This window comes from Cebidichthys violaceus, unplaced genomic scaffold (genome assembly GCF_023349555.1).
Source record: "Cebidichthys violaceus isolate CVI_PGR_0920_01 unplaced genomic scaffold, fCebVio1.0.p SCAF_6, whole genome shotgun sequence".
Taxonomy (NCBI): Eukaryota; Metazoa; Chordata; class Actinopteri; order Perciformes; family Stichaeidae; genus Cebidichthys; species Cebidichthys violaceus.
This window is the reverse complement of record NW_027176816.1, coordinates 1191486-1252433: the sequence shown is the minus strand read 5'-3', so window position 1 is coordinate 1252433 and position 60948 is coordinate 1191486. Positions and strand designations below refer to the sequence as shown.

The 60948-nt window shown below is 40.5% G+C and overlaps 3 protein-coding genes across 12 annotated transcripts; 2 read left to right on the top strand and 1 right to left on the bottom strand.

Moving 5' to 3' along the window:
• Positions 1-15320: 15320 nt before the first annotated feature.
• Positions 15321-19323, bottom strand: pfdn4 (prefoldin subunit 4). The gene is made up of 4 exons (XM_068733706.1): positions 19271-19323; positions 18220-18327; positions 17259-17399; positions 15321-15949 (listed from the first exon to the last, which is right to left on the bottom strand). Exons 1-4 carry the CDS (start codon positions 19298-19300, stop codon positions 15818-15820), a joined length of 411 nt encoding a protein of 136 aa, XP_068589807.1. The 5' UTR covers positions 19301-19323; the 3' UTR covers positions 15321-15817.
• A 1492-nt stretch (positions 19324-20815) lies between these two features.
• bcas1 (brain enriched myelin associated protein 1) lies at positions 20816-33480 on the top strand. Of its 9 annotated transcripts, none has more exons than XM_068733508.1 (16): positions 20817-21083; positions 21276-21339; positions 21616-21703; positions 22699-22808; positions 26330-26500; positions 27410-27466; positions 27842-27877; positions 28164-28376; positions 29511-29570; positions 29754-29798; positions 29948-30013; positions 30338-30376; positions 31150-31272; positions 31387-31467; positions 31772-31954; positions 32462-33480. In XM_068733508.1, the coding sequence occupies exons 2-16, from the start codon at positions 21298-21300 to the stop codon at positions 32540-32542; spliced, it is 1395 nt and encodes a 464-aa protein (XP_068589609.1). In that variant the 5' UTR covers positions 20817-21083; positions 21276-21297; the 3' UTR covers positions 32543-33480. The 9 variants fall into 9 exon arrangements, with proteins under 9 accessions (XP_068589615.1, XP_068589609.1, XP_068589610.1 ...); XM_068733509.1 differs by having other exon boundaries at positions 21263-21339; XM_068733507.1 differs by having other exon boundaries at positions 21243-21339.
• A 4587-nt stretch (positions 33481-38067) lies between these two features.
• On the top strand, positions 38068-43997 carry znf217 (zinc finger protein 217). 2 transcript variants are annotated; one of them, XM_068733740.1, is made up of 5 exons: positions 38068-38292; positions 40518-41893; positions 42112-42219; positions 42364-43719; positions 43816-43997. In XM_068733740.1, the coding sequence occupies exons 2-5, from the start codon at positions 40576-40578 to the stop codon at positions 43926-43928; spliced, it is 2895 nt and encodes a 964-aa protein (XP_068589841.1). In that variant the 5' UTR covers positions 38068-38292; positions 40518-40575; the 3' UTR covers positions 43929-43997. The 2 variants fall into 2 exon arrangements, with proteins under 2 accessions (XP_068589841.1, XP_068589842.1); XM_068733741.1 differs by lacking the exon at positions 38068-38292 and adding an exon at positions 38779-38848.
• Positions 43998-60948: the final 16951 nt, after the last annotated feature.

Here is a 60948-nt window from a genome sequence, read left to right as displayed (position 1 = left end):
GTCAAAGTAAAACATGGCTATTGAGTTGGAACCGTGATCACATATATGGTACATAAGAGTGGAAGCTTATTCTGGCTTGTGCAACAGTAATGGCCCCTACTCCCAGTGGAGGGCATACAGTATCTGTGGAAAAGCTATATTGAATTGAGGTAAAAAAATAAATAAAACATGAATACTTTTGAGTAAGAATGATATACATCCATGGTGGGTGGGGGGGGGGGGTAATTCTGTCCGTAATTGGGGACATAATTTGTATCTAGTAAGTAAAAACATGTTAATACTGTACAAATCAGCAAAATTATCACTGACAACATTTTATTTCTGTAGCTACTTAAACTATGTTGAGACATTTTTTCTTGGCTGTTTCCAGTCTTTGTGCTAAGCTAAGTTGCTGTCTTCATATTTACCGTATACAGACACAAGACTGGTAAAGTAGTCAATAAGTAAATATGCGTATTTCCAAACTATATCAAACTATTGACCTTTAAAGGTCCGTAAAGATTGTAGACTTGGTTTGATCAACCAAGTCAACAGTGACTTAAAGCACTAGACATCAGTCTCTGGTGTAGAGGGTTGATGTATCCGTATATCATTGGCAGCAACCTTGAGTTTCTGTACAAAATAACTAAAACAGAGCATTGGGAGGTTTACACCTCATGTTGGGTGAATGCAAATTCTCACGTTTGTAATTTGTTTTTTAATCATAGAGTGCAATGTGTTTGTGCTGAGAACCCAGGGAACACATTATGATTTGGTTATCTTGTAACACTGTTTTAGATTATGGCAGATAATAAATCAAAAAGAAAGTCTGAAATCACAACAGAAGAAAGAGCAGCGGAGGGTCTTCTTTCAAATCTTGTTTTATGATAATCTTAGTTTGTCACAATCAAAGACATGCCCCATCTTTTTAAACGCTAAGACCCTTAACTGTTAACAGACACACTTGATTGTCTCGCCTCAAAGTGAAAATCCAAGGTAATTTTCACACTATTAATAACAAGATGTCAGACAGATCCAAAAAAAAAAAAAAAGGTACAGTATTTTAAATTCTACTGAATAATAGCAGAACCCTGTCAAGACACATATTGTGTGGGAGAGTGATGATGAGGTAAGTTATAGACAATGCATGAAAGGTGGATGATCTGTGCTGGATATTAACAAGCTGCCCTATAAATACTCAGACTTTTCATTGCTCTATATGCAAAACTGAGGATTTCATACTCGAACCAAACCACAATTGTAATTGTAATAACCATAATAGCCCTGCAATGCTTTCTACACCAGACAGTTGGATAGATAAACAAGTAAATCTTCCTTGTTCTTTTCCATTGAGGCAACAGATGTCAAGTCTGGCCCATGAGAGGTGCCAGACAAAAGGCGATGGTGTTACCCAAATCAAGTATTTATCCTCTGACATGAACGTTTTTAAAGATGCTCCTGGCATCTCTCTTATTTCATTTTATCAACATCTATTTTGGCCTTGGAGTGGTTCTACAGTGAAGGTGGAAAATGGGCATTTTTTTCTTCTTTTAATATATTTTGGGGTATCGTAGGCATAGGTGTCGAGAATGACGATAGTATCACAATAAAGATGATTACATCTGACGGATAAATGCCACTGATTGCCTTGCAATAGTGATGGACCCAGTGTGTTTTATCAGGGTACCAAAATTACACTTTCTACCATCAGGGTGCATGGTTTTGCCATTGCTATCTGCCTTTAGGTATCTGAAATATTAAGTGTTAAACAGTCTACACTGAATTTTAAGGGGGTCACTGGGTGATCAAAATTAAATTGATGCATCCTCTGGTGCGCATGACTGTATTCAGCAAATGTTTAATCATTAGTTTTAGAGATATGTTGTCGTAAACAAGATGACTAAACAATTCTGACCTGTTGGTGGCACTAAGGCGTCACTACAGCCATTTGGATTCATCCTCTGAGGAGCATGCATGTCTACCAAATATAGTAATACATCAAGCATTTGTGGCAGCTGTGACCCAGTTGGTAAAGCATGTTGTCCATTATTAACAGGGTTGGCAGTTTGATTGCCAGCTCCTTAACCCAATGAGTGGCTTGCATAGCAGTTACAGCACCATTATGGGTATGTGTTGGTAAATGTGAGGCATTTATACCACTTTTAGCAAAAGCACCATGTAAATGCAAATATTTCTCTATGAACCAACGTGTTGGACTGATGGACCAACAAATTGGAATGACCAACAGACAGAAATATGCATCCCTAAAGCCATGCTAGCTGCCTGATGGGATCTAGATGTTTCTGGATGCTGGCTACCAAAGACTGTTTAAAGGCTACATGTCGAGTAGATCGAAATCCAATAAATCCCCCAAATTAAAACACAAAATATGTAGTTTGTCCAGGTCTTCTACAACGATAAACAACGTGTTTTCTGATCTGACACTGCTATCGACAGGGTGATATCGTCTGTCAACAGCTGGAGATTAATTGAAACAACTGATGTCGTCGTTTTTCTTGGGAGGACAGTCCGTTTGTATGTAAACCCGCACACTGGAAGCTTCTTGACGTTTGTCAATCCTCCAAGAAAGGCAACAATTTTATGAGACTCTTGAGATCTTGATCAAGTCATATCACAAAAACGGCTGCATCATGTTTACTTATCAATATTATTTAAAGCCTTGCTAATCATTAACACTGCACACCAGCGATTGATTGAAATGAAGGTATGTGACACGTCTGATTTGTGTTAAGTTTTACACTACATCTTCTGAGGAACAGTATGATTCTAGTTCAAGCTCTGGATGCATATTTGTCTGTTCGTTAAATCAATTTTTTTTTAATTGTTATGTTCCACTTTTTCTGAGAGAAGATTTACAACAAAAGCCAACTGATAGCAGCTAAATTACCTTATTAAAATGTTTTTATTTAGGTGTATTTGTATAATTTTACAGTGCAAGGGTAACACAGAAGATGCATATATTAGGGTACCTACATGAGATACATTATATTGCCTTCATGCTACATCTTTGTAAAAGTATTGTTAATTGAATATAAATAAACTCCAACAAATACTGGAGGGAAAAAAAAAAAATCATTGAGCAAAGGTGGTCTGTTTGCTCTTCTCCTGAATCCAGACTGAACCACAACAAAAGGCTTTTCAGCAGAACTATATTGTGGTTCAGGCTCATCCCAGGCTCTCTGGGGACGGTGGGTCAGAGAAGAAGAAGCTGCAGCAGCAGCAGCAGCAGCCTGAAACTAAACTCCATCTATCACACTTAAAAAGCTGCCCACCTCCACCTAGCCACCAATATGCCAGGAGTTGTTGGGGGATTATGTAGGGATTTTTGCAGCAAGATAAAGCTGTGAATAACCATTGGCTTGTTTTTCATTAGTAGACGCTGGTATTGTTTAATGTTAATCATTGACTTGGGTGCATGGCTAAAAAATTTTAAAAAAAAGTCCCTGCATGGCTGCAGGCTATATTAAATAAACAACTGATTTGTCTCAGACAAGCCACATTTTGAAGAGCAACACCAGAAACAGACAGATTTTGTTTCTCGGTTGAAGTTTCTGAGAAAACAACACGTACACATATTTGCATATGATGATGATGATTAACAATACATATATGTAGATGAGTCACAGCAAGTTTATCACAGACATTATAATTAGGGAAACAAGAATGCTGTGAATATAACAGTTTGAATTCTGAATTCTAAGAAAATAGGTGTTACAGCTATTTTTTACTGCGGTATGCTGTGTGCATCTTAAGGCCCAACGCTTTATTTAACTTCTATTTAAAGACAACAGGTTAACCTCGCTGGCTTAAGCTGGACTCTCAGCTCCTGAGAAATTCTGTATAATAACCATTCACCCATTTTAACGTCATTATTATTCATGTGTTATTTCTACCCATAAAGTTAAATGTTGTCATTTTCATTACTCCTCCATATCTGTGGTTAATGCAAGGCAATCTGATGGAATGCCCTGTTTAATGTAGGCCCTAATTTTACACAGCTGCCGACGGAGAAGTGGAGTCTGTTATTGGCACTTTCGGTTATTTATTTTTCCGTGACCTGGGAGTGTTCAGCGCTCATTTAAAAGTAAACAGCATCCTACGTGACTGAGAGGATTTTATTTTAATGGACTCTGTCAAAGTCTATTCGAAAATTGGATTAGATGTAGGGAGGATTAAAGAGTAAAATGTTTCTATGCATCAAATCATTTTTTCTCTGATAAAACATATTACAAATGCAGATCCCATAATGCACTATGCATAAAAGCACAACTCTTTTGTCTATTGACAAGGTGAAAGCACTATTTGAGAATGCAAATTAAACTCTGAGATTGAAAGGATGAATAAAAAAAACAAAAACACAATTTACTCGATCAATTTACTGTATTTTAGAGAATATCATTACCCGTCGCTGGTTGAGAGAGGCTCCAGTAACATGGTGGTATTTTAAAAAGTAAACAAAACTAAAGAAGGCATCATCACCCCGACGTCCTGCTTCTCATCACAGCTGTACAGTAAAGTGTTCTCTGCTCCAGCACAATTTAAACACTTGTACCTGCACTTCTGAGTGGAATTATAATCAGTGTGACAGATGCAACAGCAACTGTTGCCTCATGTTGTCAGATGGCTTGGATCACTGGGGTCATGTCATGAGGAAATCAATTAGGATTAAATACTTCATTTTTTTACCCCCAGAATTACAATGTCACTGGCAACATTTGGCCACTGGTGGGAAAAAAAAAAGATTCAGTTACAATCCTCCAAGTATACTCGGTAATGTAATACAATATCAAAAGTAAATGTACTCTCTGTGCAGAATGGTCTTATTTAGTCTATTTACTTTCCGCAACGTGATTTCATGGAAGGCGTATGTCATATTCCGCATGTCATGAAATGCATTTGAAGCTTTTTGCATGTCCTTTCAAACCGTGGGGTGAAACGGCTTTTCCGACATTTAACGCCGCGCTGTTAATGTTAAATGGACGCTGTTATTTTTAGGGAACAAAACTACGGCAATGGTCGCAGTTAGGTTTAGACAACAGCACTACTTAGTTGGGGTTTAGAAAAAACGTCATGGTCGGGCTTAAGACAAATAAGTAAGATCGACATCAGTGAGGAAAACAATCGCCACTAACATAACTTCAGATAAGTCAACAAGGACATGGTTTCACACGGGACAGGGACACGGGTCTTCTGGGTGAAAGACTTGTGTTTGTTTGATGGTGTCGCTTTCCACTCTCACCCACCATGATCGCTCTTTCTCGCGGATTGCTTCACATCGCAGAAAAGTAAATTGCAAGAACAGCGTTGTGATAGCGCGCAAAACGACCTATGAAATTGCCTCGTCATTCGCCATTTGGCGGGACCAGGGTGGTCTTATATTCCATTCACACGTTCAACATAATCATAGGGCTACTACAACAGACACTCGCTGTTACTTGTGATCAAACAATGTCCTCGTTGGTTTTATTCGGAATATATCACACCAAGCAATGATGTGTCAAGTGAACCAGTCACGTAAAAGTAAAGTCATACTTATAACCTCTCATTAATACAGACAATCAATAAATGACTCACATTTCTATATGGATGTGAGAACACTATGAACACAAATAACAGACGTAATAATTGGCTTTTGGCTAGGATCTCTCTATAAAACTGGTCTGTTCAGTAAGTAGATTAGCTTAGCTTAGCATAAGAATTGCAATCACTGTTGAATCCCTCAACCAGCAAGCTCTAAACCTCAAATTAAATCACTAAAAACTAAATAACATGCAGTGAACCTCAGGTTTTTTTTATTTCGGGCTGACACTTATAGCAGAAATAGCAGAAAAAAAAGGTTGTTTTTATTCAAAGACTTTTGAAAACCTATCACTTCAAAATCTCCAGAGAGACAGGCTAAGTGAAAGCAAACGGTGTTAACAGCCACTCCCCTCTTCAGCAGGGAGAACTGATTCGTTAAAAAAAATAATTATTATCATTAACAGTATCACATACAAGTTTATGTGTCGTTAAATTTGTCACACCTGTCCCGTGATAGAACTCGACAGGACAACTTAAACTTGTTTTGACACCAATGTGGAGTGTAATGAACACTTGCTTTACACGCCACAGCGCAGGGATGAATCACGGAAGATGTAAAAGTATTTTCCCCCTAATCCCTGATTCTACATTCAAATTAAAGGAAATTTGAGAATGTGATTATTTCCGATACTTTCTTGAGCCTCTGTGGGCAGAAAACGCTCTAACCCTTATCCTCAAATGAGGTCGGTCTGGTTAATGTTGTGTAAATGTCGCCAAGCTCCAGAGATGTCTTTAAATCTGTAGAATCATCACAAGAGTTGAGCTGTAACAAAAGCAGAGAAATGTGAGACAAAGTCAACGACTTCCTGAACAGTTGAAATCTCATTATCTCATCGTTGCATATCTTATTTCATACTGGACTGTCACACAATGCTGTTTCTGAAGACGTTTACTTAGGTTTTACTGTACCTAATTGAACTCAATTCATTTTAGCTTAAGTTACACCGTCTCATACTTCATGGATACAATTTTAAACATCATCACGGAGTCGTATTATATTAGAAGTTTACTGCAACATGTGCAGCTTTTGGTGGGATTAACCAGAGCATCAATTATGCTGTTCTCCACCTTATCCAATCTATACATACATTTATACTGTTCCTTATCACTGTCTCACCCGTGGGTGCATTTAGGTTGATAAATGACTTGCATTATAAATCTTGTCGTACACAATAACAGACCGGCTGTATGTCTCTGAATACGGCTCCTTTCTTCACCAAAGATGAGCAGCATGGAGCGACAGTAACGTCTGAACAAGCTTTAACGAACGAACTGAATCAACTCTGCAACAATGAACAAGAACAATGCTGCTGCTTATTTAGATCTACATGGGTCATCAGCTGATGAAGATGCTGACTTTGTTTCTAGACATGAAATGTATATATATATATATATATATATATATGCTTGGTAATTACATTATACTTTTGGGGATTAACCTGTTTTACAAGCATTCAAGTGGCTGGACAAGTTATCTACATGCAAATGAAACTAGAGGGGATTGTGCAATCCTGCCTCATCCCATGACTGACCAATGAATACATCAACACTGTCGGGTACAATAGCATGAACTAGAAATGCAGTAAAACAAGTGGACATTTAAAAATAAAGCGCATATTTGCGATGTTAAATGTGACACGATCGTTTCCACATTCCGTAAAACTATAATTGTCGTGAAGCTATGAGCTACATGACAGCTTTGGGTATCTGATTAACCTCGCCTACAGCGAAATCAACACCATCAGCACTGTTATTCATAATTCTGACCTCTTTCCAAAAAATTCTAAAGACGTTTTACTTTGCAGTGCTTTTCTGTCAAGCAAGCCAGCCCTCACAGTCCTCTCGTTTTCATTTTAGTCAAGATCATATTTAAATCTTGCACTGGCTCATTTCTAAACCCACAAAAGAGCTCATGCTTAACTTTTCCAGCCTCAACCCACGGCATAATGGGCCTCTCATTGTGTTCATTCCAGACGGGATTAATACTAAATACTTTGTTTTTAGGTTTAGAAATAGGTTCAACTGCCAGATTGTTAACAGTATTGTCATAGACGTGGCCCTTGTTGCCAATGTTTGGCCTTTTAACATCTCTACAGAGGATAGCATGCTTAATGCAGGAGAGGCCGTAACATTCACAATCATAGCAGGTGGTTTAATTCTTATCCTGTAATAGATCTCCAACTATAAAAGCATGTACACTTGATCTCATTTTATCCTTTCAAAATGTTAAATTATTGGTCTGAATTACTGTGGGAAATGTCCTCATTAAATAAAGAACAGGCTGAAGGTTTGTGCACAATGAATAAGACTACAATCTATTTTCTTTCAAAGCAAAAAAAAACAAAAACAAGGGAAGAAAAGAAAGAAGCAACACGAGTAACTCACCAGATTCCCCTCACAATCCCGCCGGAGATTCACAGCATGTTGCATCGGTAGGATTAGTTTGACAGACAGCAGACATATCCACATCGTTAACGTTAAAATAGTCCCAATTAACATTTAATCCATACAGGGCCCTCCTAGAAAAACAACAGACGTGTTCCTCTTTCTGGCCGTTTTTATGTCAATCTTGCAGCTATAAGTAAATGTATATACGTTGTAAATTAAAACACTACATAAAACATTTATCTCAGAGTAAGTTGTGGGTGTTAAATTATCTAATTATCCACTATAGTGATTATTCCCAGCTCTAATATTGTATTATTTTTAGAAGGAGTCTTTTCTAAGTATTGTATGAAAGCCTGCCAAAGAGTTATTTATAATCCCTAAAAAATAAGCTTTTCTCAGCTTCTTAATATGAACACGGATCCACTATTAACACATGATTTTTTGCCATGGTTTGGGGGTTTTGGCCATTAATTATTTTAAATATTAGTTATAGTCTTTTTTGGTGTGCTCTTCTCACTGGTTTCTAGAGGGAGAGGCTCAAATGTAAAAATAAAAGATGTCATGTACCTCCATGCACCAATCAGTATGAAGAAATAATTAAACTTACAAGGAACTTTCATTTTGTGTTGATTTTGGCGGACCCTATGGAAGTCATAAAGAGGCATCACTGTTTCAGAACCTGTTAAATTCCTTGTAGTAACATTACTATTATTTATGATTCATTGTTCAAATAAAACGTGAGGAAAGTACTTTTTTGACAAATACTTTCAGATTTAAAATAAAGTATTCAAAATTCAATAGGATTGCATATACATAATTTTCCTGTTTTTAATCTTAACGCCAACTGTTTTACACCATTGATTATTGGATCATACTTAGCATACTAAAATATTAAATAAATATTTTATATTTTATAAATAAATATTAAAGTTAAGAGTTCATTCGATACTACAAGTTTATCTTGCTTTGCTAACCATGTTGAATACACAAGATGTCACAATTCCCCAAATACCCTCTTCAGCTATAACTGCCCTACATTCATCACGTGTGTGATTGGACACCACAATCTGGATTGTTTTGTTTTCATCTGTCCGATTTATCCGATGAATCCACACGCAATCAGGCAAGTTGATTGGCACTTGATTGTGCTGCGATATCACGTATTCTTCCGCATCTCTTTTTGATAGTATTCTCCTCTGAGCAGGACGAGTGGCCTAATTGAAAGTATTCAATTGACAATTCATTGGCAGGATGATATCAGCTTACTGGCATGCGTCACAGTAACATTTGCCAGTTGGAGCCGAGGTGTTGAAAACCAAAACCAAAGTGAAAACAGAGCTCAGCACCTGTACTGATGTGTAAATAGAAGAGATAGAGCAGCCAGATCAAGGTGACAACATTGACAGACATCCCAATGTCATGTTTTCATAATGAATAAGTATTTATAATGGAATACAGATGCATGCAATGCTATGATTTGATGAACCTTTTCCTGCTCAGCCACAATGCAAACTCTGGATTTGTTTCTGCTTCAGTTTGGACCGCTGTTGAACAATTCGGTTTAATTGGCGGAAAAACAGAAAACTTATAATTGTCTTCCTCATTTCTATTTTACCCCATTAATTAAGCTATGTGCATGTTTCTAAAGATGGGAAGTTGGACATAAATACTAGAGCGATTAGATAAATCGCAATATCACAAAAAAATGTCACCCTAAAGGATGACTATATGAAACCATGTTTTGTGCTTTTATTTGCTGTTGTTGGACCATAAATTGAAGCTAATTGGACGACCGTACAGCTGAGTCGGAGTAACACTAATATGACTGAAGGATCATTGGTTTAAATCTCTACTTGGGGGGAAAATCCTGCCGGAATGAATGTGGAGCATTCATCCTTCTTCAGTAAATGCCATTAGAGTAACGTTGTGCAACACACAGAACATTGGATTGGTCTGCTGAAGCTGCCCAGTGGTCATCAGCTCAGAGTATGGAGCGGGACGTGACCACCAAGGCTGTCGTGCCCTGTGGTATGTGTAGTAAAAAATAACACCTCCTTCTGGGGGTAATACGGCTCTAACACCTTGTTAGCGACAAGACTAAGAGTCTACTCTGTACTTAGGCACCAAGGTGGTTTGAGCTACATGCTAACGTCAGCATTCTGCTGTAATATGCTCACAATGATGTAAACATGCTGAATTTTAGCAGGTATAAAGTTTGCCATTGTCCACACCTTAGTTTAGCATGTTAGCATGCTAACATGTGTTAGTTAGCACTAAACACAAAGTTCAGCTTTGCCATTGGGGAATGTCATTAGTTTTGCAGGTATCGAGTCATAAATCTGACAAATTGCCCTAGATAAAACGTCAGAGGATTACCAATGTAATAGTTGTTGTTAAGTGGGGGACATGAATGTCTGTACCAGATGTGATGGCAATTAATCTGGTAGTTATTGAGACATTTCAGTAAATAGTAAAAATGTCAACCTCGTGGTGGCATTACCAGAAAAGTCAGGGGAAGGCTAACAACATTGGGCTTAACCCTCTGGGGAACACGAATGGCTGTACAAAATGTCATGGAAATTCATCCAATAGTAGTAGAGACATTTCATTCAAGAATAAAAAAAATCAATCTCATGTTGGAGCTGTAGGAAAAGTCAGGGGATCACCAAAGTTACTGGAATTTATCATCTGGGGACTATGCATGTCTGCACCAAATTCCTTGGTAATCCATCCTATAGTTGTTGAAACATTTCATTAAAACCTAAAAATGTCCATCTTGTGGTAACGTTGGAGGAAAACCATAGGGATCACTAACAACACTGGGCTCAATCCTCTGGGGAAAATGAACGTCTGGACACAGACCTTCCTGGCAATCTGTCCTGTAATTGTTGAGATATTTGAGTCTGGACCAAAGTGGTGGATTCACATCAGTAATGAGGTTAAAATGATTGAGCTTTAAATGAATAAATTCCACATATGATCACGAAAGAGGAAGCAACTATGTGGTAAGATTTAAGTTGTCCATCACTTCTCAAGAATAGGTTTTTGTGCAATTCAAATTGTCACCCAACAGCTTGGATGTGTCAGTTACTTCAAGGTCTTTGCAATATAACCGACATAAATTCAGACTTTGGTAATGATATTCATTGAAACATTTAGAGGCATTCTACTGTCTTTCATATGGTAAGTTATCTGGTCTATTGTTCCGTGGTGGATATGGAAATGCATTTCCAAAGTAATATTCTTTGCATATTAGCGGCCACTGATTAAAGTAGATAACTGATGGAAACTTACTAGCCGAGACTCCCACACATTTTAGGCATTCTAGACGGAGACTTGGTGGTACATGAGTGAAAGTTTTAATTTCCAATTCAGCAATTCATAAATGAAAGATAAACAAATCTTTAAATAAACCACTAGATGTTAGCCCTGGGACACCAATTTGTTTTCAAAGCACTTATAAGTCCTGATTGCTGCACTGATGCCCCACATATACACACACACACACACACACACACACACACAGGGATCAGTCCACACAAAGACTTGTCTTCATCATTCAGATGATTCATTCGCTGCCGCAGTGGAATTGTGCCTTTATTGTCTTGGCTGATCAACTTGACAGACAGTAATGAAATGAATGACAGAAGATATCCCAGCGTAGTGCTCTGCCTCCACAGATAAATCCAGACTCCCTGTCCACAGGAAGTGCAGGAATGGAATTCATTATCAAGAAATAATAAGTCTTGAAAGTCTCTCTTTAGACTTTCGGTCCAGCTGCAGAGCAGTGTGCCCATTTGCTGCTTCCCATATGATCCCTCATTCTTTTCACACAGGTGTGTCGCTGCCTCTCACACATCTCTCCACTGAACTCAATCTTACTGTGCGCTGCTCTTCCTGACGCCCATGATGTAGCTTGCATGCACGTTCACCATTGATTAACCTGCGGATATATATTTTTATATGAATCCATTTGTTTGGTCTATAAACATTCCAGAAAAGACAGAAAAAAAATGACCATCGTAATGCCATTATTTTGTCCCAACAAACAGTCAAAAATCCAAAAATATAAAATTGACATTGATATAAAACAGAGAAGGGATTGCAACCGATTGTCGGAATAGTTGCCGGTAAAAGGCCAAAGTGTGGAAAAGACAAGACCTCCATGCCGACAGCAAGAGAACAACATGCTATTTAGCAAATACTAGGATTAATGGCCACGATATGAATTCCGTGGCCTGTGACAGGAAGCATGTTACATTGTGCTTTTGAGATTGCTCCTCACTTGTCATGAACGGAAGCTGAGACAGAACAGCTGTAAGTGATGAAGAATGGATGTAGCTGCTATGGATTTTTCAAACCGTCTTTGTTGACTCTCCTGACATTTAGGCTAACATTAAGAGACAGTGAGCAAACACAATTTTTCACTGTCGCACCATTGCAGAAAATGATGAAGTGTGCACAAACTCCTTGTGTGGAAGACGACAGCTACCAGGAAAACCAGCAATGACTACTGGATTGTACTTAATTGAGGACGTGATCCAGAGTTAACGTTGGAATATCACACTTTGAACCTCGTCGTGAGCCGAGCGTGACTCTAATGTCCAAAACATCCCCCCATTGTTCCTCTACATATCTCTGTATTTCTCTTCTACATCTCATTCAGAATTCTTCTTTGGGAGCCAACGTGTTTGACGTATTTCTCCAATATTTACGACGTGCAGCCATATCCAATAAACTCAAAGAGCTCATCTCCACACTAGATGAAGCTATTTGGTTTCACCGTGAAATAACTGGGGAGACAGAGACACCTAGTGGTCAGTTTATGCTGTTACTGCAGCCAGCCTGAGCTTAAAAGAGCCAGTGAATAAGACACAGACATTATATATATATATATATATATATATATATATATATATATACACACACACACTTTTTTTCCTTCTAATTAACATATTTGACATCGTCAGTGAATGTTTTAGTAGCTGAACTTAACATACGAGCGTCATATTTTAGCACTTCAAAAGCTTTACGAAGGAAAACACGTATTAATGCTGCAAACGGCATCCCGCCTTCTCTAACAAATGAGCGATACCGACAGCTTCAGTGGAATATCGTACCAATTTAAAAGCTGTCAAAAGAGTGCTGAAGGTTCACTCCAAACGGCCCAGTTGATAAATACCAACAGCTGTGTCAGTAGAGAGGAAGCAGGAGGACTTTAGAGGACAGATAGAAACGAACAGAGAAAAGAGGAAGAGAGAGAGAAAGAGAGAGAGGCCATTGGGGAAATAAGTCCAGTCATTTCCAATGCGCGGTCCTCTGAGCCGGGGTTTAACAAGCTGTGCATAAAGACAAGTCTGCGTGGGCGGAGTTCTTCTTAATCATAGCTATGACTGCTCGGAAAACCCACCGGGAAGAGAAACTTGTTAATTGAGATCTTGATCCTCCAGAGGCGTCTGCCATAACTTTAAGCTCTCCGTTTCTTTGTTCTCTCTCTCTCTCTCTCTCTCTCTCTCTCTCTCTCTCTCTCTCTCTCTCTCTCCAGGTATTTTATTAGCACATGCAGGCCACACTAGGGGGCCACAATTTAATGAGGTTTGTGTATTGTTGCTATTTGTGGGAGCCACCAACCATTCCTGCATTAACAGAGAATTTTACAAAAAATGAGGCAAAAATATTCAGACAAATAAAAGGGTATCGTTGCACCTCATTTTGATTTGCAACAGTAATTACACTAATAAAATCACATTCTTCTGTCTTAGATCCAGGAGATCGTGTTTATGAAATGAGTGCAATCATATTGAAACACACTTCAAGTGTTAAAAGCTAAATTAATGAGCCAAACTACTTGAATTATGTATAGTTACCTGCTCACCTTGTTTCTTTTTCCAGCAGCACCACCCATTGTTTCCATTTTGTTGCTGTACGTGTTATTGCATGTGTAAATGAAGACTAATTACCTAATATTCATGTTCTGCATATAATGATATTTACTCAAGGATCCCCAGCCCTGATCGTTTCCTGTCTAATGTGTGGCACAGGAAACGGTTTCCTTCCCCTTTAGTTTCACAAGTTCACCGTTAAAAAGATGCCTTTGATGTGTCGACTCCTCTCACTCACCGGGTTTATCTGAGCCATGGGAGGAAGTGTGAAGATGTTGTTAACTAGGTGAACAATCCGTCACAATAAGAATTGTGGGGCAAAATCCTCAGGAAGAGCACTGCTGATTTGTTTAAGCTTAACAAATAGCTTCTATGGTTAGCTGAGCCTTTGTTATAGCCGACTAAATTTAATACATTTATGGACAGAAACAGATTTCACATTGTAAAATGAAACCCAGTATGGTGGAAAAGTGACTAATTACACTGACTCAAGTACTGTACTTCAGAACAATTTTGAGGTATTTGTACTTACTTCCTATTTTGCTACAATACTTCAACTAAAATATTGTACTTTTTACATCGACAGCGCGCTACTTTTCAGATTCATAATTTAGGTGAAAACACACAAAATGAGCTTATAAAATACATCGCATCATTAAAAGGTGAAAGCTAATTGTTCCCACCATGTTGGCTTGTGACCCGTTTACAGACACGGCATCTAGTTTGGGCTCCTTGTCATGTTCCAGCAAAGAGACGTCGGAGTATTTAATTGAAATCATTGAGGCCCTTTGAGGTCAAAATAATCAATATTTCACAAAAAAGTTAAGATTAGAGAAAAGGAATCTCTATAGATTTATGTGTCAGACATTTTCTTTTTTTTCCTTAATTACACAGGACCTCTCAGATTTATCTTGTGACTGCTGAGCGGTCCGATTCCTAGATTAGGAACAACCGAACTAAACTATCTGACTTTAAAAAAAAGTACCACTTCACATCGATGTACCAGTATCAATCTATTCAAATATTATATGTAATAATATGCAAGTAGAGGGACATATGCTGATGACATTTTTACTTGGGTAGGATTTTAAATTCAGAACCTTTACTTGTACTGGTATAATGTTTTATTGTGGTATTGGCTTCTTCAACCACTAGCAACATCATTGGAGTAATACACAGATTAAAGGTTTCAACACCTTTAGTTATCAGTTTGAATTAATAAAAAAGTCTAGTTTTCATATTTCTTTCACACACAGTTTGAGCTAAATGAAGTCACACACACACACACACACACACACACACACACACACACACACACACACACACACACACACACACACACACACACACACACACACACCTCCAGCCTGTTGGGTGATGTGTTTGTCACTCCATTTCTGATTGAGGATTCATCGACTCAGAATATTTCAGCTTCTCATGTTATGCAGTTTGTAAAAGACAACAACCATGTAGATCAGTAGCAGCAGGAACTCATTTAATCAACTTGATTTGATGTGGCAACACCACAGTAGGGCTGACGGTGAGGCAGAGAGAACACTTTTGAAGGATTTCAGCCCTCAGTGCAGAGACAATTTATTTCTTCCTTAAGGAGTCAAACACAAGCTAAAATACCACACAGCTGTTTTGTTTCTCTCTCTTTTTTTACTTTAGTTTGATCCAGAAAAAAAAGAAAACATGACCGATAACTAAGGGACCAAAAACAATACGTTAGAAATGATGTGCGACTATCTAATCTCCAAATCTTTTCCTTTGTTGTCCTCGTGAATTTAGTTTGTCGGAGCTAAAAGGAAGAATCGTTGGTGCAAAACAAAAGCCAGGAGCCACGACTGTAAGCCGCTCATGAGTCCTACTTGATGTTTTGTTTGGCGAACGCTTTGTGGATCTGATCTGAGAGCTGCGTGAAAAAAAGTCTGTGTTGGGGCAGCTGTCAAAGTCCATTTCACAGCTCAGCTTTCGTCGGCCTCCAGGTTAATGTTGTTACCGAACTTGGCATAGAGCTGGACCTTCAGATCACCCAACACTTGCTGTATCGCTGACACTCGCTCCTCGAGGTCTTTGACCTCCTGCTCCAGTGTTTCCTGATTACAGAACAGAATCTCCAATTACACGACAAAACCGCTGCAACATCCCCACACGAGGCGAGCAACAACAGACATTTCCATCAAAAATGGGTTTGAATAAATGATTCGATGACTCGATAAAAAAAACACATTCTGAAGACAGGAGGAAATGCGATGAGGAAAGAAACATCGTAAAAGGATTATGTGCATAAATGTGAACGAAATCAGCTGTTCTGAACCAGTGGGCCACACGAATGAATCTGCTCATTGTGTTTCTGAAATCACAAGAATGGACCGGAAGGACGGAGTGACCACCTGAAAACCTGTTGCCTCTGGCAACGGTTGCCGTTAAATAAAACATCAAGTTAAAATACCACCATGACATATCATCGGGCGTTAGATAGCCAACGATCCCTCAGATGCAGTGAAACTAAATTAATTGTTTTTTTGGAGTTTTTCTGATGTTGGAGACATTCCTGCGCCGACAAAAGCTCCAAAATATGACCCTCATCACGGGTTGGAAAGTGCGCGGTGTATTCCACGTTGGGAGATCGTGTCAAAAGGTTTACATTCAACACATTGTGACGTTCGTTTCCTGTGGGAATCGAGCGGTGTCTGACGAGGCACTAAAAGCAATCATCGATAACACTTCAGCCACATTCGTCAACAGAGTGAGAGAGCCTAAAGAGGTTCTGTGCGCATCTTGACTATTATATTTCGGGCCTTTGTGACGGCTCTCTATAAGAGCAGCGGTAGGAAAGCACAGCGAAAATAGATTGAATACTGTGCGCAGGAAGTATGTGAGAACTTTGATTTTCTTAACGGTGACTCATCTGAACTGTACAAATTGTAACTAAATATACGGCATGTCTATATTCAAATAAACTGGGTTATGAAAAGAGCCTTCTGTATATTATAACTCAGCACAGAAGCACAGATTGTATTTATTAGTTTAGATACAAGGCTGCTAATGTTTCAATGCTTCATTGTCTTTTGCTGGAATGGGTCATGATGCACATTTGCGTCAAAGCAATTAAATAAAAAATTATCATGATGAAGAAATCATAATACATACACAACAGAAAACAGTTTGTGATCAGATATTTGCTTGTTTTAAGGAAGATGAAACACGTTTCATATAAAAAAATATGAGTCAACTCATTTTAGAGTTGATGTATTTACGGTAATATTAGAGGCAAATTACACATCGAGTTACTTTTTATATCAATCATTGTAGGAATTCTCCTCCACAGTCCTGTAACTTGCTGACTTTGACTTAATGAGGGTCTTGTACTGATGATAACAAGTCTGACATTACAGAACTTACCTTTGCAGCCTCCAGCATCTCTTGTGTCTCTTCCTGGGTGTGACTGACAAAGACATCGCCGATTTGATACGGGATCAATAGAGCGTCGTCGTCTAACATCATGAGGTCGTCGCTGGCGTCCTGTAAGTTCTGAACCGATTTCTGAAGGGAGACATCGGCAGACCGTTACCGTCTCAAATCGGGGGCCGTTAACAAACTAGCATCAGTAATTTAGCAGCTGCACTGCCTTTTTAGACCACACTTAACTGAAACGTATCCAAACTAAGTTTCAGTTTCAGTGGAATTAGTGTTGATTCAACTTCACGGCTGTTTTTAAAGACTCTACTTTATGGCTTTTAATGAGCTGAACCATGTTAAACTTAAGAGGTGTAGACTAGTTATTAGAAATACTTCTCAGTAAACCACATTAAAATCAACAGGACCAGAAACTATAGCCTCCAAAGCGGCCATTAAGTTCATTGAACAGCTCCTTTAAAAAGAGAGATTATGCAGCGGTTTCCTTAAAAACAATGTTCAGACTTATACAAAAATAATTCCTCTCAATCATCACTTATGACCCACTAGGAGAGGTGGCAGTGTGTGTGTGTGTGTCTGCCTGTACTTTATTTATATTTTACAAACAGTTAGCAACAATTACTGCATAATACGCCTTTAAAACAGTTCTAAAACATTCCAACCATCTTGGAAGGACTGTTGCAATAGACTGCCTTTGTTTTAATTAGCTTGCAACTGAGTGGAGTTAATATTTTATGTCAGTCAGTTCAGACACAGTATCAGATCAACACAACGCTCGTCTTCCCAAACCCCATGATGATCCAACTCATTAATAAATATGATTTTTGTAAACATATATGATCACATGGTGAACCCTGAGTGTTGTGGGATGTTCTCAACACACACACACACACACACACACACACACACACACACACACACACACACACACACACACACAGCTTACTTTTTTTGCTTCTATTTCATTTTTCAGCTCCGTCATCCGACTTGTGTTCCTGGCAAATTTATTGATCTTCTGTTGGTCTTCGAATGTGACATTCACGTCTTCAACGGCCTGCAAACAAAAAGGATAGAAAAGTTAAAGCTGTGGCAAAAGTCAGTGTTGGAAAGTTACTCAGTACATTTACTAAATAACTAGTAAAGAACAATTCTACTTGATACTTCTATGCCACTACAATTCAGAGGAAAATATCGTACTTCTCTTACTCCACTACATTATGTATACGAGAACACCAAATGAATTATCGCTAGCAGTGTATACAGTAGTTAAAATGAGTCCGAATGTGAACAGCGGCAACATTTAATTGATGTACACATAAATATGCATCAATAATTTAAAGTCAATATATAATTTAGTGTTACATTATTGTTAAGTGGGCCTCTCTGCATAATGAGTACCTTTACTTTTGAGACTCAAGTATATTTTAAACCTCACACAAAACGTTATTCATTGTTAAGTAAAAACTTTGAAAGTAGGATTTTTACTTAGACAGGATAACTTGCATCTAAATTGTGGTATTGCTACTTTTAACGTTATTTAAAAGTACTTCTCCCTCTGGTAACGTACACCGGTCAAACCAACATGGCAAACCCTGTTGGTTCGCTAGAATTAATATGAATGTAACGGTTAGCATGCTAGCTAGCTATGGACGACAGCTTGATTGGTGGCCAGGTCACCGTTACCAAATATCACTACCGACAGTTAACTGCTTGTCACCATTATCTTTATGTTGGTAAATTATCAGGGCTCTCAATTGCATAAACACATGACATATCTAGCTCGTGCGCTAGGTAGTAAGCTAACACGTAACGGCTGCTAACTACAACCGTTGACATGAGCTACACGAGGGTGTGACGGTTTTTAAAGGTATCTCTGGCAGCAGCCATTGTGGCTTTCTTCCCCACAAACACCTCTACTGTTTTATATGAGTCTCAAAAAGAGACCGCAACAGAGTGTCTCGAAGACTGAATCCAATTTATCTTTATTTAATACTTACTACAGGTCCCTTCATGGTGGCTGCCATCATGGCTTCCTCGATTGCACAAAGACAGTGTTACTAAACCGAACAATATGTATATACCGCCACCTAGCGGGGCGGCATGACAGTGAAGATGGCAGTACAGTGTTTAATTTAGTCAGTTTTCACTTGTTTTTCACCATTTAACATATATTGGTTTCTCTTCGATCGCACATGTGCTTTTATAATAATAATAAAAAAAATAAAAAAATGTAGGCTGGTATATTGTGGCATCCAACATGGCCCTTCATTTACATCTAGCCTCATAAACACAAGAAAATTTCACCATAAGGGCAGAATGTAACCTGTTTGGTTTGTAATTATCATTAATCTTCTCAAGAAATGTGCTTTCAATAAGTCAAACAAGTTATTTTATCAACCGGAACTGCTGCTTTGTAAAATGTCTACAGCAAACAGTACTGCACCCAAGCTCAAATATTTACTGAATACACCTGCACGAGCTAGAGCACAGTAAGACCACATTTAATCAAATTGTGACTAGCTGCAGAGGACATGGAAAGTGTTACACATCAAAGATCAATAAATTATGTTGCAACCGGGCAGTATCATGAGAAATCTATTGTTTTGACTAAATCTTTAGAGTTCTAATGAGGCGGCTTTTTGTAGTGTAGTGCCACTGAAACATGACTGCTGAAACTAGTAGGCTGCCATGCGTTGGTACATCATGAAGAGTTGGCTTGAGGTCTCTCAGCTGCGGGCCTTGAATGAAGTCAAAAAATGCACAATCCGAACAGGGGAATCCAACTCCCACCTCAATGTGCACGCCATATAGGCTACAATTGAGACATTGTGTTCATGGATTCCAAGCCTTGTCATAATAAATTCAATAAATAGGCTACTGCACATTTGAAGTTCTTTTTAAGATGAATATGTTTGTGGCAAAACACGCTCAGACACGTTCGGTTGATTTGCATAAAGAGGCTTTTGTCAACATGATCACAGCGCATTTATTCTCAAAAGTAGTAAACAAAGCAAATGATGAGAATAATAAAAGAAGGGAGTAATCAGTTGATGGACTAAATTCAGTTGGTCTTTGATCCCTGAAGTCGTCTCAGACAGGCCTGTTTGTATCGATGTATTGGAAGGCCCTCAAAGACATTTAAATAGCACCAAGTGAACGTCTTTAAAGACGGATGATTTCATTACAGAGCTCTTTGTGCTTCTTGATTAACTGTGATAATAAAGCAGATAGCTGATCTTTGCCAATCAAAAAGCTTTTTTCTCAAATAATATCAAAGAAATACTTCACAGATAAATAAATAGATACTGCTCATCGTCATTCACGTCAAGACCTGAATGACGACATGCTTAAAGTTTTCCCTTCACAACAGGGTTGTCAGAGCAAACATATTTATTTTTGTTTTGGCAGTGTGGAAGTGTGCCAGGACCAATATCCTTAATGCACATCCTGTTACTTCCCATTTGTCAACAAAAATGTGACGCGTTACCATAGTGTGATTGATTAGAGTGTAACTACATTGTTATCATGTTGGGGAATATTCAGAGAATTCACAGTGAGATTACCATAAGCTTATTAAAGAGCACCAACACTCTGTTGGGCTTTTTACTGGAGGAAATCAATTGATTACTTAAAAACAGTCCCACCCATTTTTTAAGTACACCGACTGTGTATATAGGCTGTTACCAACAGCTTATATACACAGTTGAAAAGGAACAGCAAGGGCATCTCTCTGACAGAGTGACAGACTCTTTCCATATTTATTTTTCTGAAGGAGGATATCACTTGCTTGACTTACAGAGGTGTAACAAGGTAAGATATTTGAATGATACTGATGTTAAGAAGATGCCAAACTACTGTGTGAACAGATGTGCAAATTCTTTATTCACGCAGAAAGACATTTGTCATTATTTCCCGTGTATATTTGCTGATTTGTGCAACATAACAAAACTATATTTCTGTTTGTTTCAGTTGAGTCTGTGTTATAAAAGCCTGTGTCTGTAGGTCTCTACTGGGAAAAAAAAACATGGGAAACGAGCACTCCAAGGACAACGAGCTGGTGGACAAGGTAACATTCTACTAGAAGTTACACAACAAAGCTGTGAGGCTATAGCTGTAGTATACATAACTTCTAAATCAGTGGTGAGATTCACATGGAAAAATGTATACTAGTTGCTTCTTGAACCGATGGTGTGAAGCCCCAATTTTTTTCAAAATGCTGGATCGGTCAGGGGCTCATTTACAGTCAAAACCAATATTTCTGTTGAATTTCAACCCTCTGTAGATACTGTCGTATGAGCTGTGGAGCTAACACAGGCCCATATTTCTTTATTATCTTTTACAGAATGGGACAATTCCTGAGGAGAAGCATGGAAATGGATCAGCGAACGGCATCTCTGCGAACATCTCATCGAATGGTGTGGAGATTGCTGGTGAGTGCATGAGTATATGTTTTTTTATTGCTTCTCGTTAAGATAAATAATTGAACGGTAAAACACGATAATGATTTAACTGTGAAATAGTGGCGACACGTATACAGTGTCGCTGTCATATTTTTTTTTCTCTAAGAGAATCCAAAGATGAGAGAAAGATTTGTTTTTGCTAATCTTTATTCTGTTATCTGTTTCATTGTCTCTTGCTCTGTGGGAAAACACTGTACATCAGCAGATCTTTTTATGTGTGTGTGTTGGATTAGTCCTTTGGACTTTTATAATGCCCTGTCAACACAGTGACTCACAGCTGGCCTCTGTCTTGAGACTTCCAATGTAAACTATAGGCGTAGTCCCAGACAGTAGGAGCCTCTATTTGTCCTGTCATGGTGTGGTTATGTGTCTTTGCGGTGACGATGGTGCTGCAGGATTCCCACTGGGACCTGTCTTTGTCGAAGAGCTAATGTTGACGCTGGAGATAATGATAATGTCACTTAGCCCATGTTGACTTCGTGGAGCATTGCACGCTGAGATATCGTGCCTGAGGTTAATGTTGCATGCAAAGAGCTTAACATTGAAAATCAGCATTGATATGTACTAGTGGTGGCAGCTGTGACTTTCTTTGGGAAAGCAGATGTACACACATGAGTAATTATTAGATAAGACGAATTATTGCAACACGGACTTCACATTACAGAAATCCGAACATAGTCCCAAGTCAGTAACATTTTGACAATTTAAAGAACTATTACATATTTTGATTTATACACTATTTTCTTCTGCTAGTTTGGTAATTACAGGTTCCAAACATTGGAATCCAATCTTATATTTTGAAATTTGTTGCCGTGGGGCAACAATTTAATTCACATTGTCTTATAATGGATTCTTTTTTTTTCTTTTTTTTGCAGTAAACGGTGAGACCACAGTCCAGCAAAATAGCAAGTCCTTCTCTTTAAACCTTGCCACTGAATCAAATGATTTTGTGATTGTCGAATCAGACCCTTTAGATATTTCTGATATCCTTGAAACCACCGTCCTGAAGGAAGAGGTCAAGGAAAGTAATGAAGACCAAACGGATGTTTGTCTTCCTGCCACCGCTCCACAGACGGTGAGTGCACTTTTCACGTTTGTTGTCAAAGGTGAAATTCTATATTCTTCTCATTGTCAACAAATCCCATGAAAAGACACAAGTGTCGTCTGTGTTGCCAAAACCTGATATATCGTATTCTTCTGTGTCACAGGGCTGCAATGTTGTTCAAGATGATCAAAAACTAAAATGGTCACACTGCTGCACTGCGTGACATGCTCCTTTATTGTGGATTAGTGTAGTTTATTTTGACTCACTCATTGTCCTACTGACAAATGTGTGTTTATCCACAACTGAAAAAGTCCTCAACAAATTCAATATTTACTCCTGTTTGAGTCATATTTCCTAAAAACACAACAGTGCCCAGCACTTTTAGAAAATGATTTAGCCCTTTCCTAAAAAATTAAACTGTATATTTTTGAGCCCAAAAAGTGTCATAGATACATAGGAGGGTAGAGAATTTAGCCCTGTTGAGTAAAGGGACTGCATTGTTGGTTTTGTTCACACTTAGGGTAATATAGAATAATGCCAGTCTTATTTTTTTAATGTTTTCGAATCTGTAGAACAATCTGCATGCCAAATTGCCTCACATAGATTTAGCCAGTCAAGTAAGCTACTTTCAGTCGTACATAAACAAACTGAAAGAAAGAAATAATTTCTGTAATTACAAAATAATTCCTTTACTGATAGAACTGATCTGCTGTCTCAGTCACAATGTGATCAAGCACATGGTTGTCATATGTGTCCCAGGAATAAAGAAAACAACTGTATTTTATTTAAACACAAATGTTAATTTTCATAATAAAGGAGTCAACCTCAAGTGGAGTGGAAGCGGCCACCGTGATCGTCGCTGTGCACCGAGAGAACTTTGAACGTCCACGTGGAAAAGCTGAAAGATCAACACAAACAGACAGAGTAATCGAAGCAGATATTTCAACCCAAACTGGGAAGGATGACGATGACACAACCACCGATACCGAGGGCCCGGTTGAAGAAGCAATCCGCATGGAGACCGCAGCAAGTAAAGAAGATCCTCCGAATGAGTCGGCCTGTGTCATTGCTGAGGAGCTTGTTGAGGAAACTGCAAACGCGGAGCCCGTGGACAACCAGACAGCTGTGATCATCAATGAGGAAGTGGTCATGGAGAGCATTGTGTATCAGAATATAGGGTTCAGAACGGAACGGGTGGAAGCCACTGACAATAAAAACTATGATCATGAAGAAGAGAGCGTGACTGGGCGTGACGGAACTGAGCGTGACGGAACTGAGCCAGACATCGCTGCAGAACCAGATTCTAACCAAAAAGAACTCATTATTGAAGATGAAATAGTTGCGGAGGAAACTTATATTGAAGAAACTTTGCCATTGGAGGTCTATTACAGCCTTCCTACAGTGGTGGCAGATTGTGTTAAGGCAGTTTTCGCAGCTGTACCTCAATCCATTGGCTTTGCTGCTGTGAACACATCAGTGCCAATTGCAGATGAAGTAATTACTGAAGACAATGGTGAAGGAGCAGGAGACATGTCAGTCGATGTAGTGCTGAGTGAAACAGCTCGACCTCAGTCTAATGCCGTCACTCCTGAGGCCCAGGAAGCAAATGGCGTTCCTTCCTCAGCAACTACGCTGATGGAGGCAATCTCTGAGGTTGTTTGTGAGGAGCCGGATCCCACACCTGCAAACCAAGACGTGCCTGTAGAGGAACTTCCTGTCCCTCCTGTGACACTACTTCTAGTTAAGGTGGAATCTGCCCATGAAGAGGTCACTGCTGATGATGCTGTTGCGCTCATCATTGAAGAGCTTCCTGAAGATACTTTAAGCTCTCCTGATGATGCAGTCAAGCCTGAGTCTATTCCTGAAGATTGTACTACTCCGGAGAGGGTGGAGGTTGGTGAAGATGTGATCGCTGATGTGAGACCAGAAAGATATGAAGAAGCAGAACCAAGTCCTGTATTTGTCGATGCTGAGTTGACACTGGAGGCAGCATCCAATGCCCTCTCTCAAGAATTTGAATCTAGTAACATCACTCCTCAGGGGACTGCAGTGAATAATGGCTTCCTCGTGGAAGACGAGGTGATCACTGCAACAACTTGTGTTTCTGGAACCCTTTCTGGAGAACGAGAAGCAAGCGTTGCTATTCCAGAGGAGCTAGTTGAGACGGTCGCTGGCGAGACGAATGAAGACGCTGTAGGGCTTTTATCAAATGAAATTGAAGCAGTGCCAGAAAGTGTTGAGGACGATGCCACAAACGTAAGTGAGGAACGTGCAGATGTGCCACCGACGGACGCCACAGAAGAGCCTGAGCCTTGCGTTTCAGTCCAAGAGGAACTCAAAGACGAGAACGTCGCCCCAGCCGAAGGGCCAACTGATTCCAATCGTGTTGTTTCTGAGGATCCTGTGGAGGAGAGTTCGAGCCTCGTCGGTGAAGTTACGAAAGAGATAATGTATGAAACAGATCATTCTGCCGTTGAGGAGAGCTCTGAAGACTCTCAGAATGCCACTTCAGATGTTGATGCTGTTCTTGAGGCCATTGTGGAAGAAATCATTACAGAAGATGTTGCTACAGCTGAATGTAGCCTTGTGGCTTCAGAGGAGGTAGCACCAGCGGTCATCGTAGCGGGAGAGACTGAAGAGGAGGCAGAGAATGAATCAAGTGTGAACTCAACAGATTCAACACCGGACTCACAAAGTGTCACAAGAACAGACATGGAAGCTTTAGCCGTCAGGTTGCAGTCAGCTTGTATATCAGTTGTTGAAGAACCAACACATGGGCTTGATGGTTTAACTCTATCTTCGCTGGGATACGGTATTACTGTTACTATTCATGTCGCCCCAAAGCCAGAACAGCAGTAAAACGTTGAAGAAATTGTCTGAACTTTTGTTTTGAAATTGATTGGTCTGCCTCCAGGATATCATTTGTTTAATGATATGTGGTAGTAATTGTAACTTGATTGTCAAATGATTTGTGTTTTATCATAATGCAAAGGGCCTCTGTTTTTTATATATCATCAACACATGTGCCGAAACATTTTCCAATAAAATCAAAAATGAAAACGTCTTAAATCATTCATGATTTTGTTCATTATCTCTTTGCATTATTTTGGTGGATGTTAAGTAACAAATAATACCTGCTTTCCAAAAAATAAGGGTAGTAATGACTTTGTATAAACAAGGAATTTGAAATTTGAATCAGTTGACGCTGAAGGAACGTGGAAGTGAACAGATTTACTAATGATCTTAAAATCAGATCATTAGTCAGTGTTGTATTCAAAAGATAACCCACCATCAAAACACAGCAAGGTATTTGAGTTTCCTGACATTTCTCCGTGCAAAACTCTCACACATTGTTGAATATCAATGAGTGAGGGGTGGGACACACACATTAATAAAAGGCTGATTGTTGACAATGCCCCGAGTAGGCAGAGGCATGGTTGGAATTGTGCACTCCCATCTCAATGCTGCGATTAACACACTCACTGCTTGCATTATCAGCTACGCTGCTCTAACGTAATTCTCAAAGGCTAATTCTTTGTGATGGTGTATAGGAGACAGCTAACCTAAAGCAGGAGTCCGAATCATTGACGGAGCCAGAGAGTGTGACTCTAGACTTGGGTCCAGAGGGAGAAAAAGCTCCTGAATCTGACAACGGGAACAGTCAACCTGTGGAGGACAGTAAGCCAGAAAAGATTCCAGTTATGAACTTCTTCAAATCACTAGTAAGTGACACGATTTGAGAAATTAAGTGTGGTTTATATGCACTTGATATTTCTAATTGCTTGTGAAATTAGACTGCTTGGGATGAAATACATTGAAGAATTGCTTTAATCAAAAGTGAAGAAAAAAAACATATCCACCCTTGTTATCGCCAAATATTATACAAAAATGAAGTTAATGAGTGTTTTTTATTTTTACTGCAGAAATTTTGGTAATTTGTCTGATAAAAAAAAGATATAACAAATTAAACAGTGAAGATGTTGTGTTTAAATTTAAACGGTAAGTCCTCTTATTGTTGAAGTATATGAAAAAGCGACTTTCACGGCAGCAAAGGTGTCCATGACAAAAATCTGCCATGATTACAGTGCCTGTTGGAAAAGCCCACATAAAGCAGCTATTGTATTTCCTCTTCATAGTGCTGTCTTTTGGATTCATGCCGTTTTAAAGAGTTACCATTGCACTAGCCCCATGCTAATCAAGTCTCTGAACATGCGGGAATGTGGTGGCCTATTGTTCAACCCATAGTGTGAGCTCACAAGGGAGGCCTGTGCAGTTGGAAGTTGAGATTTGTGAAGATAGAGCGAGGGCAGGCCTACGCCATCTCCGGAGCACAATGGCTGTCACAATGACAGCGCATGTACTGTATGTGCTCTGTCAGGGGCCTCAGTGGGCCTCAGTTAGCTTATCATAAAGGCCTATGTCTGCATTCATGAAAGCCTTCTGTTTTATCAAAATCATTATTTTTCTGTTCTTGTTACATCAGCTACAGTATTCACACTGACTCTGTTTTACACTGCAGCCATGTGAAATTAAGGTTTAACATTTGAAGGCGGGCATTGTCGTCTTATTTTGATGTCTGGCATGAATACAAGTGATTGAAGACAGTTAATTGTTCTTTCCTTGTTACACAGGTGACTGTCAAAGTAACCAAAAAGGAAACAGCTACTGCTGATGCCACAAAAGACCAGGTGACCAGACGTTTATGAAACAATACATCACAACCATGTTAAATGATTCATTCATTGTGACTGTACCACCGAGGGATTCTTCAGAACAGTTTTCATTTTCTTTGTTTTCCTTCTAATATCCAGTTTAATATCATGATTATTTTGGTTAACAAAGCCGAATCAGTGAACTCAGTAATTATACAGTATATTGATTGTGTGTTGAATGCTGCTTTTGCTACATAGCTGGCAGACATTTGCGTCTAATATCTCTTGATTCCAAAAAAAACAATAGGTTCTCCACATTATATAGACACGCTTTTTTGCAGACCTTTTTTTTTTTTTGCTTCAGTTTAAGTTTATTTCTCTAACTGCTTCCTTTTTTCTGTTGCCAAATAGTCCCAGAAGGAGAACCAACCAGCGGCAACCACTACTGTGAGCACAATGCCCATAAAGTGTTTTAATTAGTTTTTATTTCCCTAGAAAGCATATGTTTACCGTTGGATTCAGTTTACTTCCAGAAACTCTGCTTTATTTTCTAATGCTGCATTGTACATACTAATTCATTTTTTAATAGTCTGTGGTGGATGAATACTTAGTTGATAAACTGAATTGATCACTGCTTTGCATTTATCTTATCATACCTAACCTAAAAATGTCTTTGTGTAAAATGCATTTGCTTTCCAAAGCATTACTTTAACACCCGCTCTCTCTCGAATAGGTCGCACAAGTATCTGAGCCGCCCGCAGCACCCAAAGGAATGTCTATCCCACCGCCACCTCCTCCAGAGCCACCAAAACTGGAAATCAAGGCAGAACCAGCTGCCAAACCTGTCAAATCCACACCAAAAGAAGAACCAAAAGCTGCTGCAAAGGAACCCGAGCCCTCAAAAGTGAAAGCCAAAGTTTCTTTCGGCAAATTCTTCCGTTCAAAGGTAAATGAACAGCAAACTGGAGCTCGCAAAAGACAAGATCGTTGTGGTTATTCATGTAGACTTTCACTGAGTGCATGGTCCACAGTGAAATCAGATCATAACTTAGTGTGAAATATACTGTATGTGAATTTGAGGTACTGGTAGGTGTCAAGGCATCCAAAGACAAGGGTGCTTCAGCAAGTGGAGCCAAAGCCCCGGCCAAGTCTGCAGCAGTGGTACAGTGGCACATTATTATATTCTCAAACTGACCATGGCTCATCCTGTTACTAACTGAACAAGAGCTGGTTTGTCTGGAGGTGGCAGAAACTGAACAATTTGCTGTTTCCAAATTGGAACCTTCTGCAATTGTGTAAGGTTACATGTGCTTTGAACCTAATCCAGGCGAATCAGGTTTGTGTTGTACTCTACAGCTAGACATGCAACAATAGCAATAGTGTGACTTCGGTCAAAAGGTTTCGCTGTTAAAAAAAAGCCTCATGTCATCTGTTTCTACCACAGTCCATATTTCCATGGTACGTTATATTCCCAACATTTAAATTGCATTAGTGATTGATTGAATTAAAAATGGTTTGCCATTTTGGGAAATACACTTATCTTGTTAGATGAGAGGATCAATACCTCTCTCATTTCTGTAAGCTAAGTATGGAGCTAGAATCAGGAGACAATTAGCTTAGCTTAGCACAAAGCTCACTTATAAACACATTGTTTGTTTGGTCTGTGCTGCTAAGTCATCTGTATGTCACATTGAGGTTGCCAGGCAAAACAACGTGTCATTTTTACACTTCAATTTTTGCTACAACATAATTAAGGTACTTCACAGGCGCTAGTAAGTGTAGGCTAGTTGTGTACTAGCCAGGCTAGCTGTTTCCCTTTGCTTCCAGTGTTTATGCTAGGCTAAGCTTATCGCCTCCTGGCTTTAGCTCTACACTTAGCTCACAGTCACGAGAGTGGTATTGACCTGCTCATCCAACCTTCGACGAAATATAAACATTTCCCAAATTATTCCTTGAAACCAGTTCATATTAGTCAGCATTTGTTGTCATGCTAACATGTGAAGCTTTCCATAACTAAGACATTTGCTTTCTGTTTTTGTTGGCTTTTACTAACACTACGAATTCCCTCACTGTCCTGCAGACAAACAAGGATGCACCACCAGCAGTAGAAGTAGAGGTACAACCAGTTGTAGAAGTACAGGTAAACTGGAGAGCATGCTCAATCTTCTCAGATGTATTCAGGGTATTCTTGTTTTGAATCATCTTGTAATTGGTTACAGCTGTAGTCACAACACACGAACCAGATACAGTAAATTACAGCATTTTCATGTGTCCATCTTAATTTGCATCTCTTCAGAATAAAAAAAGTAGCTTTGCTCTGCAGGAGACACCAGTGGAAGTGCCAGAGGCAGTTGTTGTAGAAATCAAGGTAAATCAAAGGAGAGTTCTTAATTTTGGGGTTTGGTCTATTTTTAGGGAGTGGAATAATCCTCTGATTATATCACATCACCATGTTCTCAATTGCAAAAAAATAGATTAAAAAAACTGACATGTTCTTATTCATTTGCATCTGCTCAGAGTGAAAGTAATGTTGAACCCCATGACACAGCAGAGCAGGTGGCACAGCCAGTTGTAGAAGAGCAGGTAAATCAGCAGAAAGTGCTCGGGAATATTAAATCTTAATTTGCTTTGCTCTGCAGGCACCTCTGACATGATGTTGTACCAGATGTACCAAATATTATGCTAAACCAAAAATAATCTTTCATTTACTTTCAGTCAACACACATGCAATTTGGCATTTGCAGTCATTATTTTTTCACGTTTTGACTCATTTATTTTTTAGAGGATTTATCACCAATTTTTGTACCTGGTACATTTCCATCACGACAGATGAGTCAGCCCAGGGTTTATTGCATTTCATACAGCATTTCAATTTATGGGAAGACAAATAATTGTCCTTTCCTGCAGATGGTGGAAGAGGTACCACAGCCTGTGGTAGAGGCTGAGGTAAATTAAGAACGTTCAACATTTTGGGATGTGCGCTTATATGCTTTCTTGCCGAGAGTTAGATGAGAAGAACACTCTCATCTGTATCTTTTAAGTATGAGGCAGAGCAGCTGGTTAGCTTAGCTTAGCATAAAGGCTTGAAACACCCAGTCTGGCTAACAGCATGGCTCTATCCGAGGGTAACAAGATCTGCCTATTGGCAGCTTTAAAGCTCACTAATTAACATGTTATATATTCTTTTTACTTTCCACTTTCATTTTGTTGGATTAACAGAGAAAATATAGTTTATCCTGTTGTACTTTTGGACGGGGCCAGGCAAGTTGTTTCCAGCTGTTTCTATTCTGTATGTAAAGCTAAGCTAACCATCTCCTGCATCGTACAGTATATAAAAGGTATTAAAAATGGTATAAATCTTCTCATTAATTGGCAATAAAGCAAAAACTTTTTTTTCGAACTATTCATTCAAAGGAGGAATCTTCAGTGGAGACATTCCCTTTCCTATTTTCTTGTCTTTTTTCCCTTACAGACAATAACATTATTTACTTTTGTGCATGATGTTGCGGGCTTCTTCACTTACAGGGTCTGGTTCATATCAGATTAGTTCAGCCTCCTTTTCTGCTCTGATCCTGTCTGGACTCTTCCTCCCCTTTTACCTCTTCTTTCACGTCACAGGTGGCAGCTGCTGCCCTTACTCTGTCAGCTTCAATCCTGGTCCTGCCTTTAACGCGTAAATACCTCATATGTATTTTTCTTCTCTGCCGTTTTGATAAAAGAAGGTGGATTCTTCAAAAGATGGCACTTTGGAGGCCGCAGCAAAGCCAGAACCGCCACCGCCTGTTCAGGAAGAAAAGAAAGCAGCCCCAACACCAGCCTTCTTTTCTCTCTTCAAGCCTAAAGTAAGGACCTGTTCACATAAAGCCTTCATGGGTTTTTAAAATGTCTGAAAATCTCTGAGTATGAATTGTGGTAGAATTACTAAACATAAAGTAACAGATTCGTGTGAATTTGAGGTACTGTTAGATCACATGACCACAAAAGTCCAGGCAGCCTCCACAAGTGGAGTTCGGCTCCTCAGGAGAACAACTGGAGTGGTAAATACAGTAAAATTACCTCTGGAGAATTATTAACCAGAGTAATTTCATAAATACATCTGGTATTAAAACTGCTCTAAAACAACTTTTTTGGCAGAGGCATTTTTCTCCATTCGTTATTATACTTAAAAATCATAACAGTGCTTCTATAAACATCCCTCATAATATTGCGGTCACTAAGACACCCTGGATCCTAACAGCTGGCACATCTTAATGTCACTTAGAATGTTACATGGGTGGAGTGGAGCACAGCTCTAGCACTGGAATAACTCCGTTTTTTCATTACGCAACGCAACACTTTCAGGCTGATGATCCCAAGAAGGCGACCCCTGCCCCAGCTGCAGCCGCAGAGACCATCAAAGCCAAGGAGGAACCCAAAGCAGCAGCCAAGTCATCAGAGGCGGCTGTAGAAAACAAACCGGCTTCAGTGGCCGATGCAGCCAATGCGCCCAAAAAAGCGGAGAAGAAGAACTTCTTTAAAATTCTGGTACGGAGAGCGTCACTTTTCCCTAGACGTTGCCTGGTTGTTAATTTGGATTTACCTTGAATGGCCCTGCGTATGGCAATATGTTGTTGCTTTATCTCCACTAGATGGCAGCAGCAACTCATTAAGTAGAGGTGTTGGCCCTATTTTTGAATTTGTGAATTGTTTTTGCCCACTTTGGTTTTAATAACTTCCAGTTAATACATTTGACTTGAATCAGAGGACTCATATTCCGTGCAGTGCTGCAAGCAGTTTAGTTTAATGAAACGATACAAGTGAGAACATGAGGAGGTGCTATAAAAATACAAAACAAAAACAAAGCCCTCAAGTTAATAATGTTCCCCACAACTAGCATCAAGGACAAAGCTTCTACAGGAGATACATATTTAATGGGTTGTATATGTGTTCAGATTTAGCATGGATCGCATGGGTCTTTTAAAGAAAAGATTAGTACAGTAGATGTTGGAATGATCTTTTTTTTTTTTTTTTTCTTTCCTATTTAAATTGCAGGGTCAGAAGCGAAACTCGACAGATGCCGGGATCCAGACAGAGGCAGCCCCTGTTGCTCCAGCAGCTGAGAAGGCCAAATGAAACCAAAACCAACATTGAAGACTCCCCTGTACAGACGCCCCCTCTCCTTCTTGCTCACACTCAATCTTTATGTCTCTCTCTGTCTCATTTGCCTTTCATCTCTTACTGAATTGCTTTAACTACATTTTTTTGTTTTTGTTACTGTTTAGAAGTTACAATATGCAAGAAAAACGTGACTGGATTGGCAAAAGCAAGTTGTGAGAAAGACGCACAGCAGGTAGTTGAACTAGTGGTGATTTGAAATGGTCATAGGTGAGGTCGTTGAGATATATATATATATATATCTATAAATATTTTTTGGGTCATGTAAATGCCCAAGTATAGCAATATGAGTGTGAAACCTTTTCTACAGACTTTAAATGTGACTACTCTCTGTTCTTGCGACTTAACATACATGCAATAGACGGTAAAATGCATTGCTTTTAGCAATTTGTTTGTCCAAAAACATTAAAAAAGAAAGGTTCTATTTTTACAGTTCACACCAAAAAAAAAAAAATCACGCAGCTGTGGCAGTGCAGAGCTTCATACGAAATAACATTGCACTTAAATCTATATTACATTAACATTAACAGCTCTGAAAAGAGCTAATAAGAGGAGCTTATTAGTATAACAAACTGCACTTATGGATTTTCTTAACTTTGCTATGTAGACTAAAGCACTTGCATACATATGTTAACAGTCATGTATCTTTATTGTTGTGAGGGGAACTGACTGTAAGTTCAAAAAAATGCATCTGAGGTGGAAAAAAGGTGTCGTGAATCACAGTTGATTAGCTTTTCATTTGATTGCAGCAGTAATTTAATGGAAGTCTTTTAGCGTCAATCACTCGTGTTTGGCATTATGTGCAATTAATATCATGCTTTTGTTTGCCTATATGTATGTGTGCATGTATGTGTAACTTCAGCTACCTGGAAAAATGAATAAACATGTTCACCATTCGTTTGTTCTTCATCCATGTAAACTGCAACAGAGAAACCTAATCAACAATAACTGGGTGTTGCAACATCTGCATAGATATCTGGCTCAGCAAGTTTGACAAAAATCATATATGACATCTGTCCAAATTATTTGAATACACACAACTTAACACTAAATTTGTGAGCTAATAGGGCGTGGCACATGAGTCCCACCTCGCTATGTTGGGTGTAGAGAGAGAAAATACTGTAAGCCTTAGTCATCTATGTGTCCATTTTGTTGGCTGATAAACGAGTGACAGTTATCTGACGGAAAAAAAAGAAAAAAAGAAAAAAAGAAGTGACCGCAGAGCAGGCCGTCATTTGTAACGTTGACAGACAGAGAGGTGGCGGCTGTACGTCACTATTGAATACTAATTTACATTTAGAGTCCATGAGACACCTTAGAGATAAAAGATGTAAAACAAGATCTAAGGAATTGTATGTTTCAGGTAAAGGAGGCCCTCAAATATTCTATTACCATTTATGATGTAATTCCTCTGATGGATAACACAGTGTGCAGTCTTTGGAAGGATGTGTTTTAGATAGTAATGTGTGAGACCCACCATTCAGCCGCCATTAAGTGATGAGTCGCGGCCCCTGAAGGCATAACTCACGCTGCTCCTTTATTATCAATGAGACGCACTCTTCTTGCATTACCCTCTATAATCGTTGTGATCATTTTAAATTGTGCATCAAAGTAATTGCCGTGGCACTTAAGGAGGGAAAAAGTGAGGTATTGCCTGCACAGTGTAAGACATGTGGTCCGTTGTCAGTCTTCTTCTCTGGCGACGTTTCAAACTAAAAGGAATGTGTGACTTTTTGCCAACAGTATCACTGGTGTGTGCTCATCACATCACATAAAATCACCACTTATTACCATTCTCTTAAAATGAAAAAACTGGATACTACCCACAATGCATCTCACCACCACTTCCTGATGTCTTCACGCTGGTGTTAGGAAATTCACTCAGCCTTTTTCCGCAAAAGAAACAACAGTGCAGATGACGGTAACAGCTGCATGTCTCCACACGCAGTGCGCCAGACTCGAGAGTGTTTAAAGGGAAGGCTTTTCTGTACAATCTGGTCAATCCCTTCTGTGTACGACCACAGACAGAGATGAGCTGGAGGTCTTATTGAAATGGAAGAAAAAAAAAAAGTAGTTACAGGTATGGATTTAACAGTGCATAAAGATTGTACACACTGCACAAGATCTGCTTGACCACCATGTTGCTGCAGTTCATCCCGGGACAATGGATGTGACTGTGTGAATGCACCGAACTCGGAGGGGGGCGGAACAAGGGAACAGTGGGCAGGGAGGCCTGACAGGAGGCCTGCTGTCAGCACTAATGTGCATCACGGCACCGCTCGCTAGTAACAGGTCTGTTCTGTGAGGAAACATTAGGGTGAAACGGCTCCGGGGACCAGTGGGGAAAGGCAGTAATCGCAGATTCCGAACAAATTAATGGTAGTGATCTTCTACAGGCCAGTGTCAGTCACTCTAACCGAGGGTGGATCAGCAAGTCCTACGGGCCGGGTGTGTGTGTGTGTGTGTGTGTGTGTGTGTGTGTGTGTGTGTGTGTGTGCTGGGGAGGCATTCTAATGCAGATGCTCTCAAGTGACTTTTAGGGTTTGTTTTTGGGGGGGCCTTTTCAGTGGAATGTTACATCCTGCTGGAGAGACAAAAGGTGTCTGTAGTTTGATAATGCAAATGCTATAAAGGACTGAAACTTCACTGTTATTCAATGTTGTGTGTTGGAACATTTGCTTAATAATCAAATCAGTGATGTGATCATGTCTTAACTGCCACTGAAAGATGATATGGTCAGCTGTGTGTTGATAAAAAAAAAAAGAAGAAAAAAAAAAAAGACATTGTAGTGTTGAGACTAAAAGCTTCCATTTTCTTTTGGTGTGTGTCCATGAAAAATGTGTTGCAGCCAGTTGCACTGGGGAGATATAAACTACACAGAATCGTAAGATGACTGGTCCTCAAAACGTAATTTACTGCGCTGCTACAGAAACAGTATGACGGTGGTAAATATTGGTCAAAATGGATTTCTTATGGAAGTTTATTCTTCATGAATGTGTATTATGGAGATATCGCTCCGGAACACAAACGATTTTAGGGTTGACCTTAAACTTATGGATATGTATGTTTAGGATTGGCATGATGAAATATTTGTGTCGTAACTACAGTGTGGACTGATCTTGTTTTTGAAAAAAATGTCATATTTTAACCCTGTGTACAGAGAAAATCGGTCTAAATATGAATATGAGTTATTTAAGGGACTGTTCCAAGTTTCTTCTTCATTGTATTATTTGTGTGGTGATCCATTATATTCTTTTTTGTTTTTTGTTTTATATGAGTAACTATGTCCATATGGGTCATAATGGAATAAAGTCTTTCACTCAAACACGGTTACACGCTGTACTTTCACCCTTTCTCTCAATGTATCATCAAGAAAGAGGCCAAAATATGTCAAACATGTGAAGACCTCAAAAAAAAAAAGGAATGCTTTAGGGTGACTGATGAAATTTCCCTGATGATCAAAAACACAACAGCTGGTTGCACTGAATAAACATAGCAATGAGAAAGGAGATTATATATTATCAGTGTCTCTCAGGAGCGACACCGGGATTATGCAAGAAGGCAGGCTGTGAATCTGGAAGAGAACAATGCAGTCAGCTGCTCCTGACACGCCAAGACAAAAAGAAGCCACCGCAGCCTTTCCACATTCGCTGATCCAGTTCCTATCAGGCTGTCTGTCACATAATTATTCATTCAAGCATTTTGTTTTTTTCTTCTTCTCTTTATCTTTAATTAAAGTGAACTGCTTTCGGTTTGAATGCATACGTGTATGTTTTTTTTTGGGGTTTTTTTTGTTGTTGTTGTTGAAAGATACAATCTGTATCAAAGAGTTTGAAATTACATTAGCATAAAGTCAAACAATATGACAAAGTTAATTAAATCAGTTAAAAGTAAACAATGTTTGCATACTTGTTGCTGTCTTTACTGCTTGGGAAAATTAAGGCTAATTAATAAATTGCAATATATAACTCGTGATGAAATTGCCATCCAGTTAAAGAATATCTGTCTGGTTAAACACAAACTGCCACCGCCTCCATATAGAGTTTTTTTTTTATTTTTTTATGATAGGCTATAACATCTCCTGGCAATTTCATCATCCTGAGGCATCAGACTGTTTCTCCAGATTGATAGCCTTTCACGGAGCCTTTGTGGCCACAGAACAATAGGAAATGAGCGGGAGGCCTCTATGTGTCACATGTGGTGCCTTTGATTAACATACGAGACTTTGTTTGTGTAACAGGATCTCAGGGTGAGGCAAGAATACCCCCCAAAAAAAATGAATCAGGTTATTGCAGGGGGTAGGAAAATGTTTTCATTTAGGTCGGCACATGTAGGCTATTGAGTCATACACACCAACGGTTTTAGTTTGTACTGCAGGTACTCAAAGACCTTATTTAGGCCAAGGCTTAATCAGATGAAACATACATTGTAATGGCTCTTACTATATGTACAACATTAGCTAACATGCGATGGGCATAAAGTCTCTTTATTGGTATCTGGCACGTACACAATAATCCCATTCATTACTGCATTAAGTGAAGTCTGCTTGCCAAACCTGCAGATCTACTTGTGATTTCCTTATATAGAGGACACCGGATTGGTCTGACCTGTTTGTTAACAAGGGTTTCAAAGCAACTTTTAATATATAGGCAAAACAGTCTATACAAGAGGGAGGATAAGGCAATAACCCAGCCTAGTCTGAGAGACGGGTTTGTTCTTTGTTCACTGTTCCTTCTGCTGGACGTGGTTACTAATAAAGTTTTTTTTTTTTTTTTTTCAGACATTGCGTCCTCGCGGATAGGAGGGTGTTTGTGTCTCAATAATGAGTGCACCCTGAAGTCTACTGAATATCCTCATTGATTGCACAATGTATGGATTTAAGTTACCATCAACGCCTGGTGTCTCTTTGGAAGGGTTTCAGGGTGGAGGAGGGGCTGTTAGGCAACTTCACATTAGCCAGTGGGTGCTACTGTAGGTGATGGTCCTTTATCTCGTTCTCTCAGTGTATTCTTCTTAAAGAACCAAACAGTTACTCGCCATTATTCCTGTCATCATTTAGCATTAGCATTAGGATTAATATAATATAGTATTATAAGTTTGGATGTGTCCTATTTCAACAGGAGAAAGCATCCCCCCTTTTTTTTTAAAGTTCAAACATTATACATTTGCATTAAGTATATGGCTTCATCACATGTAAATTGTAGCTATATAAAACGGCCTGCTTTGAGTTATTTTTGTTTTATAAATGGGAAGAAGCTTGAATTTTGCCATGAGTCAACCAACCTGCTTCTGCTTCAACAACAAAACAAACAAAACCAAAAAAAAAAAAACTCATGTAACTGTGAAAAGTTTGAGGCACCCCTCCCCCATCTCCACATGGTAGCTGATGCATGACGTGAGAGCGTAGAAGAAGGGCTACTTCTTTAAAGGTAGGCTGAGTGCAGCACTGCGACTACATCAGAAACAGTTGTTGTTGTGTAGCCTCTGGCTCTAATCAGCATTAGGAACGCACTCTGTGACAGTTTACCCGTATTGAAGTAGCATTTAATGCGCGTTATTATACAGGCGAGTTCCAAAGGCAGTGACGTAAACACAGGAAGAACGAAATATTAGATTGTGTTGGTGTTATGGAATTGTAAACCTGGGTGTTTTAAAAACACACGACAGTGATTCAATGGCAAAGACTGTCAAAGCTGTTCACGTGACTGGTAAGTAAACGGCTCTTAAAAAAAGACGTCATACAGACATGTTAGTATATGTGTTCATATACATTCAAGCATTGTTTTTGTTTTTTGTTTTTTTATTGCCGTGTATCAACATAATGCGTAAATGCTTTTATCTGTTATTCGGGACCACGTGACTGCCCTATGGGTTTTTTGGGGGTTGTCGTGCACGCGCTCCATCTTCCCCCTTGAGAATCGCTGGAGAGCGAGAGAGATAGAGAGCGCGCGTCAGAATTCAACAGCTGCACAGTGAGGACTCTCCAAGTAGAACAAAATATGATTCACATTCAAACAATTGAATAGGTGAGCTGTGCACCTCCTGTAAAACGCGTGTGTGTGTGTGTGTGTGTGTGTGTGTGTGTGTGTGTGTGTGTGTGTGTGTGTGTGTGTGTGTGTGTGTGTGTGTGTGTGTGTGTGTGTGTGTGTGTGTGTGTGTGTGTGTGTGCGTGAAATGAAGAAGCAACTCAACACACACTGCTTCGCTCGCCCGTAGTATCAGTGTCATTAATAATCCGGAAACTCTGTTGGAAGGTATTGTTTGGTGAGTTTCTACAGTTTGGTCGAAGTCGAGACAACAGAAGTAGTGTCGTTAGAAATGCGAGTGTGGACTTAAAGGAGTAAACGTTACCGTGTTGTTAAAGTTACTTTTTTTTAAAACTGGCGTCCAACAAATCAATAAGCAGCGACGTAAGTACACACAAGTGTGGTTATTGTTGATTTTGAACCCCAATCTGTTGCCATGAAATTAACGTTATCGCTCTCGGGACGTGTTGTTGTTGTAGTTGATGTAACGTTACTTAAATGACTCATATGATTTGAATCCATCGCTTTAACGCCAACAGACACGATTTGATTGTTCAAGAGAAGTTAACACCCAAGCCCTCGTGCTGTGCTTATTATACACATATAGAAATGTAATAACCACTCCGTTTAAAAAGCCGTATTGACTTTGAAATTAACTCAACTTTGAGCACCCCCCCCACCCCCAACCTCACACCTCACGTGCAAACGTAACGTTAATTGTACAGAGAGCTGCTGCTTGAATGACAAAGTGTCTGTCGTTAACGCCGCCTCACTCAAAGCAAACGAGTCCCACTGAGTCATTGTCGGCAGATGCATGTGCTCACCTGGATTAAATGGAAAGTTCATTAAAACATGCTAATTAAAGCAAAGTTAGGCAATAAGTAGTAGAAGTGGGTTATATTATTGAGGTGGGGGGGGGGGGGGGGGTAACTTATTATCAACTACATTGCTCAGCCTTAACACTATATTGTATAAAGTATTTTGGTAAATGTAAAAAAAACGAAAGAATGTATAAATATTGTGACTCTACAGTTTTTTTTGTATGTGCTTTGTTGTCACAATCTTCCTTTTCATTTCCTTTTGAACTTGCTGGTCCAGTCACTCCACCCTTGTGCCAATTAAACTTAACAGTGTGATAGTTTATTATATCATACATTCATACTGAGAGAGAGAGATACTGTGACCACAAGGAGGTAGTCCCAGTGGTCACAAAACAAAAGTAAAACAGAAAGGTGTATGCCTGGAGCACAGCATGTAACTGTGGGACGCGTGAGGCAGCAAAGGATTGTGGGCCGGTGTAACATCAGAACAGGTTTATATGTGAGGTTGTCTGCTGTCTGTTGTTAAATGTTGTTTAGTGCCTATCAAACAAAGTCCATGAAACGCTCTCCAGACCTCAGGTGTGATTTTTGAAACAAGATGGTGGTGAAGTTAACAGAAGGCTGAAATGCTACAGTGATCGTTTAATGTTGTGGTATTTAAATACTTTCTAGTCAACCGCCGTACATTAACATTTAATAGTGACTATTATTGTTAACTCTGAAACAATGTAGCTTACGACTTCATGTTGTTTTAAACAAAAAAAGCATATTTAAATGTGAGCTGGAATGACGGTATGAACCGATGCATTCAGATTAACACAAGCTAAGATTTAGATACTAAGAATTAAGAAAAATAATGCTTCTTCTAATTCTTTATTGTCTTTATGTTTTGTTAATGGCCTGTACAGAGAGGAAATGAGTTGTCTATGCAGTTGATTGCTAAAAAAGATACATTTCCTGTTTCTGTGTGGTGTGTTTTTAACAGCTTTGTATCTCAAGTGAGGTAGCAGCTATCTAATCCTGTTTTTAACATTCAGCAAAGCCTAAAAACACTCTTTTTTTGTTTGTTTTCTCTACTGTTTCCAGGTTCCTAATCTGGACAGAGTGTACAGCGTTGTTGTTGTTGTTCCACCTTCAGAGGACCATGCCGACTCACTCGCTGCCACCGTTTGTGGAGAGCCCAGATGGACTTGCCCAAGATATTCTTATTAGTAACAATGCAAGCGTACCAGGACCCGGCTGTAGCATGACACCACACAGCATTTACTCAGAAAAGGCCGTGTTGCAACCTGGAGGAAGCGCACCGCTGTCGTGCATGTTCTGCGACCAGACTTTCACTCATCAGGACGAGCTGGGGCCCCACGTATTAACGCAGCACCCCACCACTTTCTTTGAACCCGCCGTGCTCCGAGTTGAAGCAGAATTCAGGATCCCGGGGGAGCGACCCTGGCCCAAACCGAGCAAATTCCCCACCGACAAAGAAGAGGTCCACAGCTGCATTGTGTGCGGTCAGGTGTCGCATGATGCCACCGACCTGGAGACCCACATGAGGAAGCACAAGGACTACTTTACGTACTGCTGCAACGTCTGCGGACGGCGGTTTAGAGAGCCGTGGTTCCTCAAGAACCACATGAAAATGCACGTTAAACCGGGAGCGAAGAGCAAAGCCCAGCAAGATCTGGAGACCCCAGTCACGGTCAATGGCGTGGTCCAAGACCTCGCTCCAGAACCAGTAGTCACCGTTTACAAAATGTGCATGGTGTGTGGGTTCTTCTTCCCCGACCACGACAGCCTGGCGGAACACAGCAAAGTGCACAACCGAGAGGCGGAACCGGACAAAGATAAAGACGAGGAGCAAATGGACGTCACTACCGAACCCCTTGCCAAGCAGGAAACATTTCTTCACAGTCTAAACCTCATGGCTAAACCTTCTACAGGAAATAGTTTGCAACATGAGAGATCATCAAAATGGATCCCCCAGCTGGATCCCTTCAACACATATCAGGCCTGGCAACTGGCTACCAAGGGCAAGATAGCGGTTGGTCCGAATAATATTAAAGACATTGGCCAGGAAGCCAGCACAGACAATGAAGAATGCGGCTCCGATAAGGAGGAGTTGAGCCACATCTGGTGTGAGGGACAGGGAGACAAAGCCACAAAAGGGGTCCTCGGGAGAGAGATCCGGGCTCAGCCGCCGGCCGTGGCCCCGAGACGGAGGTCTATAATGCAGAAAAGTAAAGTCGCGGTAAGGCCGACCACTTGTGAGGAATGCCAGAGAACCTTCAGGACCTACCACCAGTTGGTGCTCCACTCCAGGGTCCACAAGCGCGAGAGAGGCGGCGGAGAGAGTCCAACTTTCTCCGTGGATGGGAAGCTGGCGAGAGCCGGCTCGCTGGAGCAGGCGGAGGAGGGCTGCGAGGAGGGCTTCGAGGAGGCGGCGCTGACGGAAAACCTGGGTCCAGGTAACTTCAGGGTTCATCACGCGCTCCTGGTTCACTCCCACACGGTCTTAGTGGTGATGCAGGAGTTGAAAGAAATGTTTTTAATACAAAAAAAACCCTCTGTTACAAAGTGCTCCCTCTGCTGATGGGAGGGAGGATAACACGTGATTTCTGTGATTTACATTTCGTCCTTTTCCTTTCTATGTATTCATTTATGTATTTGTGTCTTTTTCAAAAAGGTGAAGATGGTTTTGATCGATCAAAAGTCCGATCAAAAGCCTGCAGCTACTGCGGCAAGTCATTCCGATCCAGCTATTACCTCACAGTTCATCTGAGGACCCACACAGGTATATCCAACACGTTTGGCTTGAATGACTCATTCCTGAATACGAGACTGCTGTGCCTCCGCTGTATACAGCAAGCCACACCCTGTGGCTTATCATTTTTGCAAACTGTGCATCTACTTAACTGTACCGTTTGCTTGGTTTCAGGTGAAAAACCGTTCAAGTGCGCTTACTGCGACTACGCCGCGGCCCAGAAGACTTCGCTGAAATACCACCTGGATCGCCGTCACAAGGACAAACCTTTCGTCGACATTCCCAGCAGACCCGGGCCTTCGGCGCCCTCTCCCATCGATAGGAAACACGGCGATGAACATCCGGCTCCAAATAGATCCAACAAACTCTGGGTTCCTGGAACCAGATCGTGCACCAACGGAACACCAGAGGACAGCACAGGTAGCAGCAAGCTCGGCAACGCTGAGTATGAGAAATTAATCGCCGCGTCTGCTTACTCCCTGACTGAGGATGTAGTCGTAAAGCGCCCCAAACCTGTTAACCTGAAGACGGAAAGGAAAGAGATAAAAGACGAGAACTCCGAGGCCCCATTAAATCTGTCCTTAAAAGTGTCTCTCTCCATCCCCGCCGGTGCGGAACCCAGAAATGCATTAATTCCAATTGGCTGTTCGTTTTGTGCGTATAAAACCATGTACCCAGAGGTTCTGATAATGCACAAAAAGCTCACTCATAAAGACAAGTCAGACGGGACAAAAGTGAATGGATTCGGCAGTTTGAAAGACAAACGTTACACGGGTTGCCCCCCCGCGCTCGAAGGGAAAGACGTCACTCCGCTTCCGATGATTGACCGGCGCCACCCTCGGCGAACCAAGTCCCCGCCCCCCCAACCCGCAAAACTGCAAGAAAAGACGGCCATTAAACCCCCGCATGCCCCGAAGAGGTCCCCCGTCCATGCACCCGTCGTCGAAGAGACCCAGCGTTGCACGCCTGCCGCGGACACGCATCCCAGTCAGGAATCCTCCAGCAGATACACGGAGCTCATGAGGAAATCCAACGCGGGGGTCAAGTACACCATGGACCGACCGGCCCCCCCAGACAGACTGGGGATCGGGGAGAGGAGTTACCCGGCGAGAAGCGGCGTCCTTTGGCACACGGACGCCGCCAGGCTGTGCCTGTCGAGCCGATTTGGGAGCCTCCCCCAGATGGATTTTGGTGAGCCTTCCAGCAAGAGGTTGAAGTACGCGGTACCTAAAGGCAGGGAGGCTGACACCGGGGAGAAGCCTGGCTTCAGAGGACCGGGAGGGAACGCGTCCAACAGGCTGCTCATGTCGGGGAGAGGTGTGAAGACCGCGCCACAGATGTCTGCTCCGTCCACAGTTTGTGACACCTTGGGTTCTTTGAAGACGACGTCTGCGGCTATCGGGGGAGGCTTGGACGCCGAGTGGAGCATGATGGACCTTCTGCGCTCCTACACACCCAGTGACCTGGCGTCTCTCTATCACGGCTCACCGGCCAACCCCAGTCACGGAGGACTGGCCAACCCAAGAGCGGGTATGTATTAGGGTTAGCTGGTTCAGCAGAGGTTCATGGTGCGTCGACGTTGTGTCCTAGCAGTTTGTAGAGTTAACGTTAAAGGTGTCTTCTCAGGGGGCAGAACCATGCTGTACCAACACTTACCCACTCTGTCCAGCCTTCAGAGGAGAGACCCGTCGGGCCCTTTCCCGAACCAACGCTATGGGACCACTGACAAAAGTACCTAGAGTGGCACCAAGGTAAAAGGTTGAAACATATTTTTGGAAGTACACACAATTGGAGCTTCCTTTTTTTTTTTTTTTTTTTCAAACCCTGACCAGAACATCTTACCTGGTGCTTGATTATAAATCAATCAAGTCATACTTGAACACATTAAAAAGTATATTTTTCTTCTCTCTAGACTTGAACTGTACTGCTCCATTATTTTTCCATTCCCCTTTTTGGAGAATTTGTTCAATATACAGATTAAAGAGAGACGCTCAAAATGTCTAGGTTCCCCTAATTTAATATGTTTTCAACAGAGGGAACATTGTGTTGCATAGACATTTCATGGCTGAGGCCTTTATTGTACTTTTTTTTTTTTCTTTCTTTCTTTTTCTTTTTTGAATGAAAAGGTGCAGATCATCTCTCTTTTTGCGATTCCACTGGTGTGCACTGTGATATTTGTTTCCATTCAGAACTGTTGCTTGATCCATATTTGACCCACACTAATGCTCAGATATCTGTAAGTGTCTGTGACATAACGGTAAACCTTGTATGTGGGATAACATAAATATATCTGTCAGCTTTCAGTACATAGAAATTTATATCAAAACTTAAGAAATATAATTTGTGTGAGAAATTGCTGCTTTGTTCACTTACTGTTTTATGTCCAGGCAGTAATTAAGCACTAGTCTATTTTTTGTCCTCCTTTTCCAAGGCACTGAAGGTTTTGGAGGGTTTTTCCTGTTTGATAACTTAAAGGCTTCGGCCCAGCGGTTCACAACCGGGCCGCAGTAACGCGTCCCGTGTTTTGATGAAGTGTGTCTACCTCGCGTTGTGCGCTCGACGCCGTTCTCTCTCGTAAAGCTGCTGTAGCCCCCGTGTCAGCCGAGCCTCCGCTCCTAGATGTCCGTCGACTGGAGACGGATGTCTTTGTAGTATAACTAGACGGACTTGTGTTTTTCGGGTGTCAGGGTATTTGTCAGGCACCAAAATAAAACACAGACTCACGAGGCACAGATCCAGCTGTGGCACGTGATCCACTGTAACGCGGTGCGGGTCGACGAGTTCTGTGACAAGCCCGGTTTTAAACGCAACACAACTACTTTTTGAAATGGCTATCAACTGCTTTTAAGCGGTGCCTCCAAAAATCCATACGCTGTACCAAATTTCACAAGTTCTGTTTGTGTATTAAATGGTCACACTGTATTATATTTTTTTTTTAGACCGCACATTTAGTCACTTTTCAGGAGGTTTGCTTTACTATGCAGGCTTGAAAGTGTTATTTAGTTTCAAGTGGCAGCAGTCGGTACCGGCTGTTCATCAAGTGGTCGTCACTGTGTAGGAGGAAAAAAAAAAAAAAAATGACAGAAGATGTTGATTTAATGGCTTGATTAATTACACACTGTGAACAAAGTCTCAGGTTAACTTGTTTATGAGCCACTCAGTCTATTGTGTAATTTAGTATTTTTGCCACTTTTGAAAGGCTTTGGTTAAGTTATTTCTTTCTCTTTTTTTTGGAGGGGAGGGGGGGGGGTATTCACATTACTGGTGTACTTTATGTAAAAAAAAAAAATGAAAATATTGTTTGAGATTTGTATGACACGTTTCAATAATAAAGTGAAGCGAAAAGCTGCGTGTTCTGTGTTCCCTCACTGCCGCCCACAGTGTCCTCAGTACAGAACACAGAGGAGCTTCAATAAACTCAAATTTATACTGTTTGATTTGACAAAAACAGTTATTTTATGATGGTATCACACCTCTAGTATGCATACATCTACACTGTACACACGGTTGCTTCTATAGACAGCATCTATACGTTAACAGTTATTAAAGAGAGATGGTGGTTCCGTAACCTCTTAACCTGCTCCCAGGGGCCACCCTGCAATGACCGCTTTAATTGCTGACTACAGACTAGTCTGGATCTGATTTAGATCGATTCAGACTTGGATTGTTTTTACACATCCACATTGTCTAGCTGTTGATTTAAGATTTCAGTCGTATCAATGTGGAAGCTGTGGCAGTAACATGTCTTTTCAGAGTAATGCTCCAGTGTCTTCAGTTCCTAACGAGAAAAGATTCAGTCCAGGTGCATCAGCCTCACGCCTCCATTCCAACACAAATCCTTTGCACAAAGAGAAAATGGAAAACGTATGGAATAATCAACGTTAGACGAAAGAATATACAGTATGTTGCATTTCCCCCCCCCATCGATGACCCACATTGACCACTAGAGGGCAGTATTTACAAAGTCTAGATCAGAGCCTTGTCAGATTCTGCTTTCAAAGCCTTGTATGTTCAGTCTGAACAGCAGACCTACATATGTAGCACAGTTATAAGTCGGATCACTGTGACCAGGTTGAGAATGGAATCACAGAACTATAATTCCAAATACAGGAGTATTTATTAGCCTCGATACTGAGCGGAGTAAATTACACACATCAGTCTTCATTTGAAGAAGTGCACTTCTCCAGACAAGACAAACAAAAAACCCCCAGCTTGTACTGCTCTCTCTCTCTGCTTTGAAAGTTACATACTGAATGCTGCGCCTGTGGCCACGCCCTAATTGGTGATGTCATACAGGTGTTACCTGTTAGCAGTCAAAGGCAACGCACCTGCTTTGTGATTCAGTGGGCATCTACTCCCCCATGAAAAATGAAGCTTCACGAGAGAAGTTTGGTCACATCCTCTCCAAGACACGAGCTCGCTGTTGTTGAATTTCCTCACATCTATAAACAGAGAAGACTGACAGAACCTATCGCGGCGCTGCATTCTGTAAACAACAAATTGCAAAGGACAATCTTCAGCACATTGAACACTTTAAACTTTGATTTCCACCCCCCCACCCCCTTCCTCCCCTTTTGAGTAGACCACATCTGTTTGCTGTCTGTTCCCCTGGGCCAGCACTGTGTAATCTATTGCATTAGCTCACATTAGTGCATATCGCCCATGGGCCTTGGTAATCACAAACGCAAAATGAGCATTTCACTTAGCATCACCCTCATGTCCCGTCCCCCCCCCCCCCCCCCCCCCCCCCCCACACACACACACACACACACACACACTATGGCAAACTTAGTGCAAAGGCATGGCAGAGAACGCAAGTCGACAACAGCTTATGACATGCATCCCGCTACTCTCCATCCCCGTGTCCAAAATGCTGCAAGGGCTCTCACGTCAAAAGTCCCTGTAATAGGCAAAGATACACTTTGAATTGTCACTCTGTTTACTTCTTGTTCTCTATGTTTTTGTCTGTAATTTGTGTGTGTGGGGGGGGGGGGGGGCGGGCCTCAAGAAACATTCAAATGTGTGCATTTCTGCCAGAAAGATTTGGCCTGACCTTCACCTACAGTCTGTGTTCCTTGCAGATGAATGGCACTGTAGGCCTTCCTTTCATTAAAGTGCATCATCGCTGGGCTTAAAGAGGACCTAAAATCATTATTGATTTCATACAGTGATGTAAAAAAAAAAAAAAATAGATTATCAACACTGTGCATCTCTCAAGCAATTTCTTTCTCCACAAGTTACAGAAAACAGATTGTATAGATCTAATTAGAACTGTATTTACTTTCCCACATCTTGAATTTTGTATTCCCTAATACCATGCCTCATTGCCAATTATGCACAGAGATCAACCTGAGAGCAACCTGAGATGTTTCATGCAAATTCACATGGGAATATTTTTCTCAAAAATGCTTTGGCATAAAACACCTGAGGTCTTCACAGCTCCTTGTCAAGCTTCTTTCATCACATTAGATTTTGTGTGATTCAGACAGCAGCCATTTTAGTGCACAACTCAATACGCAAATGGCATTTTATGCTTGCATTGCCATCCATTCATCTGTTCAGTGCGTTTGGTTTTAGAGGAGGTTGTGGATACATCTGTGACTGTGTTTAGCGATTCCACCCTCTTTTTCTCCAGTAGTATGACTATCAAATCTCCTACCTCCCCCTCTCCCTGTAAAGTAAACTTCATGTTTTTCTCCTTCCCCTTAAGTGCTCTCTCCTCTTATTTTCAGTCCTTTCATCACTCATAATTGTTGCCTCCAGATTGTCAACTTGCATGAATTAGCAATTGGGCCAGCAAAAGCGGATACGGTCAATTGTTGAATATCCTGTCAGAATTTGAGGCAGAAAGTCTGCTCTGGCTGTGATTGCTCATCATCGTCACCCCATTCCTCTGAGGAAGAGGAGCAATGTAATGGTTCCCACAAAAACAGCCCCTGGCCTAAGGAAAGGGATTTGGGTGTCTGGAGACAACAGGGGCCATATGGAGCGGGCTGAGATAGCAAGGCACATGTACAGAATAATGGATGACGTGTCATGTTTCATGTTGCCGAGAAGCCATCAAGAGACTTGGTTTGGGGAAATCAAAAGGCTCACATACAGCAAAAGCGACTGTTGGACCATTTAGCATTTTTTGTTTATTCTTATGTTGGGAGAGTGCTGAACATATTGAAGCCTTTAAGAATGCGTTGCTCTACTTCCAGTGCCTTTGGTCTGTGGAGGTAATTTGTAAGTAATGATTGTTTATAATAGACAATATGAAAAATAGATGCAAAGATAACATTGTTAGTTCAAGACATAGGCGACTGTAGTATTCTACAAATCTATTTTAGCCACAATAGCATCACGGCTGCACCACTTCGATACAGACGGAAATATCTCAATAACTATTGGATGTACGGACGTGCATGGTCCCCAGAGGATTAACAACCCCATCATCCTCGGCTGTACTTTGTTGTTAGAGTGAATGTTAGCATGCAAACACGGCAAACTAAAATGGTGATCAACATTTCTGTGCATGCTAGCATTGTCACTGTAAGCATGTTAGCATGCTGATGTTAGCTCAAAGCACGACTGGGCCTTAGTTCAGCCTCACGGAGTTGCTAGCAAGGCTAGCAGACTATTGTGTCATTGTCAGTATGAGGCTTTAACAACAAAGATGTTACAAAAGGTGGAATCCACTGCTGTTGTAGAGATAAAGACTCCTCTGTCCAGAGCTCCTCTGCCAGGTGGGAAGGGGGGGGGGGACTGTATACTTAGCCCCCCCCTCCCACACACACACACACACCCTATCTGCTCTACCTGCATGTGGAATAAGCCGAGCACCTCACCTCTGTTTTTCTCCCAGTGTCAGAACTATACTTAAGTGCTGTTTCCGATACCCATGAGTAAGCCCCATAAAAGCTGCCCCATCGCCGCAGCGTTATTGTTTCTTGCGGATGATTGATTGATGGATGAGGGCTGACACTTCAATGAAGCCATTTTCACTGGCATCTCTATCCGATGATGTGCAGCGTATATTTTCCATCCACGCCTCATTGCTCGCCTGTGTCATTCCTGGAACTTCATTTACACCATGTTCCCTGAAGGACCTTTTTTAGCCCCATCTCCCTTTTTTTCCCTCTTCCCCGGCTCCTCTTTTTATCTCCTCTTTTTTTCCATGCCATAAAATAATGCTATTTCTTGTCGACTCTGGAGGGGCCTGGAATCATTTGCAGGGAATGATAAAACCAAAGGCATGGAGGGGTTATTTACAGGAAGTGTAACACTGACAGGGTCCCACTGTTCTGCTTTTTTCACTGTCAGATGCCAAGTCCATGCTGAGACAGGGCAGGGCTGTGATATACATTTCAAACACGCTCGACCTCCACCGCATACGCACACACAATCATTTACGGCTATCTCCACCAGCCAAATTGGGACTTCTAGCATTGCAGATTTTTTACCAAGATGTTGTCCAAACCTAACCGAAAAACATGTTTAAGTATATTAGTTCAATGACAGTGTGATTGAGGTGCCTTCTCTGAGACAATTGCCTGTTTTTGCTCATATGGGGAGCAGATGGTAAGCAGGCATCAGTGCGGCAGGCTTTCTGGGATGACAGCCATGAGATTCCCCCTCAGGTGCCATTGGAGCCCCTTTAGAAGGGGAGAGTGATTGGTAGGACATGGCACCTCCTAAGCAACTGTTTTTTTTTCCCTGAGTTTCCTCATCTTACAGTCTAATCAACAAGATGCAATGCAGCGAGTATGTGCAATGTCACCTAAGACATCATCTATTCGCTTTTTTTTTTTTTGCAGCTTTATGGAAAACAGCGTATTTATTACCAATGATAAGATGCTTTTTAGATTTCCAAATTACATGAGAATTTGTTCTGTTTGTCTGTGCTGCACTCACACCACTGCTTAGCGTTGCTCTATTTGTATCCATCTCTTTAGCATTGATAAGCAGTATATAAACAATTCATGAATAGCTTATAACACATTATAGTGTAGTTGTTTCTAAATGTATTTGTCACCATTATAATCCCTACTGTGAAGCATCCATAACTGGTGTATTATCAGTTGATGAATGTTTGATAACACAGTAGTTGTAAGCACACAATCATACATGTTTATAACAGTTTTAAATAGTTGTAAACGGTTTTAAACCTGCTGTTTACAAACAGTTAATAAACGCTCTATGACACAATGTTATATTGTTATGAGCTAATATATAGATATCTTGTAATAGCTATTGATAACATTGTTTAAAAAAATAAATTAAGCACTTGTGAAATGTTTAATAAACACTATTAAATCGTTGTAAATTGTAGTCGTCTTATATGTAAATATTCATATATATGAACAATTACAACCTTAATCTGATCATGTGCATCCACCCACCCACTCACCCGTCCTTATTTAAAGAAGCAACGCGCGATGTTGTTGGACATTGAATATCTATGCAACACAATCAGTGTGTAATTCCTGCTAATTAGAATTAGAATGTGTTACACGCAGCAGGTTGACTGACTGATCTGGATAACTTTGCTGAGAAGAAACGGGGAACCTTTGCAAAACGGAAACATTGACTTGTTAACTCAACCGAATTATCATTATTCATAAAACCTTATCCATCCACCAATAAATACATAGTGATGCTGTATTAACAAAGTTAATTTCCCCGCTGTGGGACTAATGAAGGATAATCTTAGATTGTCAACTATTTCTTAAAAGTAAAATGTTCACTTTTTATGTTAATACTGACAAATGCTTATGAAATGTTAACGGTAATTTACTTGTGTGCAACTGGACATTGAAGTTTCTACAAGATATGAAAACACACTTATACACAATAATTGTATGATGGTTATTCACGTGAGTACATTCATCCGCTTAATACTTTTCAATGTTTGGCAATATACTTGAGTATTTATTACCATGAAAAGGGAGATAAAAATAAAGATTTTTTTTTTTAATTTTTAATGAATTCATGAATAACCAATTGTAATACATCTATAATTTGACTTCCAATAATATACATGTGTAACAGGTTTATTAATTGTGCACAATCTCTCAACGGCAAGTTTAAAACAGTTTATAGATGTGATTAAAAGTGTGTTTTTAATCAAACGTTCATTAACTGTTTATTAGCCCGCTATGAATGCCTCATAGCAAGTAACAAACACATCATTAAACACGTAAAAATGTTCTTATATTTGTTTACAACTACATTACTGTACGTTAGAAACCATTTATTCATTGTGTAAATGTTGCCAATCAATTCTAGATAGGGGGAGTTCATTTACTCTCCAGTCTACAGATGTGATTACGAATACAAACAGTCTCGTTCCGGACTCAAACAGAGCTGCCTGTGGGTTATATTAAGATGTTAATGTGATATATCTAGCCACCACTTTTATGTGAAACGCATTCGGAGCATCTGCCTTTCAGCACCTTGAGATCGAAGCCTCCCCTACAGTGGACTGCGGGGCAAATGAGAGAACATAATGCACAGTTGAACACATGATGCATTTACCGTATAGTTGTGTGTCTGCGTGCGTCTATGTGGGCTCGGCGTATTTGACCTTGGCTGCTACAGGACATTTTGGTTCATCAGGAAAGATGATTGTTTCCTTTAAAAGATATTAAGAGGGCTGTGTCTAAAGGAAACTGACATGGCTCCCTGCATCCCTGATGGTTTCCACTCCGTTTCTTTTATAGTCACTCAATCGGTATGGGAATAGTGTCCCACCACAGTATTTATACATTAAGCAAGGTCTCGTCTCCAGAAACAAGAGAAGAGCAGTGATTGGCCCCAGAGTATAATTTCTCCCGTGTCTACATTGGCGTGTCATCCTTTATCAATAACCACCTTGGAGGGAGTGCTGCTCTGGTTCCAGGGATATTGACCTCTGTGGTGATGAGGGTACGTGAACGGTGGTCATCCGTTACCACAACCCATACTTGACCCTGTATTATATCCGCATGTAGAGAGTCTGGGAGGAAGCTTCTTTGCTGGGATCAGAGTGGGACGACATGCAGTAGGTGTCGCCACTCCAGGAAAACCCTTCCACCACATGCCTGGTAAGAAAGACAAACAGTGTCCCATTTCACAAAAAAAAGAAAAGAAAAAAGAAAGACATGGTGGTGCTCAGGCCTGCAGTCTCCTTTTAAATGCATCCCGTGAAGCCATTATCTGATTGCAGTACATTTACATTTGATCACTCTGGTATTCTATGTGCTGGTGCAATGCAAAAACAACAACATAAGAATGAATGGGAAGCTAGATCTTGGAAAGGAGGAGCGAAGAAGTTACGCATCCATTCCACAAAGCAATAGCCCTCCTCTTCTAATGCATTGTGACACTGAATACTACACACAGAGAAACAAGTAACCTCAAATTGAGTTATTCTTCCTACCTGCCAGTAATCCGGTTGATAAGCACTATACATGTAGATTTCTGGGGAGCAGAGAAATCAGATTACCCTGAGTTGAACTGGGATTTTCAGTCTAAATTGGCTGTTGTTCCTCGGGTCTCTCATTCTATCAGGATGAATGAGGGGAAATAAATGATTTGACTTTGCTCCAGATAAATTGTCTGCGCAGGAGCACACGTAAAGAAAACAGTGCTAGGGTAATTGAACATACGGAGATGCACCACATATACAGTATGCATTTAATGCTAAAATACAAGTTTCAAAATCTACAAAATGGTTGGATGATTTATTGTAAGTTGTCTCTGTGATATTTAGGTAGATAAACTATTTTAAATACAACAATTCTGCAAGATTTCATCACTCGTCATTCAAACATCGGTGAGACCTCTAAACTTGTAACTTGGTTTTGAAAAGCACCTGGAGGAAATGTGATAAACTGTAACGGTTTACACCTTTATTGTGAAAAGCCTGTCCTATATAAACCTAAGAAACTAAACCAGGATTAATCTGTTTTTATAAACCCAACCCGGGACCCAGAGCTGATGAGATCAGGCTAATAATAGTCTGGCTTAGGACGGTCTAGAGTCTACAGTCCGTGAGGCTGTGCTTAGGCACGGTGGGGCTTTCAGATAAATGCAAACATTGCAACCGTGGATGTGTAAAGAGAACTGGATACAACGTTGGAGGCGGTGCCCCACTCATTCCTAGTTGCTCAATGGAGCAAAAGAATGTTCTGATGATCTTTTGCATCCATAGAGCAAGCGCACTAGCGTTTCCTTCAACCCCGCAGTTGATTCACTTAAAAACTGTTGTAATTCCACCGTCTGGCCACTATGTAAAATTAGCTTCAAAGCCTGGCGCTCCTCATGCTCACAACGACAATGCTCACATGCTGATGTTTAGCAGGTGTAATGTTTTACCATGTTCACAGTCTTAGTTTAGTTTGGTAGCATAATAACATGAAAAGAAAGTACAGGTAAGCCTATTTGGTCATAAACCAAGATGGATAGAATTTAATTTTGACCTGATGATAGCACCAGATGAAAAATTAAGAACTCGAGAAAGTAAAAACAAATTCATCATGAAGGCCTGCACCAAATTCCATGGCAAACCACTCAATAAAGCCATACAGGAGCACAACTCCAGCCATATCAAGTCAATAGGTGATGCTATTTCAGTGTGGAGCTCAGCCACAACACGAGATTTATAGCAGGATTTTATTTCTCTTTAAAATAAAGTTCTCAATTGGAGTTTGCTTTTTTTTGGTTTGTAGTAACATAACAGCATCTATAAGGCAAAACTACTGTTTAATAAGCAGATTTTCCTGTTTGCCGCTTTAATTTTTGACATTTAAAGAGAGAATAAGTGTAAGAAACTGCTACATCAGGATACAGCCATGAGTTCTTTATTACCATTATTCTAACTGCAAAAAGTATTCAGACCCCTTTACTTTTTTTTTCACATTCTGCTAGACTCAGCTCAAGAAAGAGCCCCGGTTGTTGTAAACTTCTTCTGTTTAAGAATTATGGAAGCCACTGTGCTCTTGGGAACCTTTCAAATGCAGCAGAAATGTTTTTGTAGTCGTTCCCAGATCTGTGCCTCGCCACAGTCCTGTCTCTCTGCAGGCAGGCCTTTGGTTTTTGGTCTGATGTGCATTGTCAGCTGTGAGACCTCATACAGACAGGTGTGTGCCTTTCCAAATCATGTCCAATCACTTGAAATTTTTAGCGCAGGTGGACTCCAATCAAGGTGTAGCAACGTCTCAAAGATGATCAAGAGGAATGGGAGGCACCTGAGGTAAATGTCAAGTGTCAAAGCAAAGGTTCTGAATACTTATGTCAATGTGATATTTCAGTTTTTTTTTTATTTTTGTGAGAATCCTGTTTTCTCTTTGTCATTATTGGGTGATTGATTGTATTTAGCATAAGGCTACAACATAAAAAACATTGTGACAGAGTCTGAATACTTTCTGAATGCACAGTATGTTGACTTGAATACTGTGTAGAGACGAACAAAGATATGAGGCTAGATAAGTACAACATACAGTAAGTGCAGCCCATGTCAAAATGCGACAATGTGGCGAAGCCTGAAAACTGAAGTGACCAGACTATCCATGGTAACCCAAGTCAGACTTATTTAACCTGCTTTATGAAAGAGATTCCTAAACCTGAAATACGAAAGTAAACCTGGATTAACAGGTAATCTTTCTTTATGGTGTTCATATTTATTTCCAATTAGTCTGCAATGTACTTTTCTGCATGGCTCAAATGAATAAAGATACAATTTTAACCTTTATCCATTTGGTTTTAATCACAAATGATGCATTTGTCGTTCTGCGAACACCGTTTATCCAGAAAACATGGGAACTCAAAACGTTAATGCGGCTCTTACATCAGTGCATGTGTGACTTGCATGGAACCTCTCGGCATGATTCATGCCCTAAACCGCATTTTCTTGCATTGCAAATAGCCAGAGTCTCAGCCCCACCTCTCCTGTTTTTGTATTGTCTAACATGACACATGAATCCCTGGTGGCCCTGGAAATCAGACAACCCAGGTGCAACACTAATATCCTCCCAGTATCCAAACATTTCCTTTAAAAGTAACTGGCACACTGGGGCCCATAAATTAGAGCTGAACGCTGCTCAAGATGTCTGGCTTCCAATAAGACCGTACCCAGAGCAATAAACTTTGACATTGCTGCTTGAAAAATGCCTGCCCTTTTTCATTGTCAAGTGTTACAAATTGATGAAATGAGTTCATCGATGTTCCCCGGTCATTATCTCTCCAGTGGCACTTTGTTTTACAGACAGTGGGAAAAGGGGACCGTGCAGATTAGAGGCCCAGGCACAGTTTATCAAACAAAATCTAATATCATCCATAAGAGAGGAATCTGGAAATCAATACTTCATTACTAAATTGTTAGTGGGAATGAAGAGTAATTGTGTGAGTTCAGAGATGTGTCTCGGCGGCCGGGGCATAGGAAGTTCAATGTCACCCGGGAAGTGATAAGTAAAGGCACTGATGGGAAGAAACATTTCTGTAATGGGGGGTGCTGGAGGAGGGCAGTGGCCTGAGCACAGAACAGACAATAGACACTGGTTTGCCATTGATTGGCTCAGCTATAAAGATGGAATGGTTTAGAGAGCCAGAGAGAGACAGAATGAGAGAGGGAGAAAAAAAAGAGTTAGAGTGAGCACCACCTTCTGAATTTACCCTTGTCTTCTCACCAGTTTTTTGTCCATTGCGTAAAGTCTTCGTCTGTGGTCACTCCGATCAATCGTCCGGTACATTTGCATCCTGACAGATAAGTGCAATGATAAAACAGTCCCTCTGCAGAAAGGGAAGACCGCTTGATGACACGGCCATTACCGCCGGCTGAAGGTTTGTCTTTGAAATGGTTTTGCGTCGATGAACGTTAATAAATAACTCCGACGATTAATCCTAGTCGTCGCTGTATGTTCCGTAATGTTTACAGTACCGTACATCCAGCTATCTGTTAGGTGTGTGATCTCAGCAGAGCCCTCTAGCTCCTCTTTTGTTCAAGCTGTGTGTGAGGTCACATCAGTGCAATGAGCACATCACCTCGGTGCAGCCCGGCACAGCCTCATCCCTCTAAAAGCTTGTGTCTGGAGTCCCTCTGACCTGTTCCCCTGCCTCACCGTGTTCAGCCATGCAAATCAGAGTGCCTTCAATTTGAACATTCATAAGCCGAACCTGCAGCTTGTGTTTGGAGCCAGTGGGAGCTCCGAGTGCATCCTGATGTAGAATTGGCGACTTTTATATTTTGGTGAAAAGCGAGGCGTAGGTGGAGAGAGGGGTGTGCTGTGGTAAACCAAATGTGTGTTATGCATTTCATGTTTACTTATGTTTTTACTTTGTTCTTTTAGAGCCACATTTGGGGGATTTGTTTTTCTTTGTTCTTTGATAAATTGGGACATTAAATAGAACCAATTAGGCCCGGAATAAATTATTATCATGTGTAATTGATCTGTCGGTTAAGATTAATTGATTTTACCAATAAAATACCACTAAATAGTAATAATACCCATCACAACCTGCAGGAGCCCAAGGTGACGTATTAACCTGGCTTGTGTTCTCAGACAAACAGCCCAAAAATTCAAATAGGTCTCATTTACAGTCATAACAAATAGTAGCTAATATGTTAGCTTGATAAATGACTCAATCTACTTAGTAATTATGAAAATTGTTATTAAAAGGATCCGTTCACACAGATTATTTCGGATTGTGTTTGAGACCGCAAATATTTGACAGGTAGAGAAAATTCTACAGAAAGAAGAAATTGAGTTGCATTGTGGGAATTGATACTACATTGAAGCGCAGTACAGGAGGAGCCCTTTTCTGTTTTCTGTTGGTTGACCAATCAGTCAGTGTGTAGGATTTGGTGGCATCTAGTGGTGTAGTTACAGATTGCAACCAACTGAACACCGCTCAGCTCACTCCTCTGTTTCCAAGACTGCAGTAACGTGAGCCGCTGAGTGTAAAACCGTGATAACATCATTCGCCTCGCTCCGAGGTCATCCATACCATAATAATTTTGCTTTAGAGCAACAGATGTTGAGGTTGGTGGTACCACTGTTTTGCACTTTGCAGCTCACGTCACTTCAGTTTCTCTAGCGTGACTACGGTGGCCTTCAGATAATGTAACAACGCAAAATGACCTTTCTTATGACAGTGTTTGGTTTGTCCATTCTGGGCTACCGTAGAAACATGGCGGTGCATCATGGTGGACTAATAAAGAGACCCACTACTAAAAAAGAAACATCTGTAGATATGAAGGGCTCATTCTAAGCTAACAAACACACAACAGTTCTTATTTTCAGCTGATTAAACACTCATCAAAACATAATTCTTAATATTATATTTCATTTTCGCTAATAGATCCCTCGAATTGCTTCACCGGCCCTTCGACACTACACCCATTGTTAATCTGAGTGCTGCATACAGAAGTTATTTTGTAATATATATAATCACATATCGATCAAATCCATTTAGTTTATGAATTTGAGGTGTGGACGAAGTAGAAGTTGAATCTGGTTCATAACTGATTCGTTAGCTGTAAACACTTACAGAACATAACTCAACATTTTAGGTTGATATGGAGCACTTTTTGGCTAACAGTGGCCTATTGACTCATGCAGCAGACACAGAGCAACATTAGCATTCATTCAGACTGATGAGCATTCTTCTAGCTCTGAGGGAAATGTACGTCTCTTTAGCTGCTAAATGCTCCACTGTGTTCACCAGCTAGTCTCTGACTGTGTCTGCGGTTTATTGTGAAACTGAAGCGACTTCTTCTTTCACATACGCTTGGTCATTTGATCCATTGTTGATATACATATATTGGTTATAGCGGCTTTAATTCTTCAGTCCACTAAAATACGCGTTATAAGTAAGTGTGAGGGACTGGAAACTCAATATTTGGAAGAGCACAGTATCTTCTTGTACCTTTCATCTGTAAATATCCACCACTGCAAATTCTACAGATGGAGTTCTTTTCTAATTAACAAAAACCCCACCTCGCTCACACATCAAAAACTAGCGGCGTGGGAGTGATATAACAAGCTGCTGGAATCCAGAGACTCTCATTTCATAGCATGTTTGAATGTTCAGCAAGTATACTGTTCCATTTAAAAAGAGCCTTCCCCTGTTGTTGACAGAGATAAACATTTTTTTTTATGGCAGTGCTTTGACGTCGGTGAAGTGAAGCTGACAGTCCAGTAACAGGGGCCGTTTGCTAATGATTTTTGAGCAGCCCCCAACTGAGTCCTAAATGTCTGCAATATCCATAAACAACTCTATACTGTCCAATTAGGCAGACAGAGATGTACTGGGCTGTCAGACAGATTTGCATGGCTAAGCACCTGAGATCCAGAGGATGATGAGGGGGATGGTTCACCGGCCAGGGAGAGAATGTGCACAATGGATGACTTTCATTACAGCATTACCGCTTTACATACACACTCATCCAATTACTGCCTGGATTAATTGATCATCGTACCTTTCTTTCCCCAGCACCAGAGCTGGTGTGTTTTTCTCCCTTCTGTACCAACTACACGACCCGCTGCTTTCATTCCTTCTGCTCTATAGCTCCTGTCCCAGGTTTACAGCCAGAGCTCTTCATAAAAACTCCGAGGGGACATTTTGAGAAGGGAGGGGGGGGGGTTTTGTTAGAGAAAGCCGTCGTCGGCCACCACTGCGAGGACGGCCATTTGCAGGATCGCATACATTGGGAATAATTAGAATTTATGTGCGCTCGTCAATCCCGCCTCATCCCCTTCTCTGCTGTAGACCCATCAGTGGTCAGAAGGTTCACCGGAGCATGACTCATCCCTGAGTGCGTTTGATCAGAATGAATTATACCCCTTAGATTCATTATGGCACTTTATTTCTCCTCTCCGTCCTCCTCCCTTGTCCGTTCAGCACCGGGAATGAAATGTACAAGACAGGGTACATATTTTATTGTATGCATGCTGTCATGCACGCACAGTTAGGGATAAGAGGTAGGCCGTGGTGGTTTAGCCTAGCTTCCCAATATAATGCTCTTCGTTGAACAATTTCTTTTTTCTTTTTTTTTATAAGAGTGCAAAGTGAGTTAGAGGAAACAGACTCGAAATAAAAAAAACAACAACTCGAGAATATTTGTAACTTCGGCAAACAGGCCTGAAACCTAATGGCATGGGGGAGATTTGTCAGAGCCTTCTTGCAGATAATTTGAAAAGAGGCACAACTGGAAGACTTCAAATGTGGCATCGGGAAACCACTTTAATATGACAAAAATCTAATTGAACTCACGCTGTTTAGTGTACAGGACTATGACAAGTGCTAATGGGTTCATTTAAGATCATTTAAAATACAAACGAGTCTTGGCTTTCTGTTCATTAATTACTGCTAATTATACGAACAGCTAGCCTTGTCGGAGCAGCGCATTCGGTTGTCTCTGAGTTGTGAACATCAGGTCTGAACGTGAGGATGTCCCATTTCCCTCCTGGATGATAATGCATGGCGAAGGTGAGATGAAGGAATATCACTGTGTTAGACACGCAGCTGTTATTTTTGTAATACTTTTATTTTGCAATATAAAGTAGTTGTTCTTTTACCTGACTGGTTGTACCTCGTGTTTCTGTACAGAGCTTTTGTTTTTGAAGAAATTATTCGGGGGATTTCAAACTGCTAACCATCATTTATTTTTGAAATTATTCATTTCTCTGCAATCCACAACTGTCCAATTTTTTCGAAATACAGTTCATAAAAGTGAGATTTCATGAGAATAACTCATCAGCGTCATTTAGAGAGAGCAGATTGCATCAACTAATTTCGCATTTTTAATTGTAGTTTTCTTTCCTTCCCTGGCCCCAGTCCCCTCCAGGGGAAAGAGCCCAGTAACAGAAAGGTTAGCAATCTCTGATGCAAGCAAGCTGCTGGATTTCAGATCATGTCAAGTCGTTCTCTGTTAGCGCTTTCTGCCTGGTTAATAATGTAGTTACCTATCCTCGTTCATTTATGCATGCTAACGTTACCTATCCAGATTTGGAGGGGGAAAAAAAACGAGGCGATATCTGAAATAATTACCTCTTCCAAGTGGTCAATCTTTTTTTAACTGTTGTTTTCAGCCTCTGTTCGGAGCTTCATCAGTAATCAAGGGTTAATTTCACACCTCAGTGGATTGCCTGCCTTAATCTCTATTCAGTGTAATTAAATCTGTCCAATAAAGTGAGCTCTTTTCCTCTTTGTTCTCTCCCATCTCCTACTCTCTCTCTCTCTCTCTTTTTTTTTTTTTATTGTTTTACACCCATCACATCTCATCGCCTGAACTACAGGCCATCCAGCCTCACTTGACAGGCAGAATATATCCCTAAAATTAAAACATTCCTGACTGAGATTGTAAGGGAGAGGGAGAGGGAGAGGGGGAGTCTGTTGAGCATGGTGGGAGAGGAAAAGGAAAGGGAAGAGAAGCTGACACATCCAGTGTCTATTTTACTTTTCTTTTTCTTTTTTTTTCTTCTCATTTCAGCAGACTGGAATGTGAAGATTTGACCTTGTCAATCAGACCTCTTGACAAGTTTAATCACGGTGTGCCCTCTGCAAAATCATGGCTAAATAGGAATGCAAATAATAGAGCGCCGGGGCCTCTTATAAATGGTAATCAAGAGGACTAATCAACTGACAGGTCCACAGATATGGCTTGCACAAGGAGTCACTCAACATTTTTTAGCAACATTAATAAGAGGACAAATTAATAACATTAACATCTCCATCTGTCCTATTCTTGTTTTTCCAATGGCACGCATATATGTGACACGTTTTTTTTATGTTACT

Coding starts and splice junctions, on each gene's coding strand:
- bcas1 (XM_068733508.1), top strand. CDS start 21,298: ATGGGAAACGAGCACTCCAAGGACAACGAGCTGGTGGACAAG. Junction 28,377..29,510: donor GCAAATTCTTCCGTTCAAAG/GTAAATGAACAG, acceptor ACTGTCCTGCAG/ACAAACAAGGATGCACCACC. Junction 29,799..29,947: donor CAGTTGTTGTAGAAATCAAG/GTAAATCAAAGG, acceptor GCATCTGCTCAG/AGTGAAAGTAATGTTGAACC.
- pfdn4 (XM_068733706.1), bottom strand. CDS start 19,300: ATGATGGCAGCCACCATGAAGGGACCTGTA. Junction 18,328..19,270: donor CCACCATGAAGGGACCTGTA/GTAAGTATTAAA, acceptor TTTTGTTTGCAG/GCCGTTGAAGACGTGAATGT. Junction 15,950..17,258: donor AGATGCTGGAGGCTGCAAAG/GTAAGTTCTGTA, acceptor TTCTGTAATCAG/GAAACACTGGAGCAGGAGGT.
- znf217 (XM_068733740.1), top strand. CDS start 40,576: ATGCCGACTCACTCGCTGCCACCGTTTGTGGAGAGCCCAGATGGACTT. Junction 42,220..42,363: donor TCATCTGAGGACCCACACAG/GTATATCCAACA, acceptor GCTTGGTTTCAG/GTGAAAAACCGTTCAAGTGC. Junction 43,720..43,815: donor ACTGGCCAACCCAAGAGCGG/GTATGTATTAGG, acceptor GTGTCTTCTCAG/GGGGCAGAACCATGCTGTAC.